Source organism: Procambarus clarkii, chromosome 67, assembly GCF_040958095.1.
Source record: "Procambarus clarkii isolate CNS0578487 chromosome 67, FALCON_Pclarkii_2.0, whole genome shotgun sequence".
NCBI classification, from domain to species: domain Eukaryota; kingdom Metazoa; phylum Arthropoda; class Malacostraca; order Decapoda; family Cambaridae; genus Procambarus; species Procambarus clarkii.
This window is the reverse complement of record NC_091216.1, coordinates 18,581,116-18,653,204: the sequence shown is the minus strand read 5'-3', so window position 1 is coordinate 18,653,204 and position 72,089 is coordinate 18,581,116.

Genomic DNA, 72,089 nt, shown 5'->3' with positions numbered 1-72,089 from the left:
TGTGTGTAGTGTATGTGTAGTGTGTGTGTAGTGTACGTGTAGTGTACGTGTAGTGTGTGTGTAGTGTACGTGTAGTGTACGTATAGTGTACGTGTAGTGTATGTGTAGTGTATGTGTAGTGTATGTGTAGTGTGTGTGTAGTGTATGTGTAGTTTACGTGTAGTGTACGTGTAGTGTGTGTGTAGTGTACGTGTAGTGTATGTGTAGTGTATGTGTAGTGCACGTGTAGTGTGTGTGTAGTGTACGTGTAGTGTGTGTAGTGTACGTGAAGTGTACGTGTAGTGTACGTGTAGTGTATGTGTATGTGTAGTGTATGTGTAGTGTGTGTGTAGTGTATGTGTAGTGTATGTGTAGTGTATGTGTAGTGTGTGTAAAGTGTGTGTGTAGTGTATGTGTAGTGTATGTGTAGTGTATGTGTAGTGTATGTGTAGTGTATGTATAGTGTATGTGTAGTGTATGTGTGTAGTGTAGTGTATGTGTAGTGTATGTGTGTAGTGTAGTGTACGTGAAGTGTATGTGTATGTGTAGTGTATGTGTAGTGTGTGTGTAGTGTATGTGTAGTGTGTGTGTAGTGTATGTGTAGTGTATATGTAGTGTTTGTATAGTGTGTGTGTAGTGTACATGTAGTGTACGTGTAGTGTGTGTGTAGTGTACATGTAGTGTACATGTAGTGCATGTGTAGTGTATGTGTAGTGTGTGTGTAGTGTACGTGTAGTGTATGTGTAGTGTATGTGTAGTGTGTGTGTAGTGTACGTGTAGTGCATTTGTAGTGTATGTGTAGTGTACATGTAGTGTACATGTAGTGTATGTGTAGTGTGTGTGTAGTGTACGTGTAGTGTACGTGTAGTGCATGTGTAGTGTATGTGTAGTGTACATCTAGTGTACGTGTAGTGTATGTGTAGTGTATGTGTAGTGTATGTGTAGTGTATGTATAGTGTTTTGTAGTGTATGTGTACTTTAGTGTAGTGTATGTGTTGTGTATATGTAATGTATGTGTAGTGTACGTGTAGTGTATGTGTAGTGTATGTGAATGTGTAGTGTATGTGCAGTGTATGTATAGTGTTTGTGTAGTGAATGTGTAGTGTATGTGTAGTGTATATGTGTAGTGTAGTGTACGTGAAGTGTATGTGTAGTGTACGTGTAGTGTACGTGTAGTGTATGTGTAGTGTGTGTGTAGTGTACGTGTAGTGTACGTGTAGTGTGTGTGTAGTGTGTGTGTAGTGTACGTGTAGTGCATGTGTAGTGTACGTGTAGTGTATGTGTATGTGTAGTGTATGTGTAGTGTGTGTGTAGTGTACGTGCAGTGCATGTGTAGTGTATGTGTAGTGTACATCTAGTGTACGTGTAGTGTATGTGTAGTGTATGTGTAGTGTGTGTGTAGTGTACATGTAGTGTACATGTAGTGTATGTGTAGTGTATGTGTAGTGTGTGTGTAGTGTACGTGTAGTGTATGTGTAGTGTATGTGTAGTGTGTGTGTAGTGTACGTGTAGTGCATGTGTAGTGTATGTGTAGTGTACATGTAGTGTACATGTAGTGTATGTGTAGTGTGTGTGTAGTGTACGTGTAGTGTACGTGTAGTGCATGTGTAGTGTATGTGTAGTGTACATGTAGTGTACGTGTAGTGTACGTGTAGTGTATGTGTAGTGTATGTGTAGTGTGTGTGTAGTGTACGTGTAGTGCATGTGTAGTGTATGTGTAGTGTACATGTAGTGTACGTGTAGTGTATGTGTAGTGTATGTGTAGTGTGTGTGTAGTGTACGTGTAGTGTACGTGTAGTGTGTGTGTAGTGTATGTGTAGTGTATGTGTAGTGTATGTGTAGTGTGTGTGTAGTGTGTGTGTAGTGTGTGTGTAGTGTGTGTGTAGTGTACGTGTAGTGTATGTGTAGTGTATGTGTAGTGTATGTGTAGTGTGTGTTTAGTGTGTGTGTAGTGTGTGTGGCGTGTATGTGTAGTGTATGTGTAGTGTGTGTGTAGTGTGTGTGTAGTGTATGTGTAGTGTGTGTGTAGTGTACGTGTAGTGTACGTGTAGTGTGTGTGTAGTGTATTATAGACTGTGGGTTGGTTGGTGTAGTCGTCGTTGATCCTCCTCTACGGACAACCCAACCCACAACTCGGTAGAGTGCTTATACTAGGAGATCACCCTTGGCGCTTCTGGCTCTTGGAGAGGGGCTCAACGTCACACGTTCAGGGGATGCGGCTCCAACACTTAGCCTCGTCGTCACGTGCACACACCCACTCGAGCCGCTGTGACTCCCCACTCTCTCCTTATGAGATATGATCTCCTCAATCCCCCTATGACTTACTAGTATTACCTCCTACCCTGTCCACAGCAGTGGTTCATGGTTCTTTCTCTCTCTCTCTCTCCTTCTTTACTACCTCCTGGGAAGCCTCACTAGGACAAGGGCAAACACCAGCAAATTGTGACACATTTACTGAACAAAGCACATACACGATACATACACACATATAATAATAATGAATCCTATACTCTATAATATCACAATCAGGTTGCACTCCAATACCATCAGAACTCTATTATCAGCTTATCAAGTGGTATCCTACCTCCTGGTTCACCATCTGATACTATTAACTTCCTCAAGTTGGTCAAGCCTACACACTGTTGCACCATCAGCAAGATAACATATATATATAGAAAACCAGCATTTGAATGCAATAACATATACCAGTATAAATGTTCATTGATACTTCAGTATAAAAAATTCCTTGACATAAGAATGCCAACAGTCACTCACCTCTCACTGCGTCTTGCACGCTAATGACAACCAAACACTATCAACTCCCTACTAGTAATCCACCAGAACTTCCCCTCCCACCTCTGGAAGTTCACTACCCTATTTCTTTAGGTTCTTCCGGGCTTCACTACCAGGATCCTCTGCAGCTCCTCCAGGCTGCTATCATGAAGTTTCCTTGAGCAACTACGGTGCTTCACCCTTCTGTTAGGTTCTTCCACAGCTCTCTTGGCTGCTACACCACCTCTACAGAAGCACGTGACACTCCTCTTCACTGCTGCTTCTCCTCACAGCTCGAGGTCCTCTGCTCCACTACCTTGGAGTCTCATCAGCTACTTCATCTGCTGGCTTCGAAGTTCTCAGCAACTTCTTCCCCAAAAGACAAACCTGCAACCCATCGACACTCCAATAAAATGTTCCCCTTTAACACATAAACAAAAATAACCACACAATATGCTTGCCTCAAACCTCTATCTGTCCTCTACATACAGTGAGAGTGGACTCCCCCGTTTGGGCGGGTCCATACTCCACCTCGCCTGGCGGCGAGTGATCCTCACTCGCTGGGAGGGTCTTCCTCCATCCGGAGCCAGGCTCCCTCAGTCGTCCGCCAGCGCTCAGAGAGGACGGACGTCGCTCCGTGTTCCTCCCTCTTCACTCTCCTATTTCAGGCCTTCTGCCTTATTAAAACATGTCTAACTTATAAATAAACATCGCTACTGTCGCTGGGCACACGACCAACTACAATGCAATCACTATGAACTGGCGTATATCGTGCTTACCACAGATTAACTGGTCGAGGGCGCTTCTTCTGACGGCGTCTGGTCAGGGCGCTCCACACAGCCCACAATAATGCCTCCGGGCGGCTTAATATTCACTAATTATCGTCCACGACTTGAGACCACACGTCCCCAGCTCGATTCCACAGCTGGCACGTCTGCACACTTCTCTTCTCTTAGAGATATATCACTAGGGGTTCCCTTCTGACGGGAGCTCAACGGAGCGCGGCTTCCCCCTGCGATGTCTGGCACTCAAGTGAGGTCAAGGTCCTCCAGAAGCGAGCCTCAAGCCTCCAGCAAAATGTCCACATCTCCTAGCCAGTCATTTATCTATTTTCTTCTGCATTGCCCATAATCTCAAACTGTTACACATATCCAACCAACTATTTTACATATGCGTTATCACCTCAATACTTGCTAGACCTTCTAGTTAGGTCAGGCTTGCTGAATAACTCTCAAGAAGGGAGACTCGTTTCTCCTGCAGGCTGAGATCATAACACTCCCCTCCCCTTATTTTTGAGAGTTATTCCAGTGGCAAAGCTCGGGATAATACATCCGCCACCACACTGTCTCGTTCTTCAACCGATTGGTTCGACCGGTTAGTCTGTTTACGTACTCCCTTAGGAGTCTACAATTAATTCGTTGCACCTTGCAACATCTGGCTCACAACTCTCCAGAAACACGATCTTCTCATAAACGATTTGACTTCTCTGGCACCTCTTGGCTAGGCTGTCCTCCTTGGACGCCTGCAATCCATTGGCCCCACTCTACTTACTGTCTCCACCCTCCGTTTCCTCGTCTTCTCTTCACGTCCAGAGTCAGACATCTACTGTCTGTACCTCCTCTGTCGTCTTCACTCTTCCATCTACTGCCATTATACTTTCGTCTCCTGTCATCATACTTCACTCCATCGTCTTCACCAACTATCCTCCCTTTCGTCTCCTCATTTGTCCAAGACATCGTCTTGTTTGACCTCCATCGAGTCCTCGGCTTTCTTCTATTCCTCCATGCTTGCATCATCATCCTCTTCCCACACTTCTCACCTCTATACCACTCCATTTCTTCTCCTTCAACTCTTCTTCTTTCCCTAAAAGTTTCTCCGAGCGCTGTGCTACATCCAACAGCACTCGACCGTACATGTCGCTTTACCTCTCCTTGTGTGCTCGTAAGCATCTCTCCACACATACTGTCTCTTCTCATTTCACCTTCTCGGTTACTACTCTTCTTCACTATCTTTTCTTCAGGTTTCTGTGAAACACGTCAACTCCTGACACCTCAAACAACTTAACTCTACTATCCAGATGCCTCTGTGCTCGTGGACAACTTGACGTTCTACTTCCGTCCTCAGTCTGTCCACATCTTTCCTCATTCCCACTCAGCACAGTTGCATTCACCTTCCGACTCTTAATTTCAGCAGTCTGGGCTCTACTCAGGTCAACTCTCTTCACATGATTCTTCTTCGGCTGGGTCATCCTCACTTTTGACCTCACCGAGACTTCATTTTCCTGGGCTGGACCTTCATCAAACAGCCATGATATATCTACATCGATATCTTCCACCGGTTTAATCGACACTGTCTCACCTTCTCCAGTGTCTTCCTCGTCGGCCACCTCTGCCTTCGTCACTACCGAGACAGGGTTTTCAATGGCTTGGCGGTTTCCTGACTCATCTCCTCGGATGTCAGTCAGGTTCACACTCTCAGGTGTCCCACCCGTGCCGTGGCCTTCTGGGCTCTCCTCTGGCACAGTCTCCGCTATGACTCTTGGCAACACCTTTGTCCCGCACAAGTCATTCCCCAGGATCACTTGGACTCCTGGAACAGGTATGTCGGGGCACACTCCCAACACCACCTCCGCCGACACATATTCCGACCTTAGCTGGACAGTACATACGGGCATGTCACTCTCCGACAATAACCCATATACTTTCATCTTCCCACTGCCAGCTAATCGTCGACCATTCCCAATCAGGCTTCTCACAATCAAGCTCTGATTAGCTCCGGTATCTCTTAAGATACCAACTTTCTACCTCAGGTTGGCCTCCTACACTGATCCAACCTTTGCTCATGAACGGCCTATACCTCTCGTTCACTACGTTCGCTCTCTGTGGTCTGTCTTGGAACACATTGATATATTTGCTTCGGGGGTCACACATGGCCAGGGTCACAACTCTCTTGCCCTGCCGACAATCTCGCATCACGTGACCCAATCCGTTACAATTGTAACATCTCATCTGGGAAAAGTCTCTCCTATACGTACCAGAGTAGCTCTGACTCTGCCCACTCACATGAGAATTCCTCGGGCCAGGTACACTACTTGCACTCTGTGGGGTTCTACTGGACTCTTGATTTCCAGGATAACGATTAGTTTCTCGTCTGGCTCCTCCATCTTCACTTTCAGACGAAGTGCGCGACCTACTCTTCTGAGTTTTAGGGTACTTACTTTTATCTGCCCATTTATCAAAATTTTTCTCACCCCAGACTCTTCTGGGTCTTTCATAATTTCTTCCTCCCCAGACTCCATTGGGTCTGCCATTGCTGCGTCTCGCCTCGCTTCTCACTCTGTTCTCCCTTAAGCTCTTGTATGCTTCAGTAATCATATCCGCCCTATCTGCGGCATCTTTCACCTCCATTATCCCTGCTTCTTGGATCTTGAACTTTGTTTCGGGATGCATCATCTCCAAGAACTTCTCCATGACCATCAGTTGCTTCAGGTCAGCGTAAGATCCAACTCCAGCAGCCTCAATCCACTTCTGGAATCGTCTTTCCAGATCTCTTGCTGTCTCAGCAAACGTACATGCTCCAACTTTCACCATCTCTCTGAAGCGCTTCCTATAAGCTTCTGGGGTTAACTGAAACGAGCGCAAAATGCTGCTCTTTACCGTGGCATAATCCTGGCACTCTTCCAGTGACAATTGGGTGTATGCCTCCCTGGCTGCACCGGTCAATCTTAACTGGACCAGCTGGGCCCATTCCTCCTGTGGCCACTCCTTGATGCTGGCTACTTTTTCAAAGTGCTCGAAAAAGCTCTCTGCCTCTTCGGGAACAAACAAGGGAATGTCCTTCTCCCTAACCCTAACATCTGGTGGGTGTGATACCTGGGTGGTGCTCTCTGGCAACCCATGTTCAATCCTTTGCTCAGCCAAGGTTCTGTTCGCTTCTATCTGCATTTGTTTTGTTCTCTCTTTTTCTTTTTCGACCTCTAGTCTTGCTTTCTCTTTTTCTTTCTCCTGTTCCAACTCCAGTTCTCTTACTCTGGTTTTCTCTTTTTCTACTTCCCTTTTCATCTGGAGTTCTAACTTCATCTTTTCCAGCTGGAACTGTCTCTCCTTGTCCTCTCGTTGTTGCTGCATCTGGAGCTCTAACTGGAATCTCTCCAAGCTCCTATTCCGGCTACTTCTGCTACTGCGGCTACTCTTGCTGCTCCTACTCGATCCCTGGGATCTCACTTCATCCTGCCCATCATCCTCCTTTCCACTTTCAGCTCCTTTTTGGGCTCCTTGCTCTGCCGCTTCACTTTTGGCTCTTAACTGCCTCAGGATCTCATCCTTCATCCCAGCTACTTTAGATGCTTTCAACCTGATGCCACATTTTTCTGCTATTTGTTTCAATTGATCCCTCGTGCAACCTTCCAAGTCCTCGGGCTTGCCTGACTCCACAAACGTTTGCACCTTATCCATCTTTGTCCTGTGAGTCTTCCCAAGAGAGAGAATATACACCTGCGGTCACACAGTTTATTTCAGCAAGGGTGTACAAATCCACTCTTGGACAGGGTGTGGGTGTGTCAGTTCACTCTCCCGGACACAGGCCCCCAATTTATTATAATACTGTGGGTTGGTTGGTGTAGTCGTCGTTGATCCTCCTCTACGGACAACCCAACCCACAACTCGGTAGAGTGCTTATACTAGGAGATCACCCTTGGCGCTTCTGGCTCTTGGAGAGGGGCTCAACGTCACACGTTCAGGGGATGCGGCTCCAACACTTAGCCTCGTCGTCACGTGCACACACCCACTCGAGCCGCTGTGACTCCCCACTCTCTCCTTATGAGATATGATCTCCTCAATCCCCCTATGACTTACTAGTATTACCTCCTACCCTGTCCACAGCAGTGGTTCATGGTTCTTTCTCTCTCTCTCTCTCCTTCTTTACTACCTCCTGGGAAGCCTCACTAGGACAAGGGCAAACACCAGCAAATTGTGACACATTTACTGAACAAAGCACATACACGATACATACACACATATAATAATAATGAATCCTATACTCTATAATATCACAATCAGGTTGCACTCCAATACCATCAGAACTCTATTATCAGCTTATCAAGTGGTATCCTACCTCCTGGTTCACCATCTGATACTATTAACTTCCTCAAGTTGGTCAAGCCTACACACTGTTGCACCATCAGCAAGATAACATATATATATAGAAAACCAGCATTTGAATGCAATAACATATACCAGTATAAATGTTCATTGATACTTCAGTATAAAAAATTCCTTGACATAAGAATGCCAACAGTCACTCACCTCTCACTGCGTCTTGCACGCTAATGACAACCAAACACTATCAACTCCCTACTAGTAATCCACCAGAACTTCCCCTCCCACCTCTGGAAGTTCACTACCCTATTTCTTTAGGTTCTTCCGGGCTTCACTACCAGGATCCTCTGCAGCTCCTCCAGGCTGCTATCATGAAGTTTCCTTGAGCAACTACGGTGCTTCACCCTTCTGTTAGGTTCTTCCACAGCTCTCTTGGCTGCTACACCACCTCTACAGAAGCACGTGACACTCCTCTTCACTGCTGCTTCTCCTCACAGCTCGAGGTCCTCTGCTCCACTACCTTGGAGTCTCATCAGCTACTTCATCTGCTGGCTTCGAAGTTCTCAGCAACTTCTTCCCCAAAAGACAAACCTGCAACCCATCGACACTCCAATAAAATGTTCCCCTTTAACACATAAACAAAAATAACCACACAATATGCTTGCCTCAAACCTCTATCTGTCCTCTACATACAGTGAGAGTGGACTCCCCCGTTTGGGCGGGTCCATACTCCACCTCGCCTGGCGGCGAGTGATCCTCACTCGCTGGGAGGGTCTTCCTCCATCCGGAGCCAGGCTCCCTCAGTCGTCCGCCAGCGCTCAGAGAGGACGGACGTCGCTCCGTGTTCCTCCCTCTTCACTCTCCTATTTCAGGCCTTCTGCCTTATTAAAACATGTCTAACTTATAAATAAACATCGCTACTGTCGCTGGGCACACGACCAACTACAATGCAATCACTATGAACTGGCGTATATCGTGCTTACCACAGATTAACTGGTCGAGGGCGCTTCTTCTGACGGCGTCTGGTCAGGGCGCTCCACACAGCCCACAATAATGCCTCCGGGCGGCTTAATATTCACTAATTATCGTCCACGACTTGAGACCACACGTCCCCAGCTCGATTCCACAGCTGGCACGTCTGCACACTTCTCTTCTCTTAGAGATATATCACTAGGGGTTCCCTTCTGACGGGAGCTCAACGGAGCGCGGCTTCCCCCTGCGATGTCTGGCACTCAAGTGAGGTCAAGGTCCTCCAGAAGCGAGCCTCAAGCCTCCAGCAAAATGTCCACATCTCCTAGCCAGTCATTTATCTATTTTCTTCTGCATTGCCCATAATCTCAAACTGTTACACATATCCAACCAACTATTTTACATATGCGTTATCACCTCAATACTTGCTAGACCTTCTAGTTAGGTCAGGCTTGCTGAATAACTCTCAAGAAGGGAGACTCGTTTCTCCTGCAGGCTGAGATCATAACAAGTGTACGTGTAGTGTACGTATAGTGTACGTGTAGTGTATGTGTAGTGTATGTGTAGTGTATGTGTAGTGTGTGTGTAGTGTATGTGTAGTTTACGTGTAGTGTACGTGTAGTGTGTGTGTAGTGTACGTGTAGTGTATGTGTAGTGTATGTGTAGTGCACGTGTAGTGTGTGTGTAGTGTACGTGTAGTGTGTGTAGTGTACGTGAAGTGTACGTGTAGTGTACGTGTAGTGTATGTGTATGTGTAGTGTATGTGTAGTGTGTGTGTAGTGTATGTGTAGTGTATGTGTAGTGTATGTGTAGTGTGTGTAAAGTGTGTGTGTAGTGTATGTGTAGTGTATGTGTAGTGTATGTGTAGTGTATGTGTAGTGTATGTATAGTGTATGTGTAGTGTATGTGTGTAGTGTAGTGTATGTGTAGTGTATGTGTGTAGTGTAGTGTACGTGAAGTGTATGTGTATGTGTAGTGTATGTGTAGTGTGTGTGTAGTGTATGTGTAGTGTGTGTGTAGTGTATGTGTAGTGTATATGTAGTGTTTGTATAGTGTGTGTGTAGTGTACATGTAGTGTACGTGTAGTGTGTGTGTAGTGTACATGTAGTGTACATGTAGTGTATGTGTAGTGTATGTGTAGTGTGTGTGTAGTGTACGTGTAGTGTATGTGTAGTGTATGTGTAGTGTGTGTGTAGTGTACGTGTAGTGCATTTGTAGTGTATGTGTAGTGTACATGTAGTGTACATGTAGTGTATGTGTAGTGTGTGTGTAGTGTACGTGTAGTGTACGTGTAGTGCATGTGTAGTGTATGTGTAGTGTACATGTAGTGTACGTGTAGTCTATGTGTAGTGTATGTGTAGTGTGTGTGTAGTGTACGTGTAGTGTACGTGTAGTGTGTGTGTAGTGTATGTGTAGTGTATGTGTAGTGTATGTGTAGTGTGTGTGTAGTGTGTGTGTAGTGTGTGTGTAGTGTGTGTGTAGTGTACGTGTAGTGTATGTGTAGTGTATGTGTAGTGTATGTGTAGTGTGTGTGTAGTGTGTGTGTAGTGTGTGTGGCGTGTATGTGTAGTGTATGTGTAGTGTGTGTGTAGTGTATGTGTAGTGTATGTGTAGTGTGTGTGTAGTGTGTGTGTAGTGTACGTGTAGTGTACGTGTAGTGTGTGTGTAGTGTACGTGTAGTGTACGTATAGTGTACGTGTAGTGTATGTGTAGTGTATGTGTAGTGTATGTGTAGTGTGTGTGTAGTGTATGTGTAGTGTACGTGTAGTGTACGTGTAGTGTGTGTGTAGTGTACGTGTAGTGTATGTGTAGTGTATGTGTAGTGCACGTGTAGTATGTGTGTAGTGTACGTGTAGTGTGTGTAGTGTACGTGAAGTGTACGTGTAGTGTACGTGTAGTGTATGTGTATGTGTAGTGTATGTGTAGTGTGTGTGTAGTGTATGTGTAGTGTATGTGTAGTGTATGTGTAGTGTGTGTAAAGTGTGTGTGTAGTGTATGTGTAGTGTATGTGTAGTGTATGTGTAGTGTATGTGTAGTGTATGTATAGTGTATGTGTAGTGTATGTGTGTAGTGTAGTGTATGTGTAGTGTATGTGTGTAGTGTAGTGTACGTGAAGTGTATGTGTATGTGTAGTGTATGTGTAGTGTGTGTGTAGTGTATGTGTAGTGTGTGTGTAGTGTATGTGTAGTGTATATGTAGTGTTTGTATAGTGTGTGTGTAGTGTACATGTAGTGTACGTGTAGTGTATGTGTAGTGTATGTGTAGTGTGTGTGTAGTGTGTGTGTAGTGTGTGTGTAGTGTGTGTGTAGTGTACGTGTAGTGTACGTGTAGTGTATGTGTAGTGTGTGTGTAGTGTGTGTGTAGTGTACGTGTAGTGTGTGTGTAGTGTACGTGTAGTGTACGTGTAGTGTATGTGTAGTGTATGTGTAGTGTACATGTAGTGTACGTGTAGTGTATGTGTAGTGTACGTGTAGTGTACGTGTAGTGTGTGTGTAGTGTACGTGTAGTGTATGTGTAGTGTACGTGTAGTGTATGTGTAGTGTACGTGTAGTGTACGTGTAGTGTATGTGTAGTGTGTGTGTAGTGTACGTGTAGTGTACGTGTAGTGTGTGTGTAGTGTATATGTAGTGTATGTGTAGTGTACGTGTAGTGTGTGTGTAGTGTACGTGCAGTGTGTGTGTAGTGTACATGTAGTGTACGTGTAGAGTGTGTGTAGTGTACATGTAGTGTACGTGTAGTGTATGTGTATGTGTATGTGTAGTGTATGTGTAGTGTGTGTGTAGTGTACGTGTAGTGTACGTGCAGTGTGTGTGTAGTGTACATGTAGTGTACGTGTAGTGTGTGTGTAGTGTACATGTAGTGTACGTGTAGTGTATGTATATGTGTAGTGTATGTGTAGTGTGTGTGTAGTGTACGTGTAGTGCATGTGTAGTGTATGTGTAGTGTACATGTAGTGTACGTGTAGTGTATGTGTAGTGTATGTGTAGTGTGTGTGTCGTGTACGTGTAGTGTACGTGTAGTTTGTGTGTAGTGTATGTGTAGTGTACGTGTAGTGCATGTGTAGTGTACGTGTAGTGTATATGTATGTGTAGTGTATGTGTTGTGTGTGTGTAGTGTACATGTAGTGTACGTGTAGTGTATGTGTAGTGTATGTGTAGTGAGTGTGTAGTGTACATGTAGTGTACGTGTAGTGTATGTGTAGTGTACGTGTAGTGTGTGTGTAGTGTACATGAAGTGTACGTGTAGTGTACGTGTAGTGTGTGTGTAGTGTGTGTGTAGTGTACGTGTAGTATATATGTAGTGTATGTGTAGTGTATGTGTAGTGTACGTGTAGTGTATGTGTAGTGTCCGTGTAGTATATATGTAGTGTACGTGTAGTGTATGTGTAGTGTATGTGTAGTGTACGTGTAGTGTATGTGTAGTGTATGTGTAGTGTACGTGTAGTGTATGTGTAGTGTATGTATAGTGTATGTGTAGTGTATGTGTGTAGTGTAGTGTATGTGTAGTGTATGTGTGTAGTGTAGTGTACGTGAAGTGTATGTGTAGTGTACGTGTAGTGTATGTGTAGTGTATGTGTAGTGTATGTGTAGTGTATGTGTAGTGTATGTGTAGTGTACGTGTAGTGTATGTGTAGTATATGTGTAGTATATGTGTAGTGTATGTGTAGTGTACGTGTAGTGTATGTGTAGTGTATGTGCAGTGTACGTGTAGTGTATGTGTAGTGTATGTGCAGTGTACGTGTAGTGTATGTGTAGGGTACGATTAGTGTATGTGTAGTGTACGTGTAGCGTACGTGTATTGTATGTGTAGTGTATGTGTAGTGTATGGGTAGCGTACGTGTATTGTATGTGTAGTGTATGTGCACTGTATGAGTAGTGTTCGTGTAGTGTATGTGTAGTGTACGTGTAGTGTATGTGTTGTGTACATGTAGTGTATGCATAGTGTATGTGTATGTGTAGTGTATGTGTAGTGTACGTGTAGTGTATGTGTAGTGTATGTGTTGTGTACATGTAGTGTATGTGTAGTGTATGTGTAGTGTATGTGTAGTGTATGTATAGTGTTTTGTAGTGTATGTGTAGTTTAGTGTAGTGTATGTGTGCAGTGTAGTGTATGTGTTGTGTACATGTAGTGTATGCGTAGTGTATGTGTATGTGTAGTGTATGTGTAGTGTACGTGTAGTGTATGTGTAGTGTATGTGTAGTGTATGTGTGTTGTATGTGTAGTGTATGTGTAGTGTATGTATAGTGTTTTGTAGTGTATGTGTAGTTTAGTGTAGTGTATGTGTGCAGTGTAGTGTATGTGTAGTGTATGTGTTGTGTATGTGTAATGTTTGTGTAGTGTACGTGTAGTATATATGTAGTGTATGTCTATGTGTAGTGTATGTGCAGTGTATGTATAGTGTTTGTGTAGTGTATGTGTAGTGTATGTGTAGTGTATGTGTGTAGTGTAATGTACGTGACGTGTATGTGTAGTGTACGTGTAGTGTATGTGTAGTGTATGTGTAGTGTACGTGAAGTGTACGTGTAGTGTACGTGTAGTGTATGTGTATGTGTAGTGTACGTGAAGTGTACGTGTAGTGTACGTGTAGTGTATGTGTATGTGTAGTGTATGTGAAATGTGTGTGTAGTGTCCGTGTAGTGCATGTGTAGTGTGTGTGTAGTCTATGTGTAGTCTATGTGTAGTGTGTGTGTAGTGTACGTGTAGTGTACGTGTAGTGTATGTGTAGTGTATGTGTAGTGTATGTGTAGTGTACGTGTAGTGCATGTTTAGTGTATGTGTAGCGTATGTGTAGTGTTTGTGTACTGTATGTGTAGTGTGTGCAGTGTATGTGTAGTGTACGTGTAGTGTATGTGTAGTGTATGTGTATGTGTAGTGTACGTGTAGTGTATGTGTAGTGTATGTGTATGTGTAGTGTACATGTAGTGTATGTGTAGTGTATGTGTATGTGTAGTGTATGTGTATGTGTAGTGTACGTGTAGTGTATGTATAGTGTATGTGTAGTGTATGTGTGTAGTGTAGTGTATGTGTAGTGTATGTGTGTAGTGTAGTGTACGTGAAGTGTATGTGTAGTGTACGTGTAGTGTGTGTGTAGTGTACATGTAGTGTACGTGTAGTGTATGTGTATGTGGAGTGTATGTATAGTGTGTGTGTAGTGTACGTGTAGTGCATATGTAGTGTTTGTATAGTGTGTGTGTAGTGTACATGTAGTGTACGTGTAGTGTACATGTAGTGTACATGTAGTGTATGTGTAGTGTATGTGTAGTGTGTGTGTAGTGTACGTGTAGTGTATGTGTAGTGTATGTGTAGTGTGTGTGTAGTGTACGTGTAGTGCATGTGTAGTGTATGTGTAGTGTACATGTAGTGTACGTGTAGTCTATGTGTAGTGTATGTGTAGTGTGTGTGTAGTGTACGTGTAGTGCATGTGTAGTGTATGTGTAGTGTGCATGTAGTGTACGTGTAGTGTATGTGTAGTGTATGTGTAGTGTGTGTGTAGTGTACGTGTAGTGTACGTGTAGTGTGTGTGTAGTGTATGTGTAGTGTATGTGTAGTGTATGTGTAGTGTGTGTGTAGTGTGTGTGTAGTGTGTGTGTAGTGTGTGTGTAGTGTACGTGTAGTGTATGTGTAGTGTATGTGTAGTGTATGTGTAGTGTGTGTGTAGTGTGTGTGTAGTGTGTGTGGCGTGTATGTGTAGTGTATGTGTAGTGTGTGTGTAGTGTATGTGTAGTGTATGTGTAGTGTGTGTGTAGTGTGTGTGTAGTGTACGTGTAGTGTACGTGTAGTGTGTGTGTAGTGTACGTGTAGTGTACGTATAGTGTACGTGTAGTGTATGTGTAGTGTATGTGTAGTGTATGTGTAGTGTGTGTGTAGTGTATGTGTAGTGTACGTGTAGTGTACGTGTAGTGTGTGTGTAGTGTACGTGTAGTGTATGTGTAGTGTATGTGTAGTGCACGTGTAGTGTGTGTGTAGTGTACGTGTAGTGTGTGTAGTGTACGTGAAGTGTACGTGTAGTGTACGTGTAGTGTATGTGTATGTGTAGTGTATGTGTAGTGTGTGTGTAGTGTATGTGTAGTGTATGTGTAGTGTATGTGTAGTGTGTGTAAAGTGTGTGTGTAGTGTATGTGTAGTGTATGTGTAGTGTATGTGTAGTGTATGTGTAGTGTATGTATAGTGTATGTGTAGTGTATGTGTGTAGTGTAGTGTATGTGTAGTGTATGTGTGTAGTGTAGTGTACGTGAAGTGTATGTGTATGTGTAGTGTATGTGTAGTGTGTGTGTAGTGTATGTGTAGTGTGTGTGTAGTGTATGTGTAGTGTATATGTAGTGTTTGTATAGTGTGTGTGTAGTGTACATGTAGTGTACGTGTAGTGTATGTGTAGTGTATGTGTAGTGTGTGTGTAGTGTGTGTGTAGTGTGTGTGTAGTGTGTGTGTAGTGTACGTGTAGTGTACGTGTAGTGTATGTGTAGTGTGTGTGTAGTGTGTGTGTAGTGTACGTGTAGTGTGTGTGTAGTGTACGTGTAGTGTACGTGTAGTGTATGTGTAGTGTATGTGTAGTGTACATGTAGTGTACGTGTAGTGTATGTGTAGTGTACGTGTAGTGTACGTGTAGTGTGTGTGTAGTGTACGTGTAGTGTATGTGTAGTGTACGTGTAGTGTATGTGTAGTGTACGTGTAGTGTACGTGTAGTGTATGTGTAGTGTGTGTGTAGTGTACGTGTAGTGTACGTGTAGTGTGTGTGTAGTGTATATGTAGTGTATGTGTAGTGTACGTGTAGTGTGTGTGTAGTGTACGTGCAGTGTGTGTGTAGTGTACATGTAGTGTACGTGTAGTGTGTGTGTAGTGTACATGTAGTGTACGTGTAGTGTATGTGTATGTGTATGTGTAGTGTATGTGTAGTGTGTGTGTAGTGTACGTGTAGTGTACGTGCAGTGTGTGTGTAGTGTACATGTAGTGTACGTGTAGTGTGTGTGTAGTGTACATGTAGTGTACGTGTAGTGTATGTATATGTGTAGTGTATGTGTAGTGTGTGTGTAGTGTACGTGTAGTGCATGTGTAGTGTATGTGTAGTGTACATGTAGTGTACGTGTAGTGTATGTGTAGTGTATGTGTAGTGTGTGTGTCGTGTACGTGTAGTGTACGTGTAGTTTGTGTGTAGTGTATGTGCAGTGTACGTGTAGTGCATGTGTAGTGTACGTGTAGTGTATATGTATGTGTAGTGTATGTGTAGTGTGTGTGTAGTGTACGTGTAGTGCATGTGTAGTGTATGTGTAGTGTACATGTAGTGTACGTGTAGTGTATGTGTATTGTATGTGTAGTGAGTGTGTAGTGTACATGTAGTGTACGTGTAGTGTATGTGTAGTGTATGTGTAGTGTGTGTGTCGTGTACGTGTAGTGTACGTGTAGTTTGTGTGTAGTGTATGTGCAGTGTACGTGTAGTGCATGTGTAGTGTACGTGTAGTGTATATGTATGTGTAGTGTATGTGTAGTGTGTGTGTAGTGTACGTGTAGTGCATGTGTAGTGTATGTGTAGTGTACATGTAGTGTACGTGTAGTGTATGTGTATTGTATGTGTAGTGAGTGTGTAGTGTACATGTAGTGTACGTGTAGTGTATGTGTAGTGTACGTGTAGTGTGTGTGTAGTGTACATGAAGTGTACGTGTAGTGTACGTGTAGTGTGTGTGTAGTGTGTGTGTAGTGTACGTGTGGTATATATGTAGTGTATGTGTAGTGTATGTGTAGTGTACGTGTAGTGTATGTGTAGTGTCCGTGTAGTATATATGTAGTGTATGTGTAGTGTATGTGTGTAATGTATGTGTAGGGTATGTGTACTGTACGTGTAGTGTATGTGTAGTGTATGTGTATGTGTAGTGTACGTGTAGTGTATGTGTTGTGTATGTGTAGTGTACGTGTAGTGTATGTGTAGTGTATGTGTAGTGTACGTTGTTATGATCTCAGCCTGCAGGAGAAACGAGTCTCCCTTCTTGAGAGTTATTCAGCAAGCCTGACCTAACTAGAAGGTCTAGCAAGTATTGAGGTGATAACGCATATGTAAAATAGTTGGTTGGATATGTGTAACAGTTTGAGATTATGGGCAATGCAGAAGAAAATAGATAAATGACTGGCTAGGAGATGTGGACATTTTGCTGGAGGCTTGAGGCTCGCTTCTGGAGGACCTTGACCTCACTTGAGTGCCAGACATCGCAGGGGGAAGCCGCGCTCCGTTGAGCTCCCGTCAGAAGGGAACCCCTAGTGATATATCTCTAAGAGAAGAGAAGTGTGCAGACGTGCCAGCTGTGGAATCGAGCTGGGGACGTGTGGTCTCAAGTCGTGGACGATAATTAGTGAATATTAAGCCGCCCGGAGGCATTATTGTGGGCTGTGTGGAGCGCCCTGACCAGACGCCGTCAGAGGAAAAGCGCCCTCGACCAGTTAATCTGTGGTAGGCACGATATACGCCAGTTCATAGTGATTGCATTGTAGTTGGTCGTGTGCCCAGCGACAGTAGCGATGTTTATTTATAAGTTAGACATGTTTTAATAAGGCAGAAGGCCTGAAATAGGAGAGTGAAGAGGGAGGAACACGGAGCGACGTCCGTCCTCTCTGAGCGCTGGCGGACGACTGAGGGAGCCGGCTCCGGATGGAGGAAGACCCTCCCAGCGAGTGAGGTCCGCCACCAGGCGAGGTGGAGTATGGACCCGCCCAAAACGGGGGAGTCCACTCTCACTGTATGTAGAGAACAGATAGAGGTTTGAGGCAAACATATTGTGTGAATATTTTTTGTTTATGTGTTAAAGGGGAACATTTTATTGGAGTGTCGATGGGTTGCAGGTTTGTCTTTTGGGGAAGAAGTTGCTGAGAACTTCGAAGCCAGCAGATGAAGTAATTGATGAGACTCCAAAGGTAGTGGAGCAGAGGACCTCGAGCTGTGAGGAGAAGCAGCAGTGAAGAGGAGTGTCACGTGCTTCTGTAGAGGTGGTGTAGCAGCCAAGAGAGCTGTGGAAGAACCTAACAGAAGGGTGAAGCACCGTAGTTGCACAAGGAAACTTCATGATAGCAGCCTGGAGGAGCTGCAGAGGATCCTGGTAGTGAAGCCCGGAAGAACCTAAGGATATTAGGGTTGTGAACTTCCAGAGGTGGAAGGGGGAAGTTCTGGTGGATTACTTATAGGGAGTTGATAGTGTTTGGTTGTCAGTAGCGTGCAAGACGCAGTGAGAGGTGAGTGACTGTTTGCATCCTTATGTCAAGGAGTTTTTTATACTGAAGTATCAATGAACATTTATACTGGTATATGTTATTGCATTCGAATGCTGATTTTCTATATATATATGTTATCTTGTTGATGGTGCAACAGTGTGTAGGCTTGACCAACTTGAGGAGGTTAATAGTATCGGGTGGTGAGCCAGGAGGTAGGATACCACTTGATAAGCTGATAATAGAGTTCTGATGGTATTGGAGTGCAACCTGATTGTGATATTATAGAGTATAGGATTCATTATTATTATATGTGTGTATGTATCGTGTATGTGCTTTGTTCAGTAAATGTGTCACAATTTGCTGGTGTTTTGCCCTTGTCCTAGTGAGGCTTCCCAGGAGGTAGTAAAGAAGGAGAGAGAGAGAGAAAGAACCAAGAACCACTGCTGTGGACAGGGTAAGAGGTAATACTAGTAAGTCATAGGGGATTGAGATCATATCTCATAAGGAGAGAGTGGGGAGTCACAGCGGCTCAAGTGGGTGTGTGCACGTGACAACGAGGCTAAGTGTTGGAGCCGCATCCCCTGAACGTGTGACGTTGAGCCCCTCTCCAAGAGCCAGAAGCGCCAAGGGTGATCTCCTAGTATAAGTACTCTACCGAGTTGTGGGTTGGGTTGTCCGTAGAGAAGGATCAACGACGACAACACCAACCAACCCACAGTCTATAATAACGTGTAGTGTATGTGTAGTGTATGTATAGTGTATGTGTAGTGTATGTGTGTAGTGTAGTGTATGTGTAGTGTATGTGTGTAGTGTAGTGTACGTGAAGTGTATGTGTAGTGTACGTGTAGTGTATGTGTAGTGTATGTGTAGTGTATGTGTAGTGTATGTGTAGTGTACGTGTAGTGTATGTGTAGTATATGTGTAGTATATGTGTAGTGTATGTGTAGTGTACGTGTAGTGTATGTGTAGTGTATGTGCAGTGTACGTGTAGTGTATGTGTAGTGTATGTGCAGTGTACGTGTAGTGTATGTGTAGGGTACGATTAGTGTATGTGTAGTGTACGTGTAGCGTACGTGTATTGTATGTGTAGTGTATGTGTAGTGTATGGGTAGCGTGCGTGTATTGTATGTGTAGTGTATGTGCACTGTATGAGTAGTGTTCGTGTAGTGTATGTGTAGTGTACGTGTAGTGTATGTGTTGTGTACATGTAGTGTATGCATAGTGTATGTGTATGTGTAGTGTATGTGTAGTGTACGTGTAGTGTATGTGTAGTGTATGTGTTGTGTACATGTAGTGTATGTGTAGTGTATGTGTAGTGTATGTGTAGTGTATGTATAGTGTTTTGTAGTGTATGTGTAGTGTATGTATAGTGTTTTGTAGTGTATGTGTAGTTTAGTGTAGTGTATGTGTGCAGTGTAGTGTATGTGTTGTGTACATGTAGTGTATGCGTAGTGTATGTGTATGTGTAGTGTATGTGTAGTGTACGTGTAGTGTATGTGTAGTGTATGTGTAGTGTATGTGTGTTGTATGTGTAGTGTATGTGTAGTGTATGTATAGTGTTTTGTAGTGTATGTGTAGTTTAGTGTAGTGTATGTGTGCAGTGTAGTGTATGTGTAGTGTATGTGTTGTGTATGTGTAATGTTTGTGTAGTGTACGTGTAGTATATATGTAGTGTATGTGTATGTGTAGTGTATGTGCAGTGTATGTATAGTGTTTGTGTAGTGTATGTGTAGTGTATGTGTAGTGTATGTGTGTAGTGTAATGTACGTGACGTGTATGTGTAGTGTACGTGTAGTGTATGTGTAGTGTATGTGTAGTGTACGTGAAGTGTACGTGTAGTGTACGTGTAGTGTATGTGTATGTGTAGTGTACGTGAAGTGTACGTGTAGTGTACGTGTAGTGTATGTGTATGTGTAGTGTATGTGAAATGTGTGTGTAGTGTCCGTGTAGTGCATGTGTAGTGTGTGTGTAGTCTATGTGTAGTCTATGTGTAGTGTGTGTGTAGTGTACGTGTAGTGTACGTGTAGTGTATGTGTAGTGTATGTGTAGTGTATGTGTAGTGTACGTGTAGTGCATGTTTAGTGTATGTGTAGCGTATGTGTAGTGTTTGTGTACTGTATGTGTAGTGTGTGCAGTGTATGTGTAGTGTACGTGTAGTGTATGTGTAGTGTATGTGTAGTGTACGTGTAGTGTATGTGTAGTGTATGTGTATGTGTAGTGTACATGTAGTGTATGTGTAGTGTATGTGTATGTGTAGTGTACGTGTAGTGTATGTATAGTGTATGTGTAGTGTATGTGTGTAGTGTAGTGTATGTGTAGTGTATGTGTGTAGTGTAGTGTACGTGAAGTGTATGTGTAGTGTACGTGTAGTGTGTGTGTAGTGTACATGTAGTGCACGTGTAGTGTATGTGTATGTGGAGTGTATGTATAGTGTGTGTGTAGTGTACGTGTAGTGCATATGTAGTGTTTGTATAGTGTGTGTGTAGTGTACATGTAGTGTACGTGTAGTGTGTGTGTAGTGTACATGTAGTGTACATGTAGTGTATGTGTAGTGTATGTGTAGTGTGTGTGTAGTGTACGTGTAGTGTATGTGTAGTGTATGTGTAGTGTGTGTGTAGTGTACGTGTAGTGCATGTGTAGTGTATGTGTAGTGTACATGTAGTGTACATGTAGTGTATGTGTAGTGTGTGTGTAGTGTACGTGTAGTGTACGTGTAGTGCATGTGTAGTGTATGTGTAGTGTACATGTAGTGTACGTGTAGTCTATGTGTAGTGTATGTGTAGTGTGTGTGTAGTGTACGTGTAGTGCATGTGTAGTGTATGTGTAGTGTGCATGTAGTGTACGTGTAGTGTATGTGTAGTGTATGTGTAGTGTGTGTGTAGTGTACGTGTAGTGTACGTGTAGTGTGTGTGTAGTGTATGTGTAGTGTATGTGTAGTGTATGTGTAGTGTATGTGTTGTGTACATGTAGTGTATCTGTAGTGTATGTGTAGTGTATGTGTAGTGTATGTGTAGTGTACGTGTAGTGTATGTGTAGTGTATGTATAGTGTATGTGTAGTGTATGTGTGTAGTGTAGTGTATGTGTAGTGTATGTGTGTAGTGTAGTGTACGTGAAGTGTATGTGTAGTGTACGTGTAGTGTATGTGTAGTGTATGTGTAGTGTATGTGTAGTGTATGTGTAGTGTATGTGTAGTGTACGTGTAGTGTATGTGTAGTATATGTGTAGTATATGTGTAGTGTATGTGTAGTGTACGTGTAGTGTATGTGTAGTGTATGTGCAGTGTACGTGTAGTGTATGTGTAGTGTATGTGCAGTGTACGTGTAGTGTATGTGTAGGGTACGATTAGTGTATGTGTAGTGTACGTGTAGCGTACGTGTATTGTATGTGTAGTGTATGTGTAGTGTATGGGTAGCGTACGTGTATTGTATGTGTAGTGTATGTGCACTGTATGAGTAGTGTTCGTGTAGTGTATGTGTAGTGTACGTGTAGTGTATGTGTTGTGTACATGTAGTGTATGCATAGTGTATGTGTATGTGTAGTGTATGTGTAGTGTACGTGTAGTGTATGTGTAGTGTATGTGTTGTGTACATGTAGTGTATGTGTAGTGTATGTGTAGTGTATGTGTAGTGTATGTATAGTGTTTTGTAGTGTATGTGTAGTTTAGTGTAGTGTATGTGTGCAGTGTAGTGTATGTGTTGTGTACATGTAGTGTATGCGTAGTGTATGTGTATGTGTAGTGTATGTGTAGTGTACGTGTAGTGTATGTGTAGTGTATGTGTAGTGTATGTGTGTTGTATGTGTAGTGTATGTGTAGTGTATGTATAGTGTTTTGTAGTGTATGTGTAGTTTAGTGTAGTGTATGTGTGCAGTGTAGAGTATGTGTAGTGTATGTGTTGTGTATGTGTAATGTTTGTGTAGTGTACGTGTAGTATATATGTAGTGTATGTGTATGTGTAGTGTATGTGCAGTGTATGTATAGTGTTTGTGTAGTGTATGTGTAGTGTATGTGTAGTGTATGTGTGTAGTGTAATGTACGTGACGTGTATGTGTAGTGTACGTGTAGTGTATGTGTAGTGTATGTGTAGTGTACGTGAAGTGTACGTGTAGTGTACGTGTAGTGTATGTGTATGTGTAGTGTACGTGAAGTGTACGTGTAGTGTACGTGTAGTGTATGTGTATGTGTAGTGTATGTGAAATGTGTGTGTAGTGTCCGTGTAGTGCATGTGTAGTGTGTGTAGTCTATGTGTAGTCTATGTGTAGTGTGTGTGTAGTGTACGTGTAGTGTACGTGTAGTGTATGTGTAGTGTATGTGTAGTGTATGTGTAGTGTACGTGTAGTGCATGTTTAGTGTATGTGTAGCGTATGTGTAGTGTTTGTGTACTGTATGTGTAGTGTGTGCAGTGTATGTGTAGTGTACGTGTAGTGTATGTGTAGTGTATGTGTATGTGTAGTGTACGTGTAGTGTATGTATAGTGTATGTGTAGTGTATGTGTGTAGTGTAGTGTATGTGTAGTGTATGTGTGTAGTGTAGTGTACGTGAAGTGTATGTGTAGTGTACGTGTAGTGTGTGTGTAGTGTACATGTAGTGCACGTGTAGTGTATGTGTATGTGGAGTGTATGTATAGTGTGTGTGTAGTGTACGTGTAGTGCATATGTAGTGTTTGTATAGTGTGTGTGTAGTGTACATGTAGTGTACGTGTAGTGTGTGTGTAGTGTACATGTAGTGTACATGTAGTGTATGTGTAGTGTATGTGTAGTGTGTGTGTAGTGTACGTGTAGTGTATGTGTAGTGTATGTGTAGTGTGTGTGTAGTGTACGTGTAGTGCATGTGTAGTGTATGTGTAGTGTACATGTAGTGTACATGTAGTGTATGTGTAGTGTGTGTGTAGTGTACGTGTAGTGTACGTGTAGTGCATGTGTAGTGTATGTGTAGTGTACATGTAGTGTACGTGTAGTCTATGTGTAGTGTATGTGTAGTGTGTGTGTAGTGTACGTGTAGTGCATGTGTAGTGTATGTGTAGTGTGCATGTAGTGTACGTGTAGTGTATGTGTAGTGTGTGTGTAGTGTACGTGTAGTGTACGTGTAGTGTGTGTGTAGTGTATGTGTAGTGTATGTGTAGTGTATGTGTAGTGTGTGTGTAGTGTGTGTGTAGTGTGTGTGTAGTGTGTGTGTAGTGTACGTGTAGTGTATGTGTAGTGTATGTGTAGTGTATGTGTAGTGTGTGTGTAGTGTGTGTGTAGTGTGTGTGGCGTGTATGTGTAGTGTATGTGTAGTGTGTGTGTAGTGTATGTGTAGTGTATGTGTAGTGTGTGTGTAGTGTGTGTGTAGTGTACGTGTAGTGTACGTGTAGTGTGTGTGTAGTGTACGTGTAGTGTACGTATAGTGTACGTGTAGTGTATGTGTAGTGTATGTGTAGTGTATGTGTAGTGTATGTGTAGTGTACGTGTAGTGTACGTGTAGTGTGTGTGTAGTGTACGTGTAGTGTATGTGTAGTGTATGTGTAGTGCACGTGTAGTGTGTGTGTAGTGTACGTGTAGTGTGTGTAGTGTACGTGAAGTGTACGTGTAGTGTACGTGTAGTGTATGTGTATGTGTAGTGTATGTGTAGTGTGTGTGTAGTGTATGTGTAGTGTATGTGTAGTGTATGTGTAGTGTGTGTAAAGTGTGTGTGTAATGTATGTGTAGTGTATGTGTAGTGTATGTGTAGTGTATGTGTAGTGTATGTATAGTGTATGTGTAGTGTATGTGTGTAGTGTAGTGTATGTGTAGTGTATGTGTGTAGTGTAGTGTACGTGAAGTGTATGTGTATGTGTAGTGTATGTGTAGTGTGTGTGTAGTGTATGTGTAGTGTGTGTGTAGTGTATGTGTAGTGTATATGTAGTGTTTGTATAGTGTGTGTGTAGTGTACATGTAGTGTACGTGTAGTGTATGTGTAGTGTATGTGTAGTGTGTGTGTAGTGTGTGTGTAGTGTGTGTGTAGTGTGTGTGTAGTGTACGTGTAGTGTACGTGTAGTGTATGTGTAGTGTGTGTGTAGTGTGTGTGTAGTGTACGTGTAGTGTGTGTGTAGTGTACGTGTAGTGTACGTGTAGTGTATGTGTAGTGTATGTGTAGTGTACATGTAGTGTACGTGTAGTGTATGTGTAGTGTACGTGTAGTGTACGTGTAGTGTGTGTGTAGTGTACGTGTAGTGTATGTGTAGTGTACGTGTAGTGTATGTGTAGTGTACGTGTAGTGTACGTGTAGTGTATGTGTAGTGTGTGTGTAGTGTACGTGTAGTGTACGTGTAGTGTGTGTGTAGTGTATATGTAGTGTATGTGTAGTGTACGTGTAGTGTGTGTGTAGTGTACGTGCAGTGTGTGTGTAGTGTACATGTAGTGTACGTGTAGTGTGTGTGTAGTGTACATGTAGTGTACGTGTAGTGTATGTGTATGTGTATGTGTAGTGTATGTGTAGTGTGTGTGTAGTGTACGTGTAGTGTACGTGCAGTGTGTGTGTAGTGTACATGTAGTGTACGTGTAGTGTGTGTGTAGTGTACATGTAGTGTACGTGTAGTGTATGTATATGTGTAGTGTATGTGTAGTGTGTGTGTAGTGTACGTGTAGTGCATGTGTAGTGTATGTGTAGTGTACATGTAGTGTACGTGTAGTGTATGTGTAGTGTATGTGTAGTGTGTGTGTCGTGTACGTGTAGTGTACGTGTAGTTTGTGTGTAGTGTATGTGTAGTGTACGTGTAGTGCATGTGTAGTGTACGTGTAGTGTATATGTATGTGTAGTGTATGTGTAGTGTGTGTGTAGTGTACGTGTAGTGCATGTGTAGTGTATGTGTAGTGTACATGTAGTGTACGTGTAGTGTATGTGTAGTGTATGTGTAGTGAGTGTGTAGTGTACATGTAGTGTACGTGTAGTGTATGTGTAGTGTACGTGTAGTGTGTGTGTAGTGTACATGAAGTGTACGTGTAGTGTACGTGTAGTGTGTGTGTAGTGTGTGTGTAGTGTACGTGTAGTATATATGTAGTGTATGTGTAGTGTATGTGTAGTGTACGTGTAGTGTATGTGTAGTGTCCGTGTAGTATATATGTAGTGTATGTGTAGTGTATGTGTGTAATGTATGAGTAGGGTATGTGTACTGTACGTGTAGTGTATGTGTAGTGTATGTGTATGTGTAGTGTACGTGTAGTGTACGTGTAGTGTATGTGTAGTGTACGTGTAGTGTATGTGTAGTGTATGTGTAGTGTACGTGTAGTGTATGTGTAGTGTATGTATAGTGTATGTGTAGTGTATGTGTGTAGTGTATGTGTAGTGTATGTGTGTAGTGTAGTGTACGTGAAGTGTATGTGTAGTGTACGTGTAGTGTATGTGTAGTGTATGTGTAGTGTATGTGTAGTGTATGTGTAGTGTATGTGTAGTGTACGTGTAGTGTATGTGTAGTATATGTGTAGTATATGTGTAGTGTATGTGTAGTGTACGTGTAGTGTATGTGTAGTGTATGTGCAGTGTACGTGTAGTGTATGTGTAGTGTATGTGCAGTGTACGTGTAGTGTATGTGTAGGGTACGATTAGTGTATGTGTAGTGTACGTGTAGCGTACGTGTATTGTATGTGTAGTGTATGTGCACTGTATGAGTAGTGTTCGTGTAGTGTATGTGTAGTGTACGTGTAGTGTATGTGTTGTGTACATGTAGTGTATGCATAGTGTATGTGTATGTGTAGTGTATGTGTAGTGTATGTGTAGTGTACGTGTAGTGTATGTGTAGTGTATGTGTTGTGTACATGTAGTGTATGTGTAGTGTATGTGTAGTGTATGTGTAGTGTATGTATAGTGTTTTGTAGTGTATGTGTAGTTTAGTGTAGTGTATGTGTGCAGTGTAGTGTATGTGTTGTGTACATGTAGTGTATGCATAGTGTATGTGTATGTGTAGTGTATGTGTAGTGTACGTGTAGTGTATGTGTAGTGTATGTGTAGTGTATGTGTGTTGTATGTGTAGTGTATGTGTAGTGTATGTATAGTGTTTTGTAGTGTATGTGTAGTTTAGTGTAGTGTATGTGTGCAGTGTAGTGTATGTGTAGTGTATGTGTGCAGTGTAGTGTATGTGTAGTGTATGTGTTGTGTATGTGTAATGTTTGTGTAGTGTACGTGTAGTATATATGTAGTGTATGTGTATGTGTAGTGTATGTGCAGTGTATGTATAGTGTTTGTGTAGTGTATGTGTAGTGTATGTGTAGTGTATGTGTGTAGTGTAATGTACGTGACGTGTATGTGTAGTGTACGTGTAGTGTATGTGTAGTGTATGTGTAGTGTACGTGAAGTGTACGTGTAGTGTACGTGTAGTGTATGTGTATGTGTAGTGTACGTGAAGTGTACGTGTAGTGTACGTGTAGTGTATGTGTATGTGTAGTGTATGTGAAATGTGTGTGTAGTGTCCGTGTAGTGCATGTGTAGTGTGTGTGTAGTCTATGTGTAGTCTATGTGTAGTGTGTGTGTAGTGTACGTGTAGTGTACGTGTAGTGTATGTGTAGTGTATGTGTAGTGTATGTGTAGTGTACGTGTAGTGCATGTTTAGTGTATGTGTAGCGTATGTGTAGTGTTTGTGTACTGTATGTGTAGTGTGTGCAGTGTATGTGTAGTGTACGTGTAGTGTATGTGTAGTGTATGTGTATGTGTAGTGTACGTGTAGTGTATGTGTAGTGTATGTGTATGTGTAGTGTACATGTAGTGTATGTGTAGTGTATGTGTATGTGTAGTGTACGTGTAGTGTATGTATAGTGTATGTGTAGTGTATGTGTGTAGTGTAGTGTATGTGTAGTGTATGTGTGTAGTGTAGTGTACGTGAAGTGTATGTGTAGTGTACGTGTAGTGTGTGTGTAGTGTACATGTAGTGTACGTGTAGTGTATGTGTATGTGGAGAGTATGTATAGTGTGTGTGTAGTGTACGTGTAGTGCATATGTAGTGTATGTGTAGTGTATGTGTGTAGTGTAGTGTACGTGAAGTGTATGTGTAGTGTACGTGTAGTGTGTGTGTAGTGTACATGTAGTGTACGTGTAGTGTATGTGTATGTGTAGTGTATGTGTAGTGTGTGTGTAGTGTACGTGTAGTGTACGTGTAGTGTGTGTGTAGTGTGTGTGTAGTGTACGTGTAATGCATGTGTAGTGTACGTATAGTGTATGTGTATGTGTAGTGTATGTGTAGTGTGTGTGTAGTGTACGTGTAGTGCATGTGTAATGTATGTGTAGTGTACATGTAGTGTACGTGTAGTGTATGTGTAGTGTATGTGTAGTGTGTGTGTAGTGTACATGTAGTGTACGTGTAGTGTATGTGTAGTGTATGTGTAGTGTGTGTGTAGTGTACGTGTAGTGTATGTGTAGTGTATGTGTAGTGTGTGTGTAGTGTACGTGTAGTGCATGTGTAGTGTATGTGTAGTGTACGTGTAGTGTACGAGTAGTGTATGTGTAGTGTGTGTGTAGTGTACGTGTAGTGTACGTGTAGTGTACGTGTAGTGCATGTGTAGTGTATGTGTAGTGTACATGTAGTGTACGTGTAGTGTATGTGTAGTGTATGTGTAGTGTGTGTGTAGTGTACGTGTAGTGCATGTGTAGTGTATGTGTAGTGTACATGTAGAGTACGTGTAGTGTATGTGTAGTGTATGTGTAGTGTGTGTGTAGTGTACGTGTAGTGTACGTGTAGTGTGTGTGTAGTGTATGTGTAGTGTATGTGTAGTGTATGTGTAGTGTGTGTGTAGTGTGTGTGTAGTGTGTGTGTAGTGTGTGTGTAGTGTACGTTTAGTGTATGTGTAGTGTATGTGTAGTGTGTGGGTAGTGTGTGTGGCGTGTATGTGTAGTATATGTGTAGTGTATGTGTAGTGTATGTGTAGTGTGTGTGTAGTGTGTGTGTAGTGTCCGTGTAGTATATATGTAGTGTATGTGTAGTGTATGTGTGTAATGTATGTGTAGGGCATGTGTACTGTACGTGTAGTGTATGTGTAGTGTATGTGTATGTGTAGTGTACGTGTAGTGTATGTGTAGTGTATGTGTAGTGAACGTGTAGTGTATGTGTAGTGTATGTGTATGTGTAGAGTACGTGTAGTGTATTTATAGTGTATGTATAGTGTATGTGTAGTGTATGTGTGTAGTGTAGTGTATGTGTAGTGTATATGTGTAGTGTAGTGTACGTGAAGTGTATGTGTAGTGTACGTGTAGTGTACGTGAAGTGTATGTGTAGTGTACGTGTAGTGTATGTGTAGTGTATGTGTAGTGTATGTGTAGTGTATGTGTAGTGTACGTGTAGTGTATGTGTATTATATGTGTAGTATATGTGTAGTGTATGTGTAGTGTAAGTGTAGTGTATGTGTAGTGTATGTGCAGTGTACGTGTAGTGTATGTGTAGTGTATGTGCAGTGTACGTGTAGTGTATGTGTAGGGTACGATTAGTGTATGTGTAGTGTATGTGTAGCGTACGTGTATTGTATGTGTAGTGTATGTGTAGTGTACGGGTAGCGTAAGTGTATTGTATGTGTAGTGTATGTGCACTGTATGAGTAGTGTTCGTGTAGTGTATGTGTAGTGTACGTGTAGTGTATGTGTTGTGTACATGTAGTGTATGTGTAGTTTATGTGTATGTGTAGTGTATGTGTAGTGTACGTGTAGTGTATGTGTAGTGTATGTGTTGTGTACATGTAGTGTATGTCTAGTGTATGTGTAGTGTATGTGTAGTGTATGTATAGTGTTTTGTAGTGTATGTGTAGTTTAGTGTAGTGTATGTGTGCAGTGTAGTGTATGTGTTGTGTACATGTAGTGTACGCGTAGTGTATGTGTATGTGTAGTGTATGTGTAGTGTACGTGTAGTGTATGTGTAGTGTATGTGTAGTGTATGTGTAGTGTATGTATAGTGTTTTGAAGTGTATGTGTAGTTTAGTGTAGTGTATGTGTGCAGTGTAGTGTATGTGTAGTGTATGTGTTGTGTATGTGTAATGTATGTGTAGTGTACGAGTAGTGTATATATAGTGTATGTGTATGTGTAGTGTATGTGCAGTGTATGTATAGTGTTTGTGTAGTGTATGTGTAGTGTATGTGTGTAGTGTAGTGTACGTGACGTTTATGTGTAGTGTACGTGTAGTGTATGTGTAGTGTACGTGTAGTGTATGTGTAGTGTATGTGTAGTGTACGTGTAGTGTATGTGTAGTGTACGTGTAGTGTATGTGTATGTGTAGTGTACGTGAAGTGTACGTGTAGTGTACGTGTAGTGTATGTGTATGTGTAGTGTATGTGAAGTGTGTGTGTAGTGTACGTGTAGTGCATGTGTAGTGTGTGTGTAGTCTATGTGTAGTCTATGTGTAGTGTGTGTGTAGTGTACGTGTAGTGTACGTGTAGTGTATGTGTAGTGTATGTGTAGTATATGTGTAGTGTACGTGTAGTGCATGTTTAGTGTATGTGTAGCGTATGTGTAGTGTTTGTGTACTGTATGTGTAGTGTGCGCAGTGTATGTGTAGTGTACGTGTAGTGTATGTGTAGTGTATGTGTATGTGTAGTGTACGTGTAGTGTATGTGTAGTGTATGTGTATGTGTAGTGTACATGTAGTTTATGTGTAGTGTATGTGTATGTGCAGTGTACATGTAGTGTATGTATAGTGTATATGTAGTGTATGTGTGTAGTGTAGTGTATGTGTAGTGTATGTGTGTAGTGTAGTGTACGTGAAGTGTATGTGTAGTGTACGTGTAGTGTACGTGTAGTGTATGTGTAGTGTATGTATAGTGTATGTGTAGTGTACGTGTAGTGTATGTGTAGTATATGTGTAGTATATGTGTAGTGTATGTGTTGATACCTGGTTGATGGGGTTCTGGGAGTTCTTCTACTCCCCAAGCCCGGCCCGAGGCCAGGCTCGACTTGTGAGAGTTTGGTCCACCAGGCTGTTGCTTGGAGCGGCCCGCAGGGCCACGTACCCACCACAGCCCGGCTGATCCGGAACTTCTCTTAGAAAACCGTCCAGTTTTCTCTTGAAGATGTCCACGGTTGTTCCGGCAATATTTCTTATGCTCGCTTGGAGGACGTTGAACAACCGCGGACCCCTGATGTTTATACAGTGCTCTCTGATTGTGCCTATGACACCTCTGCTCTTCACAGGTTCAATCTTGCATTTTCTTCCATATCGTTCACTCCAGTACGTTGTTATTTTACTGTGTAGATTTGGGACCTGACCCTCCAGTATTTTCCAGGTGTATATTATTTGGTATCTCTCTCGTCTCCTTTCTAGAGAGTACATTTGGAGAGCTTTGAGACGATCCCAATAATTTAGGTGTTTTATCTCGTCTATGCGTGCCGTATATGTTCTCTGTATTCCCTCTATTTCAGCAATCTCTCCTGCTCTGAAGGGGGAAGTGAGTACTGAGCAGTACTCGAGACGGGACAGCACAAGTGACTTGAAGAGTACAACCATTGTGATGGGATCCCTGGATTTGAAAGTTCTCGTAATCCATCCGATCATTTTTCTGGCTGGCTGTGTAGTGTACGTGTAGTGTTTGTGTAGTGTATGTGCAGTGTACGTGTAGTGTATGTGTAGGGTACGATTAGTGTATGAGTTGTGTACGTGTAGCGTACGTGTAGTGTATGTGTAGTGTATGTGCAGAGTATGAGTGGTGTACGTGTAGTGTATGTGTAGGTGTAGTGTATGTGTAGTGTACGTGTAGTGTATGTGTTGTGTACATGTAGTGTACGCGTAGTGTATGTGTATGTGTAGTGTATGTGTAGTGTACGTGTAGTGTATGTGTAGTGTATGTGTTGTGTGCATGTAGTGTATGTGTAGTGTATGTATAGTGTTTTGTAGTGTATGTGTAGTTTAGTGTAGTGTATGTGTGCAGTGTAGTGTATGTGTTGTGTACATGTAGTGTACGCATAGTGTATGTGTATGTGTAGTGTATGTGTAGCGTACGTGTAGTGTATGTGTAGTGTATGTGTAGTGTATGTGTAGTGTATGTATAGTGTTTTGTAGTGTATGTGTACTTTAGTGTAGTGTATGTGTAGTGTATGTGTTGTGTATATGTAATGTATGTGTAGTGTACGTGTAGTGTATGTGTAGTGTATGTGAATGTGTAGTGTATGTGCAGTGTATGTATAGTGTTTGTGTAGTGAATGTGTAGTGTATGTGTAGTGTATATGTGTAGTGTAGTGTACGTGAAGTGTATGTGTAGTGTACGTGTAGTGTACGTGTAGTGTATGTGTAGTGTGTGTGTAGTGTACGTGTAGTGTACGTGTAGTGTGTGTGTAGTGTGTGTGTAGTGTACGTGTAGTGCATGTGTAGTGTACGTGTAGTGTATGTGTATGTGTAGTGTATGTGTAGTGTGTGTGTAGTGTACGTGCAGTGCATGTGTAGTGTATGTGTAGTGTACATGTAGTGTACGTGTAGTGTATGTGTAGTGTATGTGTAGTGTGTGTGTAGTGTACATGTAATGTACGTGTAGTGTATGTGTAGTGTATGTGTAGTGTGTGTGTAGTGTACGTGTAGTGTATGTGTAGTGTACATGTATTGTACGTGTAGTGTATGTGTAGTGTGTGTGTAGTGTACGTGTAGTGTACGTGTAGTGCATGTGAAGTGTATGTGTAGTGTACATGTAGTGTACGTGTAGTCTATGTGTAGTGTATGTGTAGTGTGTGTGTAGTGTACGTGTAGTGCATGTGTAGTGTATGTGTAGTGTACATGTAGTGTACGTGTAGTGTATGTGTAGTGTATGTGTAGTGTGTGTGTAGTGTACGTGTAGTGTACGTGTAGTGTGTGTGTAGTGTGTGTGTAGTGTGTGTGTAGTGTACGTGTAGTGTGTGTGTAGTGTATGTGTAGTGTACGTGTAGTGTATGTGTAGTGTATGTGTGTAGTGTAGTGTACGTGACGTGTATGTGTAGTGTACGTGTAGTGTATGTGTAGTGTATGTGTAGTGTACGTGTAGTGTATGTGTATGTGTAGTGTACGTGAAGTGTACGTGTAGTGTACGTGTAGTGTATGTGTATGTGTAGTGTATGTGAAGTGTGTGTGTAGTGTACGTGTAGTGCATGTGTAGTGTGTGTGTAGTCTATGTGTAGTCTATGTGTAGTGTGTGTGTAGTGCATGTGTAGTGTATGTGTAGCGTATGTGTAGTGTATGTGTAGTGTACGTGTAGTGCATGTTTAGTGTATGTGTAGCGTATGTGTAGTGTTTGTGTACTGTATGTGTAGTGTGCGCAGTGTATGTGTAGTGTACGTGTAGTGTATGTGTAGTGTATGTGTATGTGTAGTGTACGTGTAGTGTATGTGTAGTGTATGTGTATGTGTAGTGTACATGTAGTTTATGTGTAGTGTATGTGTATGTGTAGTGTACATGTAGTGTATGTATAGTGTATATGTAGTGTATGTGTGTAGTGTAGTGTATGTGTAGTGTATGTGTGTAGTGTAGTGTACGTGAAGTGTATGTGTAGTGTACGTGTAGTGTACGTGTAGTGTATGTGTAGTGTATGTATAGTGTATGTGTAGTGTACGTGTAGTGTATGTGTAGTATATGTGTAGTATATGTGTAGTGTATGTGTAGTGTACGTGTAGTGTATGTGTAGTTTATGTGCAGTGTACGTTTAGTGTTTGTGTAGTGTATGTGCAGTGTACGTGTAGTGTATGTAGGGTACGATTAGTGTAAGTGTAGTGTACGTGTAGGGTACGTGTAGTGTATGTGTCGTGTATGTGCAGAGTATGAGTAGTGTACGTGTAGTGTATGTGTAGGTGTAGTGTATGTGTAGTGTACGTGTAGTGTATGTGTTGTGTACATGTAGTGTAAGCGTAGTGTATGTGTATGTGTAGTGTATGTGTAGTGTACGTGTAGTGTATGTGTAGTGTTTGTGTTGTGTGCATGTAGTGTATGTGTAGTGTATGTATAGTGTTTTGTAGTGTATGTGTAGTTTAGTGTAGTGTATGTGTGCAGTGTAGTGTATGTGTTGTGTATATGTAGTGTACGCATAGTGTATGTGTATGTGTAGTGTATGTGTAGCGTACGTGTAGTGTATGTGTAGTGTATGTGTAGTGTATGTGTAGTGTATGTATAGTGTTTTGTAGTGTATGTGTACTTTAGTGTAGTGTATGTGTAGTGTATGTGTTGTGTATATGTAATGTATGTGTAGTGTACGTGTAGTGTATGTGTAGTGTATGTGAATGTGTAGTGTATGTGCAGTGTATGTATAGTGTTTGTGTAGTGAATGTGTAGTGTATGTGTAGTGTATATGTGTAGTGTAGTGTACGTGAAGTGTATGTGTAGTGTACGTGTAGTGTACGTGTAGAGTATGTGTAGTGTATGTGTAGTGTACGTGTAGTGTATGTGTAGTGTATGTGTTGTGTGCATGTAGTGTATGTGTAGTGTATGTATAGTGTTTTGAAGTGTATGTGTAGTTTAGTGTAGTGTATGTGTGCAGTGTAGTGTATGTGTTGTGTACTTGTAGTGTACGCATAGTGTATGTGTAGTGTATGTGTAGCGTACGTGTAGTGTATGTGTAGTGTATGTGTAGTGTATGTGCAGTGTATGTATAGTGTTTTGTAGTGTATGTGTACTTTAGTGTAGTGTATGTGTAGTGTATGTGTTGTGTATATGTAATGTATGTGTAGTGTACGTGTAGTGTATGTGTAGTGTATGTGAATGTGTAGTGTATGTGCAGTGTATGTATAGTGTTTGTGTAGTGAATGTGTAGTGTACGTGTAGTGTACGTGTAGTGCATGTGAAGTGTATGTGTAGTGTACATGTAGTGTACGTGTAGTCTATGTGTAGTGTATGTGTAGTGTGTGTGTAGTGTACGTGTAGTGCATGTGTAGTGTATGTGTAGTGTACATGTAGTGTACGTGTAGTGTATGTGTAGTGTATGTGTAGTGTGTGTGTAGTGTACGTGTAGTGTACGTGTAGTGTGTGTGTAGTGTGTGTGTAGTGTGTGTGTAGTGTACGTGTAGTGTGTGTGTAGTGTATGTGTAGTGTACGTGTAGTGTATGTGTAGTGTATGTGTGTAGTGTAGTGTACGTGACGTGTATGTGTAGTGTACGTGTAGTGTATGTGTAGTGTATGTGTAGTGTACGTGTAGTGTATGTGTATGTGTAGTGTACGTGAAGTGTACGTGTAGTGTACGTGTAGTGTATGTGTATGTGTAGTGTATGTGAAGTGTGTGTGTAGTGTACGTGTAGTGCATGTTTAGTGTGTGTGTAGTCTATGTGTAGTCTATGTGTAGTGTGTGTGTAGTGCATGTGTAGTGTATGTGTAGCGTATGTGTAGTGTATGTGTAGTGTACGTGTAGTGCATGTTTAGTGTATGTGTAGCGTATGTGTAGTGTTTGTGTACTGTATGTGTAGTGTGCGCAGTGTATGTGTAGTGTACGTGTAGTGTATGTGTAGTGTATGTGTATGTGTAGTGTACGTGTAGTGTATGTGTAGTGTATGTGTATGTGTAGTGTACATGTAGTTTATGTGTAGTGTATGTGTATGTGTAGTGTACATGTAGTGTATGTATAGTGTATATGTAGTGTATGTGTGTAGTGTAGTGTATGTGTAGTGTATGTGTGTAGTGTAGTGTACGTGAAGTGTATGTGTAGTGTACGTGTAGTGTACGTGTAGTGTATGTGTAGTGTATGTATAGTGTATGTGTAGTGTACGTGTAGTGTATGTGTAGTATATGTGTAGTATATGTGTAGTGTATGTGTAGTGTACGTGTAGTGTATGTGTAGTTTATGTGCAGTGTACGTTTAGTGTTTGTGTAGTGTATGTGCAGTGTACGTGTAGTGTATGTAGGGTACGATTAGTGTAAGTGTAGTGTACGTGTAGGGTACGTGTAGTGTATGTGTCGTGTATGTGCAGAGTATGAGTAGTGTACGTGTAGTGTATGTGTAGGTGTAGTGTATGTGTAGTGTACGTGTAGTGTATGTGTTGTGTACATGTAGTGTAAGCGTAGTGTATGTGTATGTGTAGTGTATGTGTAGTGTACGTGTAGTGTATGTGTAGTGTTTGTGTTGTGTGCATGTAGTGTATGTGTAGTGTATGTATAGTGTTTTGTAGTGTATGTGTAGTTTAGTGTAGTGTATGTGTGCAGTGTAGTGTATGTGTTGTGTATATGTAGTGTACGCATAGTGTATGTGTATGTGTAGTGTATGTGTAGCGTACGTGTAGTGTATGTGTAGTGTATGTGTAGTGTATGTGTAGTGTATGTATAGTGTTTTGTAGTGTATGTGTACTTTAGTGTAGTGTATGTGTAGTGTATGTGTTGTGTATATGTAATGTATGTGTAGTGTACGTGTAGTGTATGTGTAGTGTATGTGAATGTGTAGTGTATGTGCAGTGTATGTATAGTGTTTGTGTAGTGAATGTGTAGTGTATGTGTAGTGTATATGTGTAGTGTAGTGTACGTGAAGTGTATGTGTAGTGTACGTGTAGTGTACGTGTAGAGTATGTGTAGTGTATGTGTAGTGTACGTGTAGTGTATGTGTAGTGTATGTGTTGTGTGCATGTAGTGTATGTGTAGTGTATGTATAGTGTTTTGTAGTGTATGTGTAGTTTAGTGTAGTGTATGTGTGCAGTGTAGTGTATGTGTTGTGTACTTGTAGTGTACGCATAGTGTATGTGTAGTGTATGTATAGCGTACGTGTAGTGTATGTGTAGTGTATGTGTAGTGTATGTGCAGTGTATGTATAGTGTTTTGTAGTGTATGTGTACTTTAGTGTAGTGTATGTGTAGTGTATGTGTTGTGTATATGTAATGTATGTGTAGTGTACGTGTAGTGTATGTGTAGTGTATGTGAATGTGTAGTGTATGTGCAGTGTATGTATAGTGTTTGTGTAGTGAATGTGTAGTGTATGTGTAGTGTATATGTGTAGTGTAGTGTACGTGAAGTGTATGTGTAGTGTACGTGTAGTGTACGTGTAGTGTATGTGTAGTGTGTGTGTAGTGTACGTGTAGTGTACGTGTAGTGTGTGTGTAGTGTGTGTGTAGTGTACGTGTAGTGCATGTGCAGTGTACGTGTAGTGTATGTGTATGTGTAGTGTATGTGTAGTGTGTGTGTAGTGTACGTGCAGTGCATGTGTAGTGTATGTGTAGTGTACATGTAGTGTACGTGTAGTGTATGTGTAGTGTATGTGTAGTGTGTTTGTAGTGTACATGTAGTGTACGTGTAGTGTATGTGTAGTGTATGTGTAGTGTGTGTGTAGTGTACGTGTAGTGTATGTGTAGTGTACATGTATTGTACGTGTAGTGTATGTGTAGTGTGTGTGTAGTGTACGTGTAGTGTACGTGTAGTGCATGTGTAGTGTATGTGTAGTGTACATGTAGTGTACGTGTAGTCTATGTGTAGTGTATGTGTAGTGTGTGTGTAGTGTACGTGTAGTGCATGTGTAGTGTATGTGTAGTGTACATGTAGTGTACGTGTAGTGTATGTGTAGTGTATGTGTAGTGTGTGTGTAGTGTACGTGTAGTGTACGTGTAGTGTGTGTGTAGTGTATGTGTAGTGTATGTGTAGTGTATGTGTAGTATGTGTGTAGTGTGTGTGTAGTGTGTGTGTAGTGTGTGTGTAGTGTACGTGTAGTGTATGTGTAGTGTATGTGTAGTGTATGTGTAGTGTGTGTGTAGTGTGTGTGGCGTGTATGTGTAGTGTATGTGTAGTGTGTGTGTAGTGTATGTGTAGTGTATGTGTAGTGTGTGTGTAGTGTGTGTGAAGTGTACGTATAGTGTACGTGTAGTGTGTGTGTAGTGTACGTGTAGTGTACGTGTAGTGTACGTGTAGTGTATGTGTAGTGTATGTGTAGTGTATGTGTAGTGTGTGTGTAGTGTATGTGTAGTGTACGTGTAGTGTATGTGTAGTGTATGTGTATGTGTATGTGTAGTGTACGTGTAGTGTATGTGTAGTGTATGTATAGTGCATGTGTAGTGTATGTGTGTAGTGTAGTGTATGTGTGTAGTGTAGTGTATGTGTAGTGTATGTGTGTAGTGTAGTGTACGTGAAGTGTATGTGTAGTGTACGTGTAGTGTACGTGTAGTGTATGTGTAGTGTATGTGTAGTGTATGTGTAGTGTACGTGTAGTGTATGTGAAGTATATGTGTAGTATATGTGTAGTGTATGTGTAGTGTACGTGTAGTGTATGTGTAGTGTATGTGCAGTGTACGTGTAGTGTATGTGTAGTGTATGTGCAGTGTACGTGTAGTGTATGTGTAGGGTACGATTAGTGTATGTGTAGTGTATGTGTAGCGTACGTGTATTGTATGTGTAGTGTATGTGTAGTGTACGGGTAGCGTAAGTGTATTTTATGTGTAGTGTATGTGCACTGTATGAGTAGTGTTCGTGTAGTGTATGTGTAGTGTACGTGTAGTGTATGTGTTGTGTACATGTAGTGTATGCGTAGTGTATGTGTATGCGTAGTGTATGTGTAGTGTACGTGTAGTGTATGTGTAGTGTATGTGTTGTGTACATGTAGTGTATGTCTAGTGTATGTGTAGTGTATGTGTAGTGTATGTATAGTGTTTTGTAGTGTATGTGTAGTTTAGTGTAGTGTATGTGTGCAGTGTAGTGTATGTGTTTTGTACATGTAGTGTACGCATAGTGTATGTGTATGTGTAGTGTATGTGTAGTGTACGTGTAGTGTATGTGTAGTGTATGTGTAGTGTATGTATAGTGTTTTGAAGTGTATGTGTAGTTTAGTGTAGTGTATGTGTGCAGTGTAGTGTATGTGTAGTGTATGTGTTGTGTATGTGTAATGTATGTGTAGTGTACGTGTAGTGTATATGTAGTGTATGTGTATGTGTAGTGTATGTGCAATGTATGTATAGTGTTTGTGTAGTGTATGTGTAGTGTATGTGTGTAGTGTAGTGTACGTGACGTGTATATGTAGTGTACGTGTAGTGTATGTGTAGTGTATGTGTAGTGTACGTGTAGTGTATGTGTATGTGTAGTGTACGTGAAGTGTACGTGTAGTGTACGTGTAGTGTATGTGTATGTGTAGTGTATGTGAAGTGTGTGTGTAGTGTTCGTGTAGTGCATGTGTAGTGTGTGTGTAGTCTATGTGTAGTCTATGTGTAGTGTGTGTGTAGTGTACGTGTAGTGTACGTGTAGTGTATGTGTAGTGTATGTGTAGTGTATGTGTAGTGTACGTGTAGTGCATGTTTAGTGTATGTGTAGCGTATGTGTAGTGTTTGTGTACTGTATGTGTAGTGTGCGCAGTGTATGTGTAGTGTATGTGTAGTGTACGTGTAGTGCATGTTTAGTGTATGTGTAGCGTATGTGTAGTGTTTGTGTACTGTATGTGTAGTGTGCGCAGTGTATGTGTAGTGTACGTGTAGTGTATGTGTAGTGTATGTGTATGTGTAGTGTACGTGTAGTGTATGTGTAGTGTATGTGTATGTGTAGTGTACATGTAGTTTATGTGTAGTGTATGTGTATGTGTAGTGTACATGTAGTGTATGTATAGTGTATGTGTAGTGTATGTGTGTAGTGTAGTGTATGTGTAGTGTATGTGTGTAGTGTAGTGTACGTGAAGTGTATGTGTAGTGTACGTGTAGTGTACGTGTAGTGTATGTGTAGTGTATGTGTAGTGTATGTGTAGTGTACGTGTAGTGTATGTGAAGTATATGTGTAGTATATGTGTAGTGTATGTGTAGTGTACGTGTAGTGTATGTGTAGTGTATGTGCAGTGTACGTGTAGTGTATGTGTAGTGTATGTGCAGTGTACGTGTAGTGTATGTGTAGGGTACGATTAGTGTATGTGTAGTGTATGTGTAGCGTACGTGTATTGTATGTGTAGTGTATGTGTAGTGTACGGGTAGCGTAAGTGTATTTTATGTGTAGTGTATGTGCACTGTATGAGTAGTGTTCGTGTAGTGTATGTGTAGTGTACGTGTAGTGTATGTGTTGTGTACATGTAGTGTATGCGTAGTGTATGTGTATGCGTAGTGTATGTGTAGTGTACGTGTAGTGTATGTGTAGTGTATGTGTTGTGTACATGTAGTGTATGTCTAGTGTATGTGTAGTGTATGTGTAGTGTATGTATAGTGTTTTGTAGTGTATGTGTAGTTTAGTGTAGTGTATGTGTGCAGTGTAGTGTATGTGTTTTGTACATGTAGTGTACGCATAGTGTATGTGTATGTGTAGTGTATGTGTAGTGTACGTGTAGTGTATGTGTAGTGTATGTGTAGTGTATGTATAGTGTTTTGAAGTGTATGTGTAGTTTAGTGTAGTGTATGTGTGCAGTGTAGTGTATGTGTAGTGTATGTGTTGTGTATGTGTAATGTATGTGTAGTGTACGTGTAGTGTATATGTAGTGTATGTGTAGTGTATGTGCAATGTATGTATAGTGTTTGTGTAGTGTATGTGTAGTGTATGTGTGTAGTGTAGTGTACGTGACGTGTATATGTAGTGTACGTGTAGTGTATGTGTAGTGTATGTGTAGTGTACGTGTAGTGTATGTGTATGTGTAGTGTACGTGAAGTGTACGTGTAGTGTACGTGTAGTGTATGTGTATGTGTAGTGTATGTGAAGTGTGTGTGTAGTGTTCGTGTAGTGCATGTGTAGTGTGTGTGTAGTCTATGTGTAGTCTATGTGTAGTGTGTGTGTAGTGTACGTGTAGTGTACGTGTAGTGTATGTGTAGTGTATGTGTAGTGTATGTGTAGTGTACGTGTAGTGCATGTTTAGTGTATGTGTAGCGTATGTGTAGTGTTTGTGTACTGTATGTGTAGTGTGCGCAGTGTATGTGTAGTGTATGTGTAGTGTATGTGTAGTGTACGTGTAGTGCATGTTTAGTGTATGTGTAGCGTATGTGTAGTGTTTGTGTACTGTATGTGTAGTGTGCGCAGTGTATGTGTAGTGTACGTGTAGTGTATGTGTAGTGTATGTGTATGTGTAGTGTACGTGTAGTGTATGTGTAGTGTATGTGTATGTGTAGTGTACATGTAGTTTATGTGTAGTGTATGTGTATGTGTAGTGTACATGTAGTGTATGTATAGTGTATGTGTAGTGTATGTGTGTAGTGTAGTGTATGTGTAGTGTATGTGTGTAGTGTAGTGTACGTGAAGTGTATGTGTAGTGTACGTGTAGTGTACGTGTAGTGTATGTGTAGTGTATGTATAGTGTATGTGTAGTGTACGTGTAGTGTATGTGTAGTATATGTGTAGTATATGTGTAGTGTATGTGTAGTGTACGTGTAGTGTATGTGTAGTTTATGTGCAGTGTATGTTTAGTGTTTGTGTAGTGTATGTGCAGTGTACGTGTAGTGTATGTGTAGGGTACGATTAGTGTATGTGTAGTGTACGTGTAGCGTACGTGTAGTGTATGTGTAGTGTATGTGCAGAGTATGAGTAGTGTACGTGTAGTGTATGTGTAGGTGTAGTGTATGTGTAGTGTACCTGTAGTGTATGTGTTGTGTACATGTAGTGTACGCGTAGTGTATGTGTATGTGTAGTGCATGTGTAGTGTACGTGTAGTGTATGTGTAGTGTATGTGTTGTGTGCATGTAGTGTATGTGTAGTGTATGTATAGTGTTTTGTAGTGTATGTGTAGTTTAGTGTAGTGTATGTGTGCAGTGTAGTGTATGTGTTGTGTACATGTAGTGTACGCATAGTGTATGTGTATGTGTAGTGTATGTGTAGCGTACGTGTAGTGTATGTGTAGTGTATGTGTAGTGTATGTATAGTGTTTTGTAGTGTATGTGTACTTTAGTGTAGTGTATGTGTTGTGTATATGTAATGTATGTGTAGTGTACGTGTAGTGTATGTGTAGTGTATGTGAATGTGTAGTGTATGTGCAGTGTATGTATAGTGTTTGTGTAGTGAATGTGTAGTGTATGTGTAGTGTATATGTGTAGTGTAGTGTACGTGAAGTGTATGTGTAGTGTACGTGTAGTGTACGTGTAGTGTATGTGTAGTGTGTGTAGTGTACGTGAAGTGTACGTGTAGTGTACGTGTAGTGTATGTGTATGTGTAGTGTATGTGTAGTGTGTGTGTAGTGTATGTGTAGTGTATGTGTAGTGTATGTGTAGTGTGTGTAAAGTGTGTGTGTAGTGTATGTGTAGTGTATGTGTAGTGTATGTGTAGTGTATGTGTAGTGTATGTATAGTGTATGTGTAGTGTATGTGTGTAGTGTAGTGTATGTGTAGTGTATGTGTGTAGTGTAGTGTACGTGAAGTGTATGTGTATGTATAGTGTATGTGTAGTGTGTGTGTAGTGTATGTGTAGTGTGTGTGTAGTGTATGTGTAGTGTATATGTAGTGTTTGTATAGTGTGTGTGTAGTGTACATGTAGTGTACGTGTAGTGTATGTGTAGTGTATGTGTAGTGTGTGTGTAGTGTGTGTGTAGTGTGTGTGTAGTGTGTGTGTAGTGTACGTGTAGTGTACGTGTAGTGTATGTGTAGTGTGTGTGTAGTGTGTGTGTAGTGTACGTGTAGTGTGTGTGTAGTGTACGTGTAGTGTACGTGTAGTGTATGTGTAGTGTATGTGTAGTGTACATGTAGTGTACGTGTAGTGTATGTGTAGTGTACGTGTAGTGTACGTGTAGTGTGTGTGTAGTGTACGTGTAGTGTATGTGTAGTGTACGTGTAGTGTATGTGTAGTGCACGTGTAGTGTACGTGTAGTGTATGTGTAGTGTGTGTGTAGTGTACGTGTAGTGTACGTGTAGTGTGTGTGTAGTGTATATGTAGTGTATGTGTAGTGTACGTGTAGTGTGTGTGTAGTGTACGTGCAGTGTGTGTGTAGTGTACATGTAGTGTACGTGTAGTGTGTGTGTAGTGTACATGTAGTGTACGTGTAGTGTATGTGTATGTGTATGTGTAGTGTATGTGTAGTGTGTGTGTAGTGTACGTGTAGTGTACGTGCAGTGTGTGTGTAGTGTACATGTAGTGTACGTGTAGTGTGTGTGTAGTGTACATGTAGTGTACGTGTAGTGTATGTATATGTGTAGTGTATGTGTAGTGTGTGTGTAGTGTACGTGTAGTGCATGTGTAGTGTATGTGTAGTGTACATGTAGTGTACGTGTAGTGTATGTGTAGTGTATGTGTAGTGTGTGTGTCGTGTACGTGTAGTGTACGTGTAGTTTGTGTGTAGTGTATGTGTAGTGTACGTGTAGTGCATGTGTAGTGTACGTGTAGTGTATATGTATGTGTAGTGTATGTGTAGTGTGTGTGTAGTGTACGTGTAGTGCATGGGTAGTGTATGTGTAGTGTACATGTAGTGTACGTGTAGTGTATGTGTAGTGTATGTGTAGTGAGTGTGTAGTGTACATGTAGTGTACGTGTAGTGTATGTGTAGTGTACGTGTAGTGTGTGTGTAGTGTACATGAAGTGTACGTGTAGTGTACGTGTAGTGTGTGTGTAGTGTACATGTAGTGTACGTGTAGTGTGTGTGTAGTGTACATGTAGTGTACGTGTAGTGTATGTGTATGTGTAGTGTATGTGTAGTGTGTGTGTAGTGTACGTGTTGTGCATGTGTAGTGTATGTGTACATGTAGTGTACGTGTAGTGTATGTTTAGTGTATGTGTAGTGTGTGTTTCGTGTACGTGTAGTGTACGTGTAGTGTGTGTGTAGTGTATGTGTAGTGTACGTGTAGTGCATGTGTAGTGTACGTGTAATGTATGTGTATGTGTAGTGTATGTGTAGTGTGTGTGTAGTGTATGTGTAGTGTATGTGTAGTGAATGTGTAGTGTGTGTGTAGTGTATGTGTAGTGTACGTGTAGTGTACGTGTAGTGCATGTGTAGTGTACGTGTAATGTATGTGTATGTGTAGTGTATGTGTAGTGTGTGTGTAGTGTACGTGTAGTGCATGTGTAGTGTATGTGTAGTGTATATGTAGTGTACGTGTAGTGTATGTGTAGTGTATGTGTAGTGTGTGTGTAGTGTACATGTAGTGTACGTGTAGTGTATGTGTAGTGTACGTGTAGTGTGTGTGTAGTGTATGTGTAGTGTACATGTAGTGTATGTGTAGTGTACGTGTAGTGTACGTGTAGTGTACGTGTAGTGTATGTGTATATGTAGTGTATATGTAGAGTGTGTGTAGTGTATGTGTAGTGTGTGTGTAGTGTACGTGTAGTGTATGTGTAGTGTGTGTGTAGTGTATGTGTAGTGTGTGTGTAGTGTACGTGTAGTGTGTGTGTAGTGTACGTGTAGTGTATGTGTAGTGTATGTGTAGTGTATGTGTAGTGTATGTGTAGTGTATGTGTAGTGAATGTGTAGTGTGTGTGTAGTGTATGTGTAGTGTACGTGTAGTGTACGTGTAGTGTGTGTGTAGTGTACGTGTAGTGTATGTGTAGTGTATGTGTAGTGCACGTGTAGTGTGTGTAGTGTACGTGAAGTGTGTGTGTAGTGTACGTGAAGTGTACGTGTAGTGTACGTGTAGTGTATTTGTATGTGTAGTGTATGTGAAGTGTGTGTGTAGTGTATGTGTAGTGTGTGTGTAGTGTACGTGTAGTGTATGTGTAGTGTGTGTGTAGTGTATGTGTAGTGTATGTGTAGTGTATGTATAGTGTATGTGTAGTATATGTGTGTAGTGTAGTGTATGTGTAGTGTAAGTGTGTAGTGTAGTGTACGTGAAGTGTATGTGTAGTGTATGTGTAGTGTGTGTGTAGTGTACGTGTAGTGTGTGTGTAGTGTATGTGTAGTGTATGTGTAGTGTATGTATAGTGTGTGTGTAGTGTACATGTAGTGTACGTGTAGTGTATGTGTAGTGTGTGTGTAGCGTACGTGTAGTGTACGTGTAGTGTATATGTAGTGTATGTGTAGTGTGTGTGTAGTGTACGTGTATTGTGTGTGTAGTGTGTGTGTAGTGTACGTGTAGTGTACATGTAGTGTACTTGTAGTGTGTGTGTAGTGTGTGTGTAGTGTGTGTGTAGTGTGTGTGTAGTGTACGTATAGTGTATGTGTAGTGTGTGTGTAGTGTGTGTGTAGTGTACGTGTAGTGTGTGTGTAGTGTACGTGTAGTGTACGTGTAGTGTATGTGTAGTGTATGTGTAGTGTGTGTGTAGTGTGTGTGTAGTGTATGTGTAGTGTATGTGTAGTGTGTGTGTAGTGTACGTGTAGTGTACGTGTAGTGTATGTGTAGTGTATGTGTAGTGTGTGTGTAGTGTATGTGTAGTGTATGTGTAGTGTATGTGTAGTGTATGTGTAGTGTATGTGTAGTGTATGTATAGTGTATGTGTAGTGTATATGTGTAGTGTAGTGTATGTGTAGTGTATGTGTGTAGTGTAGTGTACGTGAAGTGTATGTGTATGTGTAGTGTATGTGTAGTGTGTGTGTAGTGTGTGTGTAGTGTACGTGTAGTGTGTGTTTGTAGTGTACGTGTAGTGTATGTGTAGTGTACGTGTAGTGTGTGTGTAGTGTATGTGTAGTGTGTGTGTAGTGTATGTGTAGCGTACGTGTAGTGTGTGTGTAGTGTATGTGTAGTGTACGTGTAGTGTACGTGTAGTGTACGTGTAGTGTATGTGTAGTGTGTGTGTAGTGTGCGTGTAGTGTACGTGTAGTGTGTGTGTAGTGTACGTGAAGTGTATGTGTAGTGTACGTGTAGTGTGTGTGTAGTGTACATGTAGTGTACGTGTAGTGTATGTGTATGTGTAGTGTATGTAGTGTGTGTGTAGTGTACGTGTAGTGCATATGTAGTGTATGTGTAGTGTACATGTAATGTACGTGTAGTGTATGTGTAGTGTATGTGTAGTGTGTGTGTAGTGTATGTGTAGTGTACGTGTAGTGTGTGTGTAGTGTGTGTTTAGTGTACGTGTAGTGCATGTGTAGTGTACGTATAGTGTATGTGTATGTGTAGTGTATGTGTAGTGTGTGTGTAGTGTACGTGTAGTGCATGTGTAGTGTATGTGTAGTGTACATGTAGTGTACGTGTAGTGTATGTGTAGTGTATGTGTAGTGTGTGTGTAGTGTACATGTAGTGTACGTGTAGTGTATGTGTAGTGTATGTGTAAGTAGTGAATAAGGAGACAGATTGAGGTAAAAAAAATTCAGAAACGGTTGGGCACTTCCATGCCGACTTGACCCTGGCGGGCCAGATCGTCCATCCCTCTTGTTTTAGGTGGTTAGGTTAGGGCACAGTCAGCGCGCTCCTGGCTGGCTGGCGGTGGTGGGGTGGTGGTACCCCCTGGGGTCCCGGGGGGACCACCACCCATGGTGTACCTGAGGAACTGGTGCCCTATCCTAACCTGTTTTTTTGCACGATTCGTCTCGAGCTTTTAAGATGAGTCTAGGGCCTCAAGAAGGAGGTCTCTACTTATGAGAGGTACCGAGGATGAATGTTCAATAGTTGGAAACCAAAAAATACACTGGTGAAAGGCATATAAACGTTTTTGGAGTATTTTAATGGCGTGAGCAAAAATGCACGATTTGTCCCGGGGGTGTTACGAGAGTACTACGGTATCAATTTGGGGGCCCTTACTTTTGAATGGATCAGAGGGTGAATGTTCAATAGATTCAAACCAAGAAACACAGTTGAAAGCGAATATAGAAGTTTTTGGAGTACTTTAATGAGGCTATGACTGAATAGTATAGGGAGTCCTTGGGCACAGCTCCATTTTCTGTAATGGTCAGAGGTGGATAACCCCAGTGGGGGTCAAGCATAAAAGGGGGGGGGGGGTCAAGATTCCTTACAAAGACCATTTTGGATATATAGGTGTAGTAAGCCTTATCTTGAATTTGCATGATACTGTGGGGTACATTGACATGAAGGGCGAGTCATAGAACAGGATCTGCATGTGAGATGGGTCATATTGGGGTTTTAAAGAAGTTAAGATAGCTTTAAAGAGTCCTGTGTGCTTGATAGTGGGGAAATGTTCAGTCAATAATTCTCGTGTTTTGAATCTGAATGAGGGGTCCTAGTTTGCGTTCTAGTCGTAAAATGAGTTCCTTAGTATATTTGCTATGGAAAATGAGCTTTCAGTACTCTATATAATTTGAAATGAGGTCAAGAAAGACATGTTTATGTGCGGGAAGAGTCAGGTTGGAAACTGTTTATTTCAGTCATCCCCCCTTGGCTTTGCTCCGTTTTCTGTAGCTAAAGTAAAGATTCCATTTTCTGTGGCATACAGTTGATTACTGGTGAAAAAGGCATACTTGAATTTGTATGGTTCTAACCTGTTTATAGATATATGTTTCGGGCCTCTGTAACACCACTCTAAAATGTACCACTATAATGGAAGCACCACTATAATGGAACACTAAACTATCCTGAGTAACACTTCCTCATCGGTTGCACTTGATAACACTGTTATGAGCTGACATATGATGGTTACACCGGAACCAAAGGTACACTGCCAATAAGGAAATGCTAACACAGAGATTAAATACGCTGCCACCATCTGCCTTTGACCATTGAAACTATATCAAGCAACGAGGCAAGAAACATTGCTTGACTTGGAGAGTACTTTCTATGACTGTCATTAATTTTGAAAACGGTTGTCAGCCACTATATCCAAAAGGCTAAGAGGATTCAACAATTGACACAGACGGGAAATTTAACGAGTTTATTGAGACCAAAATTATGTCAATCACTACTTATACATGCTACACTAACACTGGCAAAAAGTTAAGAAATTTGGACATGGAACAAAAACTCAGAGATCACACACATTACCTTAAGCTATCTCTCTCCCGGGCTGAGATGTTCTTCACAGCCCCGCTTTCGATCCCGGTGTACCGCCCTCTGCTCTTCCTATGTTCTTACAGGCCCTCTATATACAACCCCCACAGGGGGGAGGGGGAGATCTGCTGTTGCTACCCACCAAAAGTGTACAAACACTCAAGAAATATTTCAATAAGCTTGTTTGACATTCACCATACACTCTTCAAGAGAGAAGTTATTAATTACGTGTGTGGCTGACCTCTGACCGGGCCAAAATGGGGAGATCCAGGGATGTTTACACATAAGAATCTGGAGTCTAATTTCCTTGCATGAAATATTACATACTTGAAACTATGCTGACTAAGACTAACCCAGGAATTTTTAATCAATATTCAAGATAAACCGGAGGTCATCTGGGCTGACCTCTTGGAGAAGGCTTCCCTGGGTGTGAACTCTAAGGGGGGGGGGGGAGGTCCTGGGTGTTACAGCTCCATCGACGGGCAGACGCTGGACCAACATCAGGTCTTCTACATCAGGTCTCCAACATCGTCACCAACATCACGTCACCAACATCACGTCTCCAACATCACGTCTCCAACATCACGTCACCAACATCGGGTCTCCAACATCAGGCCACCTCGCGAGAGTATAACGGATGCACGATAGAAAACGCGTATATAAACACGAACATTAATGTGTCAAGATTTACGAATGATGGTTCAGAGAAATGACTCTATTATTAACGGTGTCAAATAGTTTTGTCTAATTGGGTTAAAAGTGTAACATTTATGGGGATGTAAAGTAACTAGGCCTAGAAAAAGTGGTCCTAGACAGTGTTCTTAGCTAGATGATTTCGGTCTCTAGCACAAACTTTATCTTGGAATTTATTACTATTTTATTTCATGTATGTATCTATGAGATAAGTCTGTCCTGGTGATGAGTGTCCAGGTTTTCTGTGTGGTACCAGTGTATGGGTACATAATTTTTTTTTATATTTGCATGTCTATTTATTTCATTAAAATGTTGTAATGTTAAGTAATGTTTCTGTTGTGGTAAGAGGTAGTCTTACTTTCAGTGTGTGCAGGGTGCATAGTGATTGACCCTGGCACTATTGTCTTGTGCGGTAGATGGATTGGCCCACAAGTATTCTGTTAACGTACGGTTCTATTGATTAGTCTTCATGTCTATTGTTGTATTTTTACCATTTTTATAACTTGTATAACTCATACGTTTGGCTGTGGGTCATGAGGTACCCAGCAGATGTTTGGAATATGCTCACTTAGGTATAATGTTTCCTGTTATTTTTAATTAGTTAGATTTAAATGTTAGAGTAGGAATATTACATATATATTTTTTTTTCATGTTGGGGATCATTGTATTTTGTATGTTTTGTTCTTCAGACCTTCTGAGGAAGGCTTGCTAGCCTGCCTAGTGTGCAGGCAGGATATGTCATTGTTTCATAGTATTCGTTATTGCCATGTATTGTCACTCAGGGTTGTATTATGTAGCCTTGTGTTATTCCTTGTATTTTGACATTATATTATCTTTAGTTACTTGTAATTTTCCTGTTCCATTAGGAATTTTTTTTTTTTTTTTATGTCATGCTAGTTTTAAGGCGATTTTTTGTTTTGGCCTTCCAGCCTTCTGAGGGAGCCTTGCTGGACTGCTTTGGTGCAGTCGGGATTTGTTTTTTTTCATTGATACTTTATTGTCATATTAGGATATCGGAATCGTATCATGTGTGACGGTATCATTGCTTGTACTTTTGCCAAGGTATTTTTTTGTACTTTTGTTTCTTTCATTATACATTTATGTTTTGTTCTTACTGCAGTATAACTGTATAATGTACTTTGCTTCATGTTAATTTAGTTAGCTTACTTTTATTATTATGTCACTGGCAATTTTTTTTTCTTTTTAGGGTTAGTTGTGGTATTTTGGATGATTTAGGATAAGACAAAATTGGGCTTAATTATCATACACCCGATTTTGTCTTAACTCCGGGGAAAGGGAGCTGTAACACCCAGGACCTCCCCCCCCTTAGAGTTCACACCCAGGGAAGCCTTCTCCAAGAGGTCAGCCCAGATGACCTCCGGTTTATCTTGTATATTGATTAAAAATTCCTGGGTTAGTCTTAGTCAGCATAGTTTCAAGTATGTAATATTTCATGCAAGGAAATTAGACTCCAGATTCTTATGTGTAAACATCCCTGGATCTCCCCCTTTTGGCCCGATCAGAGGTCAGCCACACACGTAATTAATAACTCCTCTCTTGAAGAGTGTATGGTGAATGTCAAACAAGCTTATTGAAATATTTCTTGAGTGTTTGTACACTTTTGGTGGGTAGCAACAGCAGATCTCCCCCTCCCCCCTGTGGGGGTTGTATATAGAGGGCCTGTAAGAACATAGGAAGAGCAGAGGGCGGTACACCGGGATCGAAAGCGGGGCTGTGAAGAACATCTCAGCCCGGGAGAGAGATAGCTTAAGGTAATGTGTGTGATCTCTGAGTTTTTGTTCCATGTCCAAATTTCTTAACTTTTTACCAGTGTTAGTGTAGCATGTATAAGTAGTGATTGACATAATTTTGGTCTCAATAAACTCGTTAAATTTCCCGTCTGTGTCAATTGTTGAATCCTCTTAGCCTTTTGGATATAGTGGCTGACAACCGTTTTCAAAATTAATGACAGTCATAGAAAGTACTCTCCAAGTCAAGCAATGTTTCTTGCCTCGTTGCTTGATATAGTTTCAATGGTCAAAGGCAGATGGTGGCAGCGTATTTAATCTCTGTGTTAGCATTTCCTTATTGGCAGTGTACCTTTGGTTCCGGTGTAACCATCATATGTCAGCTCATAACAGTGTTATCAAGTGCAACCGATGAGGAAGTGTTACTCAGGATAGTTTAGTGTTCCATTATAGTGGTGTTCCATTACAGTGGTACATTTTAGAGTGGTGTTACAATAAGAAACTGGAGTCTAATTTCCTTGCATGAAATATTACATACTTGAAACTATGCTGACTAAGACTAACCCAGGAATTTTTAATCAATATACAAGATAAACCGGAGGTCATCTGGGCTGACCTCTTGGAGAAGGCTTCCCTGGGTGTGAACTCTAAGGGGGGGGAGGTCCTGGGTGTTACACCTCAAATTAGATTTTAATATGAAAAATAGCATCAAATGTATGTCAATCTTTTGTAATAAACGTTACAAGCATTAACAATACCTGTGATATTTCATAGCATACGAAAAGAAGTTTATATAGTGGGGCCTCAGCCATATTGTGTTGGGTGCATCGACTTATGACGTGCCGTGGTAAATCAAGCGCAAAGGTTTTCAAAAAATGTTACACCTCCACCTTTCAAGAAAGTGAAAAGATGAATTCATTTTGGCATTACTGTTATTACTTTGGAAGTTTTTTAATTATAGCACATGCTTAAACAAACTCGCTCGCAAAAACAAACTCATTTTTTTTTTTTAACTTACACAAATAAACCCAGGGCTTTCACATTCGCGCAAAATACTTAGTCCCCCCTAAACTTAAAACAGTTGCACAATCTTACTTAAACACATTGCTAAACTCTTATACACAAACAAAAACTTAATTTTTAACTTACACAAATAAACCCAGGGCTTTCACATTCGCGCAAAATACTTAGTCCCCCCTAAACTTAAAACAGTTGCACAATCTTACTTAAACACATTGCTAAACTCTTATACACAAACAAAAACTTAATTTTTAACTTACACAAATAAACCCAGGGCTTTCACATTCGCGCAAAATACTTAGTCCCCTCTAAACTTAAAACAGTTGCACAATCTTACTTAAACACATTGCTAAACTCTTATACACAAACAAAAACTCAATTTTTAACTTACACAAATAAACCCAGGGCTTTCACATTCGCGCAAAATACTTAGTCCCCCCTAAACTTAAAACAGTTGCACAATCTTACTTAAACACATTGCTAAACTCTTATACACAAACAAAAACTCAATTTTTAACTTACACAAATAAACCCAGGGTTTTCACATTCGCGCAAAATACTTAGTCCCCCCTAAACTTAAAACAGTTGCACAATCTTACTTAAACACATTGCTAAACTCTTATACACAAACAAAAACTTAATTTTTAACTTACACAAATAAACCCAGGGCTTTCACATTCGCGCAAAATACTTAGTCCCCCCTAAACTTAAAACAGTTGCACAATCTTACTTAAACACATTGCTAAACTCTTATACACAAACAAAAACTCAATTTTTAACTTACACAAATAAACACGGGCTTTGCACATTCACACAAAAAAAATGCTTAGTCCCCCCTAGACTTGAACACTCACAATCTTACGGTGCTTTAATTTCCAAAGCCTTCCAAACCTGCACTGGGTCCTGCCTTTTTTGTTTTTCTGCCTGGGTCCTTGTTTTTCCGGCAATCAGCTTTTTTTTATGCAGTCAAGTATAGACCCAGAACTTAACCTCTTATCCACTATCTATGACAATAATCACTTTAATGATCTAAATTGCAGATATTTTGCAGCACATGATGTAAACAATGTATTAACTCATAGTCACAATATTTCTGTAATCAATTTGAACGTTAGATCCCTAGGCAAACACTTCGATGATGTTAGTGCCTTGATTGAAGCTATTGACAACAATTTCTCTTTTATTATACTTACTGAAACATGGTTGAAAGATGATACTACTCAACTCTTTAACATGCCTAACTACTCAGCAATCCACAACTGTCGTCAACTTCAGAGAGGTGGTGGCACTGCTCTTTACTACCACCAAGAACTAACATGCTTAAAAGAAATTAGAACTAGAGACTGCTATGGGGAGTATATCTTCGCCAGCTTCAGAGTTAAGGGTGCCGAGTCTATCCTGTCTGTGGGTGCAGTTTATAGAATTCCTAACACTGATGTGTCCGAATTCAACTCAAACCTTAGAAATCTAATACTTGATAACAGACTGAACAAAAACCACCTAATTATCGCAGGGGACTTTAATATTGACCTCTGCGAGCCAGAACACCCTACTGCTGTTAGCTTCCTCAACTGTATGAATTCCTGCTTCCTCATACCCTTAATCACTAGACCTACTAGAATCACTGATAGCACTGCCACGACTCTAGATCACATCTGGACAAATATAACCTCTCCGCTTACTTCAGGTATAATCACCGATAGCACTACAGACCATTACCCCACATTTCTCTTAACTAACATTAGCAAACCACCTCTAGAAACAAGGGAGTTAAGCTTTAGGCTGCACAATGAAACTGCTATAAACAATTTTATAACTGCTGCTGATAATGTCAACTGGGAGTCCGAGTTAGGTAACATAGGGGACATCAACCTAGCAGTGCAATCTTTTCTACAAACCACTCTTAGCCTTTATAATACCCACTGTCCTATGCTTACAAAACAAGTCACAACCAAAAGGCTTAACAATCCCTGGCTTACAAAGGGAATACTTAAATCTATTAATAAAAAACATGACCTTGAGAAAAAGTATAGGTTAGGGATTGTCTCCAAAGAATTCTCAAAGAATTACTCATTATTGCTATCTAAGATAATTAGACGAGCCAAAACTAAGTACTACGAAGATAAATTTAGCCAAATAAAGAGCAACATTAAACAAACATGGAGAACAATTTCACAAATATTGGGATCAAAGAAGTCTTTAAATAACAAACCGACTCTCCTGTCTAATAACGATGGTCAGCTTTCAGCCTCTGATTCTGCTATTGAGTTCAATAGGTTCTTCTCTTCCATTGGTTCATCCCTTGCTAATGATATTCCATCTTCCAGTACTGACATTAAGGACTATCTGACAGGGAACTATCCCCAGTCTCTGTACCTAAAGCCTATTAATTCCATGACGTCAATGAGATAATCCTTTCCCTTAAAACCAAGTCTGGTGCCCTTGAGGAGATACCAACTTTAATCTACAAAAAAGCCTCCAGATCTTTAGCCCCTGCTATTGCTTTGCTCTTCAACAAGTCACTTGAACTCCAAACCTTTCCAGATATTCTAAAAAAAGCGAGAGTAACGCCTGTCCACAAATGTGGTGATCTCACAGATGTTAACAACTACAGAACTATATCAATCCTGCCAAACTTGTCAAAAATTTTTGAAAAACTAATCTATAAGCAGCTTTACTCATATCTAGCCAAACTCAATATACTTAGCCCTTGCCAATATGGCTTCAGGCCCAAAAAAAGCACTAACGATACACTTATTAGTATGCTTAACTCGATTCATACAGCTCTTGATAAAAATGAGTTCCCTGTTGGGTTATTTGTGGACCTGCGTAAAGCTTTCGATACTGTCAACCACCAAAACCTTCTTCTTAAATTACATCATTATGGTGTCAGAGGACACTCCCTACAATACCTCAAATCCTACCTTACTGACAGGCTCCAATGTGTTTCTGTGAATAATACAATTTCTCCCACCCCACCCATCAACATTGGTGTTCCCCAGGGCAGCATACTTGGCCCTCTCCTCTTTCTCATCTACATTAATGACCTTCCAAATGCCTCCCAACACCTCAAACCAATCCTATTTGCTGACGACACAACCTTCATTTACTCCAGTCCTGATCCCCTTGCTCTAAATGCCACAGTAAATACTGAGCTAAATAAAGTCCATCTGTGGCTAACTGCCAACAAACTCACCCTTAACATTGACAAAACTTTCTATATTCTGTTTGGCAATAAATCCTCTAATCAAATAAATCTCAAAATAAACAATACCCAAATTTGTAACAAATTAGATGGCAAATTCCTTGGCATTCTCATTGACCACAAGCTGAATTTCCAGGGACACATTCTAAACATATCTAAAAAAGTTTCAAAAACTGTGGGCATTCTTTCTAAGATCAGATATTATGTACCACGCCCTGCCCTGGTGACTCTCTATTACTCCCTTATCTATCCATATCTCAACTATGGTTTTTGTGCTTGGGGCTCTACTACCCAAAATCATTTACGTCCTCTAATTACTCAACACAAAGCTGCTATTAGGACAATATCCAATTCTGGCCCCAGACATCACTCGGTACCCCTATTCAAATCCCTGAATATGTTAGACATTAAGTCACTGCACATTCTCTCATGTGTACTATACATATACAAAACGCTAAATTGTAATGCCAATCCTGATCTCAAAAGCTTCATAGAAGGTTGTAACAGAACCCATGAGCACCACACCAGAAATAAATACAGTTTTGATATTCCTAGAGTACGACTTAATCAAACCAGAAATGCTCTACAAATCAAGGGGCCCAGAATGTGGAATGACCTTCCCAACCATGTTAAAGACAGTACCTCTCTCAACCAGTTTAAGATAAAAACTAAACACTACCTAATAAATTCCCTGTAACGTACCTCACTCCTCTATTGTCAACCCATGTCCGTTATTTTCTTTTTTTTTTAATCAACACTGTTTGTCAACCTATTGTATTTGTGCTGCTTTTTCAGTCATGTTCCCCCTTTTTTTTTATCTTTATTTGTATTTGTTCTCAACACTTTTTATTCTTTATGCTCAATTAGTATTAAGTTCTAGATATTAATGTTTTTCTTGCCCGAAACGCATTGCGTAATAGTGGCTTTAGGCATTGTATGTACTAGCTCTATCTATATATCAATCCATTAATGTAACATCACTTGTATGTATATACCTTACCTGAATAAACATCTGAATCTGAATCTGAATCTGAATCTGAATCTGCCCAGCTGACTGCGGCTGGATGGGAAATTACAATTGAGCCAAAAACAGTTGGTCAGGGCGAGATACGGCCTCATTTTTAGAGACATTTACTATAGCAAAAGCTTGAACATCGAGAACTGAATGCGGGCCTACACGAGAGTTGTTCTTGGCACTCAAATGTTTAGAGATTAAAATACATAGAATCTGCAAGAGCCCACCCAAGTCGCTCACGCGGGCAATAGACATGTTTTTCGCCCAAGTGTATTTATTTAAAACAAAAATACGTCAGATAGAAAGATTTTCGCATTGCCATTATATTTACCTTATAAAGCCTCTTTATAAAAATGATATGCCACTGCGTATTATGATTGTTTTATAATAAATATTGCATAAATACTTACACGATTTCATAAACAAAATATTATTTTAATGAGCCATGTTAGGAAGGCATCATTTTTACAATAACTGAAAACTTTTAAACCAACTAAAAAGATATATCTCATAGAGGAAGATTTATTCTTCAAGATATATGGTAATATTTAAGAGTTTCATTCTGTATCAAAAGGTTTGCTAATGTTTTCAAAACTCTGGCCTACAAATTTTTTTTATAAGGTTTTCCGAGGGAGTAAATCTTGCTTCCTCTCTTTCTCCCAGTGTGTCCTCATGCAGAGTAACCTTCGTGCAAGTCCTGACTCGGTTCCCCAATGTCCAATTTAATCTCTAAACATTTGAGTGTCAAGAACAACTCTCGTGCAGGCCCGCGTTCAGTCCCCGACGTTCAAGCTTTTTTCTATAGTAAATGTCTCTAAAATGAGGCCGTATCTCGTCCTGACCAACTGTTTTTGGCTCAATTGTAACCCATCCAGCAGCAGTCTGCTGGATAGAAGGGCAGTGGGCCTGATAAAAAAAAAAAAAATAAGCATAAATTGATAGACTAGCTCTTTACATATGCTAGTTGTTTAATTTATTAACTGCTACTAATGCGATGATGATGCAAGAGGAGCCAGTACACATCTATGGATCAACCAATAAAAGCAGCAGACTTCTAGATGTTACTACTGCTCGGCTTAGCCCCCCCCCCCCCCATAGCAAGATGGGAATAGGGGGGGGGGGCTGCATTAATAAAATGAATTAAAACTAACATTCAATTATATATTCTCAAACTTATGCAAAAAAAAACTTTACAATCACATTTGCAAAACTTGCACAAATTAATTTTGGCAATTTCGTTTACCCATTATTTGTTTGTTTTTCTTGCTTGAGCCAAAAATGAATTGTTGGGTTCATTACCAGAGTCCATTTTCCCACCGTGGTAACCCTTCCCACTACCCGCCCCACATGATGGGATTCATAATAAATGAACTAAACTAGCATTCAATTATATTCTCAACAAACTTATGCAACCCCCATACAATTACATTAGCAAGCTAACACAAATTTATTGAGCAAGTTTAACTATTCACATACTTTGCGTCATTATATAATGGAATACGAAAAGGAAATTCGCAGAATTCAGAGATAACACCATCAATGGAGTCCAAGAAATACGCTTGTACTTCATTCATAATGATGCGCTGCCAGGAATCTTAGCAAAGTAACCAAAATATTTGCTTACTGTATGTATGTGCAGGATGCACATGACTCTCCGGTTAGGCGGTTGTGGAGTGAGACCAGCAACTGCAGACTTCCCATAGTCGTAAAAATGCCTTGCATAGAGACCGTTGCAAGCCTCTTGTTGAATCACTTAGGGTGCATATATATGTGTGTGTGTACTCACCTATATGTACTCACCTATATGTGCTTGCAGGATCGAGCATTGCCTCTTGGATCCCGCCTTTCTAGCTATCAGTTGTTTACAGCAATGACTCCTGTCCCATTTCCCTATCATACCTAGTTTTAAAAGTATGAATAGTATTTGCTTCCACAACCTGTTCCCCAAGTGCATTCCATTTTTCTACTACTCTCACGCTAAAAGAAAACTTCCTAACATCTCTGTGACACATCTGAGTTTCCAGTTTCCACCCATGTCCCCTCGTTCTGTTATTATTACGTGTGAACATTTCATCTATTTCCACTTTGTCAATTCCCCTGAGTATTTTATATGTCCCTATCATATCTCCTCTCTCCCTTCTTTTCTGTGTGTGTGTGTGTGTGTGTGTGTGTGTGTGTGTGTGTGTGTGTGTGTGTGTGTGTGTATGTAACGAGCTTTCAAGAGATTGTCACTTACATAGCTAAACAATATGTAGGGTTCAGTTTCCAAATCAATTATGCGGCTCTCGAACCCTTTTTCCCCGCTACATGCGGGAGATCCCTTTTATTTTCAGCTAAAATATGCATTATATTCAGGGGGGTTCGCCGTGTCATAGCACAACCAAAAGCCCAATATACTCCCCTAAACTTTCCCTATACGTCAACTTTTCCGTTGTACGTCAGGCTGCGAGCAGCCGCGTCCAACAGCCTGGTTGATCAGTCCGGCAACCAGGAGGCCTGGTCGACGACCGGGCCGCGGGGACGCTAAGCCCCGGAAGCACCTCAAGGTAACCTCAAGGTATCCCATCTAAATTAAAAAAAAAAAATGCATTTCCAATACCCAATATATATATATATATATATATATATATATATGTCGTACCTAGTAGCCAGAACTCACTTCTGAGCCTACTATGCAAGGCCCGATTTGCCTAATAAGCCAAGTTTTCATGAATTAATTGCTTTTCGACTACCTAACCTACCTAACCTAACCTAACCTAACTTTTTCGGCTACCTAACCAAACCTAACCTATAAAGATAGGTTAGGTTAGGTTAGGTAGGGTTGGTTAGGTTCGGTCATATATCTACGTTAATTTTAACTCCAATAAAAAAAAATTAACCTCTTACATAATGATATGGGTAGCTTTATCATTTCATAAGAAAAAAATTAGAGAAAATATATTAATTCATGAAAACTTGGCTTATTAGGCAAATCGGGCCTTGCATTGTAGTCTGAAAAGTGAGTTCTGGCTACTAGGTACGACATATATATATATATATATATATATATATATATATATATATATGAATTAATATATTTTCACGAATTAATATATTTTCTCTCTCTCTCTCTCTCTCTCTCTCTCTCTCTCTCTCTCTCTCTCTCTATATATATATATATATATATATATATATATATATATATATATATATATATATATATATATATATGTCGTACCTAGTAGCCAGAACGCACTTCTCAGCCTACTATGCAAGGCCCGATTTGCCTAATAAGGTAAGTTTTCATGAATTAATTGTTTTTCGACTACCTAACCTAACCTAACCTAACTTTTTCGGCTACCTAACCTAACCTAACCTATAAAGATAGGTTAGGTTAGGTTAGGTAGGGTTGGTTAGGTTCGGTCATATATCTACGTTAATTTTAACTCAAATAAAAAAAATTGACCTCATACGTAATGAAATGGGTAGCTTTATCATTTCATAAGAAAAAAATTAGAGAAAATATATTAATTCAGGAAAATGTGGCTTATTAGGCAAATTGGGCCTTGCATAGTAGGTTGAGAAGTGCGTTCTGGCTACTAGGTACGACATATATATATATATATATATATATATATATATATATATATATACTGTCCCTCCCCCTCCCCCACCCACTCAACCCCCACCCCACCCCCAGGAATAGGCCTGATTTGTTCAAGCCAAAGCCCAATTCACCCGAGTTTTCTCTATCTCATCTAAAAATAACGTTCATTTCCAATGCCCATTATCCAGCCACCACATATTCCCCATTCCCAAGACCATTTCATAGTGTTAGTGCTGTGGCCATCTACCTAATTTCATCCCAATTAATGACAATTCCCCATTAAATATTGGCAAAAATATGCCAAATCATATCACAGCCAAAGCCCATTTCACCCAAGTTTTACCTATCCCATATAAATTTAATGTGCATTTGCAATATCTAATATCCAGGTGCCCTATGTCACGCCCTATTCCCAAGACCATTTCATAGCGCAGTGTCCATCCAGCTGTTTCCAAATATCCAGATGTGTTTATATATCTTCAATCCTACGAAACCAGACCTAACCTAACACACAGCTAAGGCCAAATTTATCCCAATTTAATCCAATTTCCACCTAATTTGATCTAATTTATTCAAATTTAATCCAATTCCCGCCAAATTTACCCGAGCTTACCATTTCATAGCACAACCAAAGCCCCAATTTGACCAAGTTTCACCTATCCCAATTAAATTTAATGTGAATCTTCAATATCAGGTCGCCCCCCAATGTCACAGCCTATTCCCAAAGACCATTTCATAGTAATAGTGCAGTGTTCATCCAGCCATTTCCATGTTCCAGATGTGTTTATATATCATCAAACCTACCAAAAGCAGACCTAACCCAATACGGCTAAGGCCAAATTTAACCAAATTTTCCCCAATTTAAGATAATTTCCACCTAATTTGCCACAATTTTATCCAATTTCCACCAAATTTTACCATAGTTCACCTTATCATAGCACAGCCAAAGCCCCAGTTTGTCCAAATTTCACCCATTCCATATAACTTTTATGTGTATTTCCAGTATCCAATATCCAGTGGTCGATGTCATACTTCATTCCCAGAGACCATTTCATAGTGATAGTGTAGGGTCTGACGAGCCACTTCCAATATACAGATGCGTTTATATACATCAATCCTACCTAAAAACCAGACCCAACCCTAACATGGCTAAGACCAAATTTAACCAAATGTATCACAATTTAAGACAATTTCTACCTAATTTGCCCCAATTTTTCCAAATTTAAGACATTTTCTACCAAATTTACCCGATTTTACGTATTATAGCAAGGTCAATGCCCAATTTTCCCCCCAAGTTTCGCCTATTCCATACACTGCAAATTTAAGGCGCATTTTCAATATGCAGTCCAATAATCTCGACTGTTTTCTTTTTTTTTATTTGTTAGTTATGGATCTTTGTTAAATATTGTATTTTATATTCTTAGAAAAGTATTTGTTTGGATATTAACCCAACCACCCGGTACCCTAACCTGCGTGGATCTTTGCCGAATATTCCTGTCAATGTTGTTTATGGACTCAACAACCCTGAAGCTAACCTGCCTTGACCTGACGTTAATTGTTGCACCTTCTTTTTTTTGGGGGAAAGTGATGTTTTTGCATCAACCCAACCGCCCTTGCCCATACCTCTGATACCAAAAATCTTGGTTCCATATATGGTGTCTTATTCTTGGGACACAGCCAATCCATCCCAACCTAACCTCTATTAACTATGGGTTTAATGACCATTTTTCTCTACATCAGTTCAAACACAACCCAACCTCATATAAATGGATCTGAACTCCATTTGTACACATGTTCTTAGGAAACATGATAAGATTCGCCATATCTCTATCATTAAATAATAAAATTTTTCCTTAACCTAGCCTATAATCCCCCCCCCTCGAAATTCTGGCAAATTATGGATATTAAAGAATTAAAGTAGGAATATATTTTCACATTAGCTTAATATAACCCAAATCTAACACAAATTTGTCCCAATTGGGGGGGGGGATTATAGGCTAGGTTAAGGAAAAATTTTATTATTTAATGATAGAGATATGGCGAATCTTATCATGTTTCCTAAGAACATGTGTACAAATGGAGTTCAGATCCATTTATATGAGGTTGGGTTGTGTTTGAACTGATGTAGAGAAAAATGGTCATTAAACCCATAGTTAATAGAGGTTAGGTTGGGATGGATTGGCTGTGTCCCAAGAATAAGATACCATATATGGAACCAAGATTTTTCGTATCAGAGGTATGGGCAAGGGCGGTTGGGTTGATGCAAAAACATCACTTTCTTCCCCAAAAAAGAAGGTGCAACAATTAACGTCAGGTCAAGGCAGGTTAGCTTCAGGGTTGTTGAGTCCATAAACAACATTGACAGGAATATTCGGCAAAGATCCACGCAGGTTAGGGTACCGGGTGGTTGGGTTAATATCCAAACAAATACTTTTCTAAGAATATAAAATACAATATTTAACAAAGATCCATAACTAACAAATAAAAAAAAAGAAAACAGTCGAGATTATTGGACTGCATATTGAAAATGCGCCTTAAATTTGCAGTGTATGGAATAGGCGAAACTTGGGGGGAAAATTGGGCATTGACCTTGCTATAATACGTAAAATCGGGTAAATTTGGTAGAAAATGTCTTAAATTTGGATAAATTGGGGCAAATTAGGTAGAAATTGTCTTAAATTGTGATACATTTGGTTAAATTTGGTCTTAGCCATGTTAGGGTTGGGTCTGGTTTTTAGGTAGGATTGGTGTATATAAACGCATCTGTATATTGGAAGTGGCTCGTCAGACCCTACACTATCACTATGAAATGGTCTCTGGGAATGAAGTATGACATCGACCACTGGATATTGGATACTGGAAATACACATAAAAGTTATATGGAATGGGTGAAATTTGGACAAACTGGGGCTTTGGCTGTGCTATGATAAGGTGAACTATGGTAAAATTTGGTGGATATTGGATAAAATTGTGGCAAATTAGGTGGAAATTATCTTAAATTGGGGAAAATTTGGTTAAATTTGGCCTTAGCCGTATTGGGTTAGGTCTGCTTTTGGTAGGTTTGATGATATATAAACACATCTGGAACATGGAAATGGCTGGATGAACACTGCACTATTACTATGAAATGGTCTTTGGGAATAGGCTGTGACATTGGAGGGCGACCTGATATTGAAGATTCACATTAAATTTAATTGGGATAGGTGAAACTTGATCAAATTGGGGCTTTGGTTGTGCTATGAAATGGTAAGCTCGGGTAAATTTGGCGGGAATTGGATTAAATTTGAATAAATTGGATCAAATTAGGTGGAAATTGGATTAAATTGGGATAAATTTGGCCTTAGCTGTGTGTTAGGCTAGGTCTGGTTTCGTAGGATTGAAGATATATAAACACATCTGGATATTTGGAAACAGCTGGATGGACACTGCGCTATGAAATGGTCTTGGGAATAGGGCGTGACATAGGGCACCTGGATATTAGATATTGCAAATGCACATTAAATTTATATGGGATAGGTAAAACTTGGGTGAAATGGGCTTTGGCTGTGATATGATTTGGCATATTTTTGCCAATATTTAATGAGGAATTGTCATTAATTGGGATGAAATTAGGTAGATGGCCACAGCACTAACACTATGAAATGGTCTTGGGAATGGGGAATATGTGGTGGCTGGATAATGGGCATTGGAAATGAACGTTATTTTTAGATGAGATAGAGAAAACTCGGGTGAATTGGGCTTTGGCTTGAACAAATCAGGCCTATTCCTGGGGGTGGGGTGGGGGTTGAGTGGGTGGGGGAGGGGGAGGGACAGTATATATATATATATATATATATATATATATATATATATATATATATATATATATATATATATATATATATATATGTCGTACCTAGTAGCCAGAACACACTTCTCAACCTACTATGCAAGGCCCAATTTGCCTAATAAGCCACATTTTCCTGAATTAATATATTTTCTCTAATTTTTTTCTTATGAAATGATAAAGCTACCCATTTCATTACGTATGAGGTCAATTTTTTTTATTTGAGTTAAAATTAACGTAGATATATGACCGAACCTAACCAACCCTACCTAACCTATCTTTATAGGTTAGGTTAGGTTAGGTAGCCGAAAAAGTTAGGTTAGGTTAGGTTAGGTAGTCGAAAAACAATTAATTCATGAAAACTTACCTTATTAGGCAAATCGGGCCTTGCATAGTAGGCTGAGAAGTGCGTTCTGGCTACTAGGTACGACATATATATATATATATATATATATATATATATATATATATATATATATATATATATATATATATATATATATATATATTGGGTATTGGAAATGCATTTTTTTTTTTTTAATTTAGATGGGATACCTTGAGGTTACCTTGAGGTGCTTCCGGGGCTTAGCGTCCCCGCGGCCCGGTCGTCGACCAGGCCTCCTGGTTGCCGGACTGATCAACCAGGCTGTTGGACGCGGCTGCTCGCAGCCTGACGTACAACGGAAAAGTTGACGTATAGGGAAAGTTTAGGGGAGTATATTGGGCTTTTGGTTGTGCTATGACACGGCGAACCCCCCTGAATATAATGCATATTTTAGCTGAAAATAAAAGGGATCTCCCGCATGTAGCGGGGAAAAAGGGTTCGAGAGCCGCATAATTGATTTGGAAACTGAACCCTACATATTGTTTAGCTATGTAAGTGACAATCTCTTGAAAGCTCGTTACATACACACACACACACACACACACACACACACACACACAGAAAAGAAGGGAGAGAGGAGATATGATAGGGACATATAAAATACTCAGGGGAATTGACAAAGTGGAAATAGATGAAATGTTCACACGTAATAATAACAGAACGAGGGGACATGGGTGGAAACTGGAAACTCAGATGAGTCACAGAGATGTTAGGAAGTTTTCTTTTAGCGTGAGAGTAGTAGAAAAATGGAATGCACTTGGGGAACAGGTTGTGGAAGCAAATACTATTCATACTTTTAAAACTAGGTATGATAGGGAAATGGGACAGGAGTCATTGCTGTAAACAACCGATAGCTAGAAAGGCGGGATCCAAGAGGCAATGCTCGATCCTGCAAGCACATATAGGTGAGTACATATAGGTGAGTACACACACACATATATATGCACCCTAAGTGATTCAACAAGAGGCTTGCAACGGTCTCTATGCAAGGCATTTTTACGACTATGGGAAGTCTGCAGTTGCTGGTCTCACTGTAACGACCGCTTTCCCTGTCGTAATAACCGCGGCCTCTATTGTAATAACCCAATGTTCCCCAGTATTAATCCTGTTATCTTGTTATCTCTCGTGATCGTAATATACGCTCTCTGTTGTAAATCTCTGTCTCTCTTCACTCAATACCCCAGCTTAACACTGTTACAGTCCAGCATGACCCCTCACTGGACTGCCACGTATATAAGAGGAATATTAAATGAGGAAAATACACCAAGGACAAGGGTTATTAGTTAAAACAATAACAAAACACATTAACACTGCCACCACCTTCCCGACCAACCATACCTGAATGTGTCTATCACCGATCCCCCAGGAAGGCAAGGAATCAGTAACCATGGGACTCCGGGTAATATGAATTTCAGAAATAAATTTTGGAAAATTAGTTTGTGTAATGTACGTTACTAATTTTAATCCAAGGGCAACTTTAGTATCGATTAATTATTAGGAGAACCTGGGGGCTTCCAATACAACACCTAAAAATGACAAAGTAGCAAAATATATCAAAGGGGAGTTAAGTGAATACCACTGGACAAGCTATACAATTTATTTTACGAAACATGTAAATTAAGACAATTTGGACACATCACCTATTCTATTTTCCCTAGAGGCACAATGGATATTTACCGAGGACACAAAACTCAAGTGCTACTATACCTTAAATACCCGCACTACGGCCACGATGTTGATGGCTGCCCTCAGCCCCGAGGATACGGGCTTGCGGCCCTGTTCCTAATACACTCCCAAGACACACTGATGAAATTTAGTTTTTCCAACTTATTGCTGGGAAGAATTACTCCTCCCACCATCTAATACAGCCCCAGGGCTCCACCCATTATTTTGGCAATGGCCAACCATTTAACACGTAGGCCTGAGGTCTGGCTCTCTAGGGCCAATAAGGACTTGGCCCTTATCTCAGGCCAATCACCTTCACTGATCTGTCGTGGAAAGCTACATGAATTTCTGAAGATTGAGTCAGCTCTCCCCAGCTAAAGAGAAGGGGGACAAGGCGCGTCTATGGAGCCCAGGCACCTGCGAGCAATGTTTACAAAACTGATAATTTATGTTCAAGCCTGTCTCCTCTAAGATAGGAGTAGGGACATTTGACTCTGCCTGGTATGGGGAAGGCCGCTGCTGAGAGGGAAAGAGAGGGAATGAGAGGGAAAGAGAGGGGATGAGAGGGGGAAGTTGAGTGGGAGAAGCCAAGGTATCCAAGACCACCCTACCCTCAGGTCAACCTCTTGACCTTGACAAATGGGCGACAAGGGGGGGGGAGGAAGAGGAGACGAATGACGGCCAAGGGGAGGGGAGAAGGAAGGAGGGGAGAGGGAGAAGGAAAGGAGGGGAGAAGGAGAGGGAAAAGCAGGGGAGAAGGAGCAGGAGAGGAGGGGAGAAGGGAGAACCAATGAGCTGAGCCCCAGATCATTACAACTCCCCCTCCTCGGAAATTAAGAAATTTGTGTGTAAAGCAAATTACACACACTTTTCTTATCCAGAAATCCTGCCCTACCCTAACCATTAACTCCAAAAACAAACATTTTCAACCCGCACTATTTTCAACCAATGCCTCAAAACAAAAGAAATTATCTAATCCTAACTAATTCCATACAATACTCCAACAACAATAATGGCACACCCAAAAGGTGTGCCCCAGCATGTATTTATACCTATCAACACAACAGTAATAATACATAAAACATAAGGACAGAGACCGTCCCTATTATCCTGACTGTCCACTTGGATGCAGCCCCGTACCCTTCCAACTACCTGGAAGACAAAATATCCTATACCTGTCTTGATATAGTAACAAATAACTGGAGAAATCCCAACCTAACAATTACTAACTAGCTAAAATCAGCTGATAGCCTTCAGCTATCCCAGTATTCCACCCGGAATAAAGATCAAACACATCACACAAAACATTAAATAAAAAAAAATCAATGTCATTAAAAAAAATTAACAAAATTATAAAATTATATCAACATAGAAGAACACTACCTCTCAGGGACCTAGTGTTCCACTCCACACCTGTGGCAACTGTCCACCACAGCGCTTCCCAATCTTAAAATCTAAAGAAAATACACAAAAATATTTTTATTATTAAAAAAAATTCAATGTCCACAGACATGTCCCTTATCCAACAACAACACGCTGGATATAAGTTCCTCAAACTCCTAATATCCCAGAGTTCATATTCAAGTCCACAACAACAGCGGGTGAACACATTTGTCAGACTGTGTACCACACCCTTATTGTTCAGTAAACCACAAAAAAAAATAAAAAAAAAAAATATATGTATAACTATCAGTATATAGGATCTAGAAAAATCTAGATAAAGTTCCCCACTGATCAACGTTTCTAGAGACCCTACTAGCTGGTTCTCAAACCCGTTCACTCATACAACTTATCTAGAAACAGGGTCATTGTCTAATGTTCACTTTCTAGATTTATTTCTCGATTTCACTAGTTCTAGTTTTCAACATTTAATACTGGTCCAGAGAACTTTCCGAAGGTGTATAGGTGCTTACTATCAGATGGAAAATTAAAAGTTGAACTGTTCCGAGTTACCACAGTTTACTATATTAATAGCGTTTATTTTCATATGAAAACTTTTCTATAAATATTTTCTCTCGTTCGTTCCTGTTGACATTTCGTTGCTATAGATTCCGGCGACTACCTCATGTTGCTTGAAGATCCTGGTCGTCTGGAAGTTCCATTTCCGGCCCCGGCCAACTACGGACAGTACAGGGGGTCTAGTACTACCCGCACCTGACTTGAGTGACAGCTGACAGCTGGCGGCGGTCAGCTCAGGTGGACCCCGCTAACAGGAACCCGGGTCCACCTCTTCTTATCGCTCCCCAAACAGTCTTGATGGATTGTTGTTAACCATGGCTGCCACAGTAGAGCACAGCTTCGACGTATCACGATGTCTCGCGTTGGTAGTGAGGTTCGAGTGGCGTTGAAGAGGATGGCATGGTGACAGGACAGGTGGGCCCTGCCTCAGCTCCTGGGCGACGTCATCTACCGGCGTTTACTTGTCATCCCGGTACTACTGGGCCGGTACACCTTCCGTGCAACCCCTCGTGTAGCTGAACTTGGGCCGAGGCACAGGATTGTACCTCATCTGGCGATTCCGCAAGCACTCTGTAGGGGTAGTGCTGTTCGTACCTGAGACCACCGCGTTGCATCTTGGTTTCCACAGACGACGCAACCACAGGTTTTGATAAGAGCTGACAAGTCCTTGCAATTAGCGTTCTTCTTCGTAGACCACTCGTCTTCCACTTCCGGTTTTCCCGCAGTCTTGACTACGCGGCTGGTGGGCTTGGTTGGTGACCTTGAGACAGCTAGCCCACGGTTGGAATGGTGACTTGACTGGGACAACCTCGTTAGTGACGTGAGGTGTCGGCCGGGTGACTGTACGCCAGTAACCCCTTCCGGATAACCAATTGACGAGTTACCGGGTACAAGGGGGAGGACTTTATGTAACGTGCCTCAGACCCCGATCTTATCAGCCAGGTGGGTCATCCCCAGACCTGCTGATCTCGATCCTTGGTTCACGTGTGAATGGGAGGCTGGAACTGGTGTACCATCAGACCTGAGAAAGACAGACAACAACAAATGGCGGAAGCATGGATATTACTCTGAGGTGTAGGAAGTTGGAAACCCCAGAGCAAGGCAAGTATGCTACCTGAGCCATGCACATCAGTAAATACACACCAGTGCCTCTACAGGATAATTATTATGAAATTACTAAGCCTGACTAGGGGAGATCATTACCAATTTACTGTACAGCTCGCGACCTTGTTACCATAGGGTGACAAGATTGAACTTGACTACTGATGAGATCTGACAGAAGGTCATCCTCATCATCTGACTCAGCACTTGGATCATTAGACAGGTCAGGAATTAGACTTGCTGAAGGCAGCTCTAGTTCCTCCCTCGCGTGATAAGGTTTTAATTTATTAATGTGAATCGTTCTCTCAACTTGGTCTTCAAAAATACCTTTAATAACAAAATTAACCGGACCTTTTCTTTCAATTACTCGGTAAGGGCCCCGCCATCTAGGTGCAAGTTTCCTACTCTGATTGGCAGGAGCCGCCTCATTAACTCTCAACACAAGACTCCCAACTTTCAACTCAAGAGGTCGTACCTTCTTGTCATAATGCTGAGCATAGCGGTCTCGTGCTGTCTTGGAAGCCCTGGCTGCAATTCTCCATGCATTTTTCATCTTATTTAAAACTTCTGATGGGTAATCTTCCCCATATACAATATTATGTCTGTTAAGCAGACCTGATGGGAAATTACATGAATGACCTGTGAACAGCAAAAGGGGTTGGGTGTTAATGGATCGATGGATGGCAGTGTTCAGAGCCAACTGGACATAGGGGAGTTGTTCGTCCCACGAATTTGCATCATGCTCTGCAAGAATTGCAAGCATATCTTTAACTGACCGGTTCGTCCGTTCTGTCATGCCGTTAGCCTGAGGGTGATAAGCCGTAGTGAATGCTGAAGTGGTTTCTACAATTTTACATACTTCTCTAAAAATATTCCCATTAAATTCCTGACCTCGGTCAGAAACTAACACTTTAGGAGGACCAAATACAGTGACGAACCTATCTAAGAACGCCTTTGCAACAGTTCGTGAATCTTTCTGAGGCAATGCAATCAGTGTGGTGTACCTGGACAGGTGGTCTACCAACACCAATACGTAACGGTTTCCTGAATGACTGTGATGCAGATCAATCAGATCAGCCCCCACCCGATCTAAAGGTTCCAAAATTTCTGGGAATTCTTGCAATGGAGCTTGTACCTTAAGGGTACCTTTCCTCCTTTGACAGTGACCACAGGACTTAACGAAGTTAATGACCTCTGTTAACATACCGGGGAAGAAAAAGAGTGACTTGGCTTTCATGTGAGTTTTAAAAATCCCCGGATGACCTGCAATCTTAGACGCATGTGCGAGTTTCAACGCCGACTTCTTCAACCCCTCTGGGATAACCAACTGAAAAACTGCACGATCCTGCTGTCCCTTTACATAAAATAAGACCCCATCCTTCATTTCAAAATCATGAATTGCTAAATTACGTTTCTTCGACGGATATTTTCCTCCCTCCAAAAGTTCAATAATTTCCTTCCACCTTGGTTCGTTCATCTGGAATTCTCGCATTTTCTCACTGGAAATATTTTCAATGTTAAGATTTACGTTAATAGTAGCAATGTTTCTACTCAAAGTATCTGGTACAACATGTGATGGACCAGGCTTGTAAAGTATTTGGAATGAGTGAGCAGCTAGTTCATGAGACCAACGGGACATGCGAGGGCACTTAGTTCTTTTCTTAAAAATATGAGTTAAAGCCCTGTGATCTGTATAAATGACAAAGTGACGTTGGAAAAGATACGGTTCAAAGTACCTGACACTTTCTACCACAGCCAAAGCCTCCCTATCCGTTGCAGAATAGCGGACCTCCGGACCCTTAACCTTCCTGCTGAAATATGCAACTGGGTGAGGAAGATTGTCATTATCACGTTGCATTAAGCACCCACCAATAGCTATGCCACTGGCGTCAGTGTGTACTTCCCACTCCTTATCAAAATCCGGTACTGCCAAGACTGGGGTGGTAATGAGTTGACTTTTTAATTTTGCATAAGCGTTATCATGCTCAGGTTTCCAAACGAATTTAACATTTTTCTTAGTGAGCTCAGTTAACGGTGCTGTTGTACTTGCAAAACCCTCAATGTGGCGACGGAAATATCCGGCTGCCCCCAGAAACCTTCGAACATCCTTTGCTGTCTTAGGTGTTGGCATGTCAGCAATGGCACGACAGGAGTCGGGGTCAGGTCGGATACCATCTGTGCTCACCTGGAATCCCAGAAACTTGAATTTCTGAGATGCCAGAGTGCACTTACTCACGTTAAGTTTGAACCCCGCCTTATCTAACAGTGCCAACGTCTCAGTCAAATCTCGTAAGTGCTCATCAAACGTCCTGGAGTAGATAACCACATCATCCAGGTACGCTAACGAGTGCCTCCCCAAGACTGGACTGAGGATATAATTAATTGCCCTCTGAAATGATGAAGGCGCTGTCTTTAACCCGAAAGGCATCCGCTTGAATTGATAAGTATGAACCCCATCAGAGAAGGCGGTCTTTTCTCGATCTTTCTCAGCAACTGGGATGGCCCAATACGCAGATTTCGCATCCAGAGTGGAAAAGTATTTGGCTGCCCCAAACTGATCTATTATTTCTTGTATCCGTGGCAAAGGATACACATCACCTTTAGTAATTTCGTTGATCTTTCGGTAGTCAACACAAAACCTATAACTACCATCCGGTTTACGTACCAGCACCACTGGCGACAACCATGGTGATGTACTAGGCTCTATCACATCCTGTCTCAACATCCTCTGACACTCGTCCCTAATTACTTCCTTCGCCCGTTCCGGAAGCCTCCATTGACGGGTGTAAATAGGAGGATGATCACCTGTAGGAATAACATGCTCGATCCTATCCAGAAGCCCGATCTGATCGTCTTCTGTTGCAAACAGTCTAGGGAATTTACGTAAAATCCCTCTCAAAAGTTTCCTATCTGACTGTTGCACATGTTGCAAATTCAGAGCCGAGATTAACTTATCAACTTCTTGAATATTACTACTTTTTCCTGTCTCGGTCTTGTGTATCCCCTGTGTACTACTTTCTGTAACATTAAGTGCACTACATTGTGCTGTGGTGGCTGGCGTCTCCTCCTGGCTTTGATACTGAAAAATTCCTGTATTTTCTACAATTGTAGCCTGAGACACCCTGAATTCTTGAACCAGATATACTGAATTTATACAATTAATATTTACGTGAAAGGAATTACACTGAATTTACTGTAAATAATTTAGTTTCAACTCTGTTTTTATTTGTCGAAAATAATCAGTCTAGTTTACCAGCGCACAATAAATACAACACTTTACGTTAACTGAATTTCTTAAATTTTTCTTGAAAATCTTAGGCGCGCTAGGAATGAATGACGTTATCGTTAATTTTAACACTGGCGCGATGTTTATATCCCAACCAATATTTTTAATTCCGTAACACCCGATACTAACAACGGCGCTCGGACATAATTATAAGTATTATTAGTTAAACCAAATTAATGTTAAAATAATTATTTACGTTACTGTATGAACTTGATGTTTACATAGCATACACTCGTTCACCGCCGGTCGCGTTGTAGAATACTGAGAATTATACACTGATATCTGCGACGCTCACGGCTACAGAGTCGCGCTGAACCTTAAGTAAAAATTAGTAATTAATTTCCCAAAATTATAATTTAAATACTGGCGCGTAGTTGACTTGTTACTTTAACGGAATATAACACTCGCTAACCACCTAGCCACGTTGATAAGTATACAAAAATTGAAAGTGCGCTCACTGTCACGAAGCCTAATCCTCAGAAAGTTGTCTCCGCTCTAATTCTTAATTAACTAAGTATTTCTTTTCTCAAAATTATAAATTAAATACCGACGTGTAGTTCGCTTATCACTTGAAATGAATATACTACTCGCGAGACACTTAGACACTTGGTTGAGCGCAAACAATTACTGGGCGCTGTCACACTGGGCGCTGAGTAAAACCGCTAGAAAATTCAGAGTCCCAACGCTAATTCGCTTAAATGACCAAAATTCGACTTTTGGTCTCTCAAAGTTCGCACTCGGATCACTTTAATCGCACACTTGAATTAACACTGACGACCCGATGATCGTATGGCCAGGCACAAAACTAGAATTTATTCCGAAATTGAGATTTTCCAAGCGACTTTGAAAAATGTCATCACAAAAATTTTCCACGATTTCACTGATTTCAATTCTTTCACTGACTTCACTTTATACACCGCACTTCACTTGAAAACAGTAAACCACTCACCTTTTAGTAATTCTCTCAAAGAATTAATACTGCACAATACGAAAACAAAAATTCCAGACTTAAAACATGTAAAACAATTACTTAGAAAAAATAATAACACTTATATACGAGAATTACGTAAACAAGGGGGAACACTTAACTACCAAAGGGATACTTAACCTGAAAGGGAACTTAATATAAAGGGAACTTAATTTAGTACTTAAGGAAATCTCGATTTAACCTCTAACCGTCCCGTCCCGGCCCGCCCTGTCGCTTCTCCAAGCCTAGGTAACCACATCCACCTAGATCCCGACAGTACCCAATAATCCTGTCCTTCGCGGTCAACGGTTAGACTAGATAGCGGAACAACCGACGGATCTAACTGTCCGACACCACCGTTATTCCGTTGCTAGAGAATCTACTAGGCCATTCCCTCAGTGAACTCTTGGTACCTTCATGGCTGTACCGTAAAAATCTAGCGATTGGGTCGCCTACCACGCCCTCGGGGATAATAATTAGCGTCCTAATACTTCCCCGCCCCGACAATTCGACACCTAGAATTGTTGCTGCGAAAACCACCACGCAGCACCCTTGTCCGTAGTTGCCCTGTCCAACTACCCAAGGCGGCCTCCACACTTAACTGCCTGCTAGCGCATACACATAAGTGACTGTAATTAAACTTCCCAGCCCCTCGCGACCCTAGAGTCGCCTACTCTATGCGAATTGCACCACATAGGATTACCGTCGACTCTATCTCATGGGCCCCGGCTGCACCCTCACCACATAACATAACCGAATGGACAGGCGCGTGAGGCTTCAATAATCGTCAAGAAATTATTGAAACACCGCTGCTACCATTGTAACGACCGCTTTCCCTGTCGTAATAACCGCGGCCTCTATTGTAATAACCCAATGTTCCCCAGTATTAATCCTGTTATCTTGTTATCTCTCGTGATCGTAATATACGCTCTCTGTTGTAAATCTCTGTCTCTCTTCACTCAATACCCCAGCTTAACACTGTTACAGTCCAGCATGACCCCTCACTGGACTGCCACGTATATAAGAGGAATATTAAATGAGGAAGATACAC